This window comes from Gavia stellata, chromosome 22 (genome assembly GCF_030936135.1).
Source record: "Gavia stellata isolate bGavSte3 chromosome 22, bGavSte3.hap2, whole genome shotgun sequence".
Classification (NCBI taxonomy): domain Eukaryota; kingdom Metazoa; phylum Chordata; class Aves; order Gaviiformes; family Gaviidae; genus Gavia; species Gavia stellata.
Window position 1 is genome coordinate 481,186 of NC_082615.1, and position 71,071 is coordinate 552,256.

At 43.5% G+C, this 71,071-nt stretch overlaps 2 protein-coding genes across 4 annotated transcripts in view; both read right to left on the reverse strand.

The window, feature by feature from the left end:
- Window positions 1-3,929: 3,929 nt before the first annotated feature.
- Window positions 3,930-40,555, reverse strand: LOC104264614 (myosin-13). The gene is made up of 40 exons (XM_059828376.1): window positions 40,352-40,555; window positions 40,111-40,254; window positions 39,861-40,017; window positions 39,256-39,283; window positions 39,054-39,165; window positions 36,048-36,140; window positions 35,888-35,951; window positions 35,701-35,799; window positions 35,512-35,615; window positions 35,126-35,264; window positions 34,595-34,713; window positions 34,346-34,495; window positions 34,097-34,267; window positions 31,815-32,124; window positions 30,257-30,330; window positions 29,620-29,707; window positions 27,385-27,502; window positions 25,852-25,975; window positions 24,898-25,034; window positions 23,401-23,656; window positions 21,280-21,522; window positions 19,396-19,572; window positions 18,284-18,429; window positions 18,107-18,197; window positions 16,933-17,322; window positions 16,714-16,840; window positions 16,178-16,296; window positions 15,275-15,471; window positions 14,566-14,749; window positions 13,483-13,648; window positions 12,573-12,697; window positions 10,298-10,606; window positions 10,008-10,211; window positions 9,798-9,923; window positions 8,470-8,640; window positions 6,755-6,859; window positions 6,580-6,675; window positions 6,011-6,145; window positions 5,093-5,179; window positions 3,930-4,070 (listed from the first exon to the last, which is right to left on the reverse strand). Exons 1-40 carry the CDS (start codon window positions 40,553-40,555, stop codon window positions 3,930-3,932), a joined length of 6,030 nt encoding a protein of 2,009 aa, XP_059684359.1.
- Window positions 40,556-63,651: 23,096 nt separating this feature from the next.
- Window positions 63,652-71,071, reverse strand: part of LOC104260465 (myosin-1B) — a 19,833-nt gene continuing 12,413 nt past the window's right edge. For all 3 annotated transcript variants that reach the window (XM_059827979.1, XM_059827978.1, XM_059827977.1), the window contains exons 24-38: window positions 71,054-71,071; window positions 70,576-70,965; window positions 69,803-69,929; window positions 68,819-68,937; window positions 68,347-68,543; window positions 67,744-67,927; window positions 67,492-67,657; window positions 67,196-67,320; window positions 66,683-66,991; window positions 66,378-66,581; window positions 65,362-65,487; window positions 65,097-65,267; window positions 64,906-65,010; window positions 64,530-64,625; window positions 63,652-63,804 (exon numbers count right to left, since the gene is read on the reverse strand). The exon at window positions 71,054-71,071 is cut by the window's right edge and continues 73 nt beyond it. In XM_059827979.1, coding sequence (XP_059683962.1) covers window positions 63,652-63,804; window positions 64,530-64,625; window positions 64,906-65,010; window positions 65,097-65,267; window positions 65,362-65,487; window positions 66,378-66,581; window positions 66,683-66,991; window positions 67,196-67,320; window positions 67,492-67,657; window positions 67,744-67,927; window positions 68,347-68,543; window positions 68,819-68,937; window positions 69,803-69,929; window positions 70,576-70,965; window positions 71,054-71,071 — 2,490 coding nt within the window. The remainder of the gene's footprint in view (window positions 63,805-64,529; window positions 64,626-64,905; window positions 65,011-65,096; window positions 65,268-65,361; window positions 65,488-66,377; window positions 66,582-66,682; window positions 66,992-67,195; window positions 67,321-67,491; window positions 67,658-67,743; window positions 67,928-68,346; window positions 68,544-68,818; window positions 68,938-69,802; window positions 69,930-70,575; window positions 70,966-71,053) is intronic.

A 71,071-nucleotide genomic window follows, 5' to 3' on the forward strand; every position in this document is an offset into this window, starting at 1 on the left:
AGTGAGCTTCTCTGGCTAGTGGGGAAGGTTCTGCTTTGTGGCACCTTGTCCCACAGTGTGGAAAGAAAATGTTACAGGGTTCTCATATTCTCCACGGCCCCTTAGAAGTAACAGTCTCTGCAGATGCAGATTAAGATGATTAAGAAAGTTTAAAACAAATGGTGACATATCTTAATAATATAAGACAACTCCAGATATGTAGACCACACCCAGAAAACATGCACACAATAAATATAATTTTTCAATTGGATTAGCATTTTAATCAGAAATTTTATTCTCAGATTTTAAAATTTCTCTAGGATGTTAGGTGATTAAGCAAGGGTCAGAGGTGCTGATACATGAAAGGAAACATGCTCCTGTGAGTGTGAGTGAAGCTGGGTGGATGGAGTTGGACAGGATGTTAAAATCAACAGATAAAACCAGAATCACAGAATTACAGAGCAGTTGAAGTTGGAAGGGAATCCTGGAGGTGATCTGGTCCAAACCCCCTGCAAAAGCAGGGCCACCTATAGCAGGTTACCCAGGACCATGTCCAGACAGCTTTTGAGTATCTCCAAGGACAGAGATTACAAATCTATGCTGTAAAAATATAATGGGAAAAAGAGGTTGGCACTTTATCCCTGGAATCATCACTTTGAGGACTCACAGGCTGAAGGAGGTTATTCCATGGCTCACTTGGATGGTGCCTGAGACAGAGGCCTCATTCCCATGCTAACCTTTCCCAACCACCACCCTTCCTGCTAGCTGCATGGTCCTGACCTTCCTGTGGCTGGTACCAGTTCTGTGTTCCTGAGCCTTATCAGTGAATTGATCAGTCTTCAAACAGCAGAATGTAACTTTCTTCCTGCTGGATTAGCGAGTTCAACAGAATCACTAAAAAACATAGATTGGGAGGCATATCAGAGGTCTTTAGTCCAATCTCCTACTCAAAGCAGGGCTGACTTAAAAGCTAAATGAAGTTGCTCAGGGCCTTGTCCACATGTATCCCGGAAATCCCTGAGGATGGAGATTCCACAACCTCTCTAGGCAGCCTGTCCCAGGGCTGCACCACTCTCATGGTAAATAATGTGTTCCTTTTGTTGAAAAAGAATTTCCCTGGTTTGTGACATGAGACCATTGTCTCTTGTCCTTTCACTGTGCACCTGCAGGAAGAGCTTGGATGCATCTTAATTCGCAACCCCCTTTTCAGCACTGTTAGTCTGCAATTAGATCCCCCGCTAGCCTTCCATTCTCCAGGCCAAACGATCCTAATTCCCTTCATATCTCCTCATATGGCATGTGCTCTGGCTGACTGACACTGGGGGCTTTTGTTGGATCCTCTCCAGTATGTCAACAACTCCCATATAATGGGGGTGGGGGTGTGTGTTTCCCAAAACTGAACACAGTATTACAGATGCAGCCTCACCAGTGCTGGGCAGAGGGGAATAACCACATCCCTCCACCTGCTGGCTACTTAATGGCTACTTACTAATGCAATCCCATGACCCGTTAGCGTTATTTCTGCAGGGGCGCACTGCTGACACAGGTCCAACTTGTTTTCCACCAGAATCCCAAGGCCTTTTCTGCAGGGCTGCACCCTAGCAGTCAACCCCCAGTCTGCACTGACGCAGGGAGTTGTTTTGTCCCAGGTTGAAAAATATACAGAGGATTTATTATCTCATAGAATTAGAACAAATGTATGAGGTGAATCAGATCAAATTTATCAAGTGATTAAAAAAGGTCAAACCCTGAGTCCTCTTGTGCTTAGTCTGTTTGCTAATACAAGTAGGGAGCGATGATGGCACATGAGAGCCCAGTTTCACACCTGAGAAATCTCCGTTTTCTGCAAAAACTTTTTAGAGCTACACAAGATCTGCTGTCAGTCACAGACATAAGCAAAGCAGTTGTAACTCCCAGCACAATTTGCCCTTTTCCTAGCAAAAGGCCCTGCAGGCTGGAAAGAGAACCTTATAGGCCATTGGAATGAATTCACTTCCATCCGTTCCCCCAGGACCTCAAAGGAGGTGCAGGCACCATGCCTAGAAGGGATGAGCTTTGTGTGTGCATGGTGTGTTTTTAAATCAGTATTTTAATCCTCCTTCTGACTTCACAGATAGGCAAACTAGTAAGAGTTATTCTTAGTATACATTGAGGTATGACACAGCTCCAGCTCTCTTAATAAGCTTATTTGTTCCTGTCCTAAAATAAAGAGTCCATCCTTTTTTTTTCCTAAATGTATCTCACGCTACCTCTGGTTTAACTAAATGAAAAATAGTACATTTCTTGTTCTTAAACAAATAAATAAAGTTTATTTTGAAAACCTAGCAGTTATCCTATTTCAATTTCCTTCCAGTTTTCTGGGCTTTTTTTTTGGGGGGGGTGGGTTTTTTTTATCCCTTCAGTCCCTCTCCTATTTTCCAGAAACCATCTGCTTTTCTTCAGAATGCTAATATGCACCTGCATATCTTGTAAATTTAGTAGCAAGAACTAAGCAGAGAGATACAGAAACACAAAAATCTCTGAGCTGGGAATAGTCTAGAGTTGCCCACTGGAACTACTCGGCACAGACCTGCGTTCAAGTTCTTGCCAGTCTCTGGAGGCTCAACGCCTCTCTCCTGTCTTCTCAGTCTCTCTCTGTGTGGAGCTACTTAGCTGAACAGTAAGCAATTTTTGAAGAGCAGATGACATGGATGTTTGCTGTCATTTCCACATTTACAGCTAAGTTAAAGTCATGCCCTGGGTGTTTTTTTTTCATCAGCCTAAGAGCAATTCAAGCCTTTGGCCTGAGCATTGTTCAAACCATCAGCTTGGACAGTGCACTCTGCCCCTGCGCAGAGGTGGCGAGTAGCATAGATTTGGACTGAGCCTTTAACCTTCAGCCTGTCTCTTCTGGCTCTCTCTCAGAGCTGTCTTGAGTGAGCAAGGTGACATGTTCTGTGGTCACAAAAGGAAGCCAGTGATGCTAACGTATGGCCTAAGCACCTAACAGGCTACTTTACTGGAATACTGCTGCGGAGAGACAGGTGATCACACAAAATGATCATTCCTACTGCTCACCAGCATGCCAGGAAAAAGGCAGTGCTGGCTCGTGTGTAATGCACATGCATCTGGCCATTCCATTACCTCTCCCTTCCTGGTATACTGGGACAAGCAAAGGACTCAGAGGGCTCCATAGATCTCGTGACAACTACAAAGCACATCTAGAAGCTTCTGGGAGTGCAAAGAAATTTTCAGACAAAGGCTTTTCTTTCAGCTTTATAAATACGTTTGCTGACATCATCACATTAAAGAAAAAATAGCCTTAAAACCCACTCCTGCAAAACAAACTTCCTATGCAGGAGTTGTTTCTCATTCTTCCCATTTTTCTTCCTTTATGTACAAATAAGAGTATTGAGAACAGGTTTGTACTTAACAAAAGGATAAACCCTGCTAAACTATTGATTTGTCTGCTAGCATTGTGCTTGTCACAGCACTGTTTGTTGGCTGGGGCAAAGATGGTGCTAATGTGCACAGCTGTGCAATGAAAACTGCATCATGTCATGTGAGAGCGTGGGCAGGGCCTGCCATTCTGGGAGGCTGGATATGATGACAGTTCAAGTCACAGACTGCTGTGTTTGTGACCGGGCTGTCCGCATCCATCTCTGACAACAGAAAATGCCATGCTGAAGAATATGCAAGCTAGAGCCAAAGATGGCAGGCAGCCATGGTGCAGAGGAAAAGAAACAATAAGATGATCTTTGTCAGCTTGACAGGCAGTGATGGCAGCTCACCATCTGATGGGGCATTAGCAGACAAAACATTGGAGAGCTATGACTGTCACAAAGGGCCCTGAACAAACGGGAGGGTGACCGGGAGGCACACGGGTTACAGCCAGCAGTGATGACAGGGTGTAAAACACAGGAGAAGGATGACAGAAACCCAAACAGAACACAAGTACGAGACCAATTGACTCAGATGAATACACGAGAGGAGGAAGGAATGACATGGAAGGAAGGACGTGAACAGCAGGCCACTGAGTACTGCACGTAAAAAGAAGGAGGCAGGAACCTTGGCAGGGGTGACCCGCTGATGGGTGGTGGTGGCACATGGGCCTGAAGAGAAAAACGAGACCAAGGAAAACGGCCAGAGCCACTGGCTGTCACTTGGACACGACCACCTAGCAAAGTCCAGCTCCTGCAGGCAGTGAACATCCAGACATTTTAAAATGAAAAATGTGAAGTTGTTAATGTGCTCCAGAACATTTTTGCTTTTCAGAAGCGGTCCCTTTGTTCACTTAGACAATGACGAACAGCTCAGCAAAGGCCTGTGCTGGGAAACGCAGCCAGAGCATCCCATCCCTTTGCACAGGAGGACCCTGCTCACCAGGGAGGGCTCCGATACACGGGGGCTCGGAGCGGTACCGGGGGGGCAAGAGCCCAAACGCCGGTGTCTCAGAGGGGAGAAGCCTGGAGCTGGCAGCGAGCGCGCCAGGGCAGGGCCCCCCCGGCGGGCTCCCGGGACGGGCGGAGGGCCCGGCCCTGGCCCCGCTCCCGGCCCCGCTCCCGGAGGAGGCTGCTGGCCCGGCTCGGGCGGCTCTGAACACCGAGGCCCGGCCCTGCGTCCAGGGGCCGCTCCGGCACCTCAGGCCGCCGCCCCCCCCCGGGCCCCGCGGCGCGCAGGGGAGGGTGGGCCCCTCCCGCCGCCGGCCCCGCCGCCGGCCCCGCCGCGGCGCGCAGCGCCGCCTGCCGCCCCGCGCGGGCGCAGGCAAGGCTCCCGCTGGCAGGGCTCCCGCTCCCTCGCGGCGGCCCCGCCCCGAGCGCCGCCTACCGGGAGCTCCCACCGCCTCCCTGCCGCCCCGCGGGCGGGGTCTCCCCGGTGCGGCCGGGGCGCTCCGAGGGGCAGCGGGCGGGCAGAGGGGGCCGGCGATCCTGCGCCGCGGCCTGCGGGACTTTGATTCACCCCCCCTCCCCACACAGAGCAGAGCCCCTCCACACACACACGCACTCTGCGCGGAGCAGAGCCACCCCCCCCCCCCCCCCCCAGCAGAGCGGGTGCCTCCTCTCCCCTCCCTCCTACAAACGGGACACGTCCCACAGCACGCACGCGCGCACACGGTGTAGGGTGCTCTTCCCACCCGTTCCTTCCACTCGTGGCAGAGCCCCAGGCACAGGCGCTGTCTGGAGGAGACGCTCTCCCCGTCCCCACAGAGTTGTGCCGGAGACTGCAAAGGCAGAAGAGCGGTTCAAGTCACAGGTACTGCCACAGCCTTACGGAGAGATCAGTTCTGTATTTTTCCTGTCTGTTAACTTCTCTCAAGCCTGGAAGTTGAAACCGTGGAGAACAACTGAGGCGTGTGTTCCCACTGCCCTGGGAACCCTTTTCCCTGCATAGGACACAACCTGGACTTTGGGAACTGCTGCCAGACCCGCTACATCCATTCACAAACGCTCATTGTCAGTCTCATAACAGATTGATAGTCCTTACAGTCACCAGCGTGTCACCCAGGTTTATTTTTATTTCTCACAGCTTCTACTTAGGGCTGGCTAAATATGACCCGGTCAAAGTTCAGTTACGTGCACAGCTAGTTACTTGAAGCAAGTAATGAATATCTCTGTTGGATGCACAGGAATCTATATTGTGAGGAGCCTGCCGCAGCTCTGGTCAGGGACCTCATTCCTCTGATTTCTAAATACAAAAAAAGGAAGATAATGTAGAGGTTATTGGAGCAATTGAATTATTTGTGGGGTTGCTTCAGATCTGTGGCTATTGCAAATGTTCTGCGATATTACTGGCAAAGAACTGATATCTCCCAATTCTGCTGAAAGACCTGGATTCTTAGAGTTGATCATACCTGGCCTGTCTCTTGGGAGGCACCAAAAGGAGTTTCAGAACCCACTATTTTTGAATAAGTGCCAATTTCTGGCCTTCCTTTATGAGGACACTCCAGTGCAAGAGTGGGAGGAATAGAGCTATGGCTGCCAGGTGTTTGGGCAGAGATCTTTGTGGCACTTGCTGCATAGGAATGGTCGTTCTCTGCAGACCTGCGACTCACCTGTCCTCCAATATCACGACTTTTGGCTCGCAGCTTGTTAACCTGACATTCAGCAATATCAGCTCGTTCTTCAGCCTCTTCTAGCTCATGCTGGGTCTTGCGGCATCGTGAGAGATTAGTGTTTGCCTGTTCTTCCTGAAAGTCATGCAGTGCCATCAGTGACATGGACACAAACTGACAATGCCCTGTTACCATTAACTGAACAGTAACATCACCTACTAGTTAGCCTCACAGCTACATCCCTGGGTTGCCAGCACTCCGTGCATTTCTGTCTAGTACTGTTGACAACTTGAGCCCTCAGCTGGGGACAGAACAGTTAGTCCTGCTCAGTTCCAGCTGGGAAAACTGGCTAGTGTGGCTCCTAAAGTGCAACAACTCCAAGATAATTACAGCTGTGCCTGCTCTGTTGTGAGCTGTAAGTCTTTACAAGGTAAGGAATATTCAAAGTCAGTGGCCATAGCTGCCCTGTCAAACCAAGTATTCAATTATTTTAATGAACTTGGGAGCCCAGACCTTTTGGAAATCTCCACCCAGGGCCCACAAAGATTTCAAGAGAGTCCTGCACTCACAGCTTCCTCAGCCTGTTTCTTGTATGCTTTCACTTTTAACTGCAGCTTGTCCACCAGGTCCTGGAGCCGGAGAACATTTTTCTTATCCTCCTCAGACTGCGGGAAGTGAAAATCAGGTCAGCCTCGGAAGATGGATGGAGGCGACACACGTAAGAGGGCAGAGGATTTGAAATACCTGGTAAGTGAGCTCCTTCAGCCTTCGTTCATACTTGCGAGCACCTTTCAGTGACTCTACTCCTCGTTTCTGCTCAGCATCAAGCTCGGTTTCTAACTCATTAATCTGAAACACAGTATCATGGTGAAGATAGCAAGCTTCCCAGAATGGCTTCTGATCCTGCTGTAGGATCCTGGGAACCAGGGTTCTGCAGACTAAGGCTGCAGAGAAAATGGCAGTGCAGGGCAGCTTCCTGCAGCTGCTTCTTGGGGCTAGACTAGCTAAAAACTGCTCACCATGCTATCTTAATAGTGACATAGTGTGTGAATCCATAGTTTTTTGTAGGAGGAACTTAGCTGTGCATACCTGGGGCGTTTATAATCAAAATTAGGCTTAAATCTGTCTAGAGAAGAGGAAATTGAAATGGGGAAGGGAGGGTTCTGTCAATGTTCACCAGGTAAATGGGGAAAAATCTGTTTTATTTGTAATCTTTGAGTCCAGCTCATCCTCATGAATATCCTTAATAGCCTCCCATAGCTTCATGCCTCTTCTGCAGTGTATGTAAGTCAAACCTGGACACCAATGTTTTTATTTCTGTGTGGATATGTCCTTTCAAAGCCAAGAGCACCTAATTCCTGCTCAGTTGTGCTGTATTTTGGAACAGGAACAGTTGAAGAGCGCAGTAAGTGGGTCAGGCAAACGGTCCATCTAGCCCAACGCTCTGCCTTTGGGAGTGGCAGCAGCATATACTATTTAGGGACAGCATGGAAACATGGCCATTATCTACTCCCCTCACACTTGTCCAGCTTCCACAGTCATTAGATTAGAGGTGTAAGGTGGCATATCTGTGCCTGTTCCCTTAAGTATGTCTATAAACCTGCTGATTTTTAATCCCTTTTTGAACCTTCTACCAGCTGCTTCTACAGCCTCCCATGGCAGCAGGTTCCAGGATTTCACTGCCCTTTACTCTGTAAAGTACTTACTTTTATTTCTTTTAAACTGATCTCCAGGAGAAGATGACCTGATCTGCATCATGTGTCCTTACTTCTCATATTGTGCATTTTGATGAATAACCATTCAGAATACACCTCGGTCACTGCTGTCATGATTCTGTAAACTCTGATCACACCCCCCTCAGCCATCTCCCCTCCAAGCGGAAGAGTCCTAACCTTGTTTGTCTCTCCTCAGAAGGCTCCACCCAATCAGCTGACATTCCCTGGATGCATCTCTAACTGTCAGGTCCTTCTTGAGTTGCAGAGACCAGAACTGCATGTGGTACGTTCAATATAGTGGCAAGTGATGCTCTCTCTCTTGTTCTCAGTGCCTTTCTGAATGAAGCCCATTTTTTTTTTCCTTTTTGGGTTTTTGCTTCTACTGCACACTGAACAAACAGTTTCTGAGGCCTGTCATGAATGAGACTGAGATCTCCTGGCTGAGCTGTAATTCCCAGTTCCAAGTTCATCCCCTAGTGAGTATGTTTTAAATTATTTTTCCCTAGGCAAGTTACCATATACGTCTACCCTGATGTTCATCTGCCACCATTTTTGTCCACTCAGTTTTTATGTGGTCATTCACAAGTTCCTCACCCACAATGCAACATTTGACTACTCAGTGTAACTCTCATCAAACCTGCTGGAGATACTTGGGGTGTCCCCATTGTAACCTTCCCAAGAGGTTCCAGCAACCAAGGGCCCACTCAGGAACTTGACCTTGGCCTACCCTAGTCTCCACCATACCCTCGCCTCTAGTTTCTGGAGTTGCTTCTTTCCACCCTTCAGTGCCAGCTGCTCGGCTTCATCCAGACGAAGCTGCAGGTCCTTCACTGTCTGTTCCAGATTCCTCTTCATCCTCTCCAGGTGGGCACTGGTGTCCTGCTCCTTCTTCAGCTCTTCTGCCATCATGGCTGCCTGGTTGTAGTGCACAGTTATGTTACAAATATGACTCCGTGTCCCTGGCAGTTCTGCACTCTCCCTGGGAGCAATACCCAGCTTCCTGTTGGTGTATGGCTCTCCACATTCTCAATCAGTGCCCATGGCTGTGCTAAGGGTCTGTCATATAAAGAGGATGACTGTTTCTCAGTATCTGTATTTCTAAAACTGTTCTGCCCTGGAGAACAGGCAGGATTGATGACAAGAAAAAAAAATTAAGGCATGCAAATGATTCAGTACCAAAGTTTCATTTTTTAAGAGTCAGTGGAAATTAGGGGCATCTTGAAGTATCACCAGCTAGCACCCTGCACCTCTGGGCTCCCAAATTATTTTGAATATCTGGCCATTTGGTGCTTAAATTTGCCGAAGAGTCAGACTCGTAAGCAGTTTCTGCCAATGAAATGACCCCAGGTATCTCGAACTACAATGAAAAGCTTGTGCCTGTTGAGATCTTCAGAATCCAGGATGGATAGCTGTCACCAATGTGACATGGCAGAGAGGGCAGAGGGGAACCTGCAGCACTGCAGAACCAGAACTAGACACAGCACTTCAGGCCGAGGTGCATCATGACTTGATGCAATAGTGTGACCATTTTCTGTTTCATTTTCATATACCTTTCCTAGATAGTCCTAGGATTTGTTTCTTCTCATGCTGTGGAAATGTAGCATCGTTTAAATGAAACATTTCTATTCTCTCTTTATTTCTTACATGTCTAGCATTTGTATAGAATCATGTATGATTTTAGTCTTAATTTCTGCTTTTCTGTGTTGTGTCTAAACAGGACTTGGTTCAGACTACTCTTTTCCTATGACAATTTTGCCACCATCTGTTCTAACCTGTCTATTACACTTACCCTGGGAGCAAAAGTGAATGTGGGTATGAGGAAGGGGAGACAGGATGCCTCTTCAATACAGACTGCTAGCAGAACATGAGTAGAGGACCTAGACTGAAGGGGTCTTCCATGGCAAGCAGTAGGGCAGAGGCTGTGTGAGGCCCACGTGGAAGGGATTGTGTGTCACCTACATTTTCTGTTCCTGTGTTGAAGAACTGTTTCTTTTCCTCCTGATTGCTGCCTTTCTAAAGTAAAAAAGTGACTGTAGTAGTAGAAAATGAAAGAGGCAAGCAAGAGGACTCACATCTGTGATCGCTTTCTTTGCTTTCTCCTCTGCATTTTTGGCTTCCTGAATACTGTCTTCGACTTCATTCTGTAAATGAGTAATGTCCACTTCCAGTTTCTTCTTGGTGTTGAGGAGGCTTGTGTTCTGTTGGGACAGTCCAAAGACGGGTCATTCCCACCCCATTTCATGCCACTCCCACATGTCTATCGTAAAGGAGATACCAAATACCTGCGAGTGGAGAAGCTGCACTCGCTCACTGGCATCCATCAGCTCCTGCTCAGAAACTTTCCGGGCTCGCTCTGTCTGCTCCATAGCAGCTCGTATCTCCTCCATTTCTGTTGTCATCAGATTGTTCCTACGCTCTACCATAGCAAGCTGCTCCTTCAGGTCATCATTCTCTCTCAAAGCATCATCCAAATGGAGCTGGGAATCCTTTGAAGGTGAAAGTACCATGAGACTCAGAGACAAGCAAAATGAGTGGCAAAGACCTGTAGGACAGTAGCCCTTGTGGTCCCTACCTTGAGTTGCCCTTGCACGGCTTTGAGGTGCTTCTGTGCCTCTGCTACCTGACAGTTGGCATGGCTCAGCTGTATTTCCATGTCATTCAGATCTCCCTCCATCTTCTTTTTCAGCCTCAAAGCATCATTTCTGCTTCTGATCTCAGCATCCAGCGTGGTCTGCATAGACTCTAATACCCTCTGGTGATTCCTCTTCAGCTGTTGAATTTCCTCATCTTTCTCTGCACTCCTTCTATCAACATCTGACTTCACCTGGTTCAGCTCCAACTGAACACGTAAGATTTTTCCCTCTTCATGTTCTAAAGAGCCCTGGAAGGGTTGAAATAATATCATTTGTCTCTGTAAGTGTCCATTACTGGGAAATGCCCATGCAGAATTTTGACACTTTGCAGCCAGTAACGCAGATATATTTGCCTTACTGTGGACCTTTAGAAAAGGCTGAGCACTGAAAAAGCTGACGGCTATTCCCACACACAAAAGTCATTATGCCTCAGCTGGATATTAGTAAGTAATTTAGGAATAAGACTCCTTAGGAAAATGTCTCCAATACCACAAGGTCTGGGCACTGAAGGCTATGTTGATACTGCAGAGATAACAAAACATGTGAAAACGTAAAACAGGGCAGCCAAGCCTCATGCTCAGAAGCAGCTTGCCTTCTTTTGCAACTCCATGCTGAATTCTGCTTGGGGGCTCTGCATTTAGTCCCACCCCAGTGACTGTGTGGACATGTTCCCCTTCCATACAGCCTTTTCCCTCTGATGTTCATACCATCTAGCTTCAGATGTCTAGGATTTAAAAGCCTGAGCCTGGGTCTTTACAACCAGTGGACAGAAATAAGCACATCCAGAGAATGAAACAGTTGATGTAGCCTTGGCATCCCTTTTAAGAACAGACCCTCCAGAGATGCCTATTTCTCCTTTTTGATTCTTGAATGAGACTATGGTGACTAATTCAGGATTAGACTGATGACATTTAGATGTATAAATTACAGCAGATGGATTTGCATGACCACTATAACTCTTGCTCCTACTGTCCGCCCATCTAGTGAAATCTAAAGATTAGAGATATTTCAGGGTTTTTTTTAACTTCTCCGTCTATCTAAGGGGACTTACAGAGAAAATAAGGTGAGGCTTTTCATGGTGGTAGACAGCAAAAAGACTAAAGGCAACAATCAAAAGTTGATACAAGGGAAGTCCTGACTGCATATAAGGATAAAAATGTTTTCCCACGAGAATGATGCCGCACTGGAAAAGGTTGTCCGGCAATACTGTGAAATCTCCATCCTTAGAAATTATAAAGACCAATTAGACAAGGCTTTGGGCAACCTAATGTAACTTTGAAGTTAGCCCTGCTTTGTTCAGGAGGTTGGACTAAAGACCTCCAGAGGTCGTTTCCAACCTAAGTTAATTCTGTGTCTCTGTGTTTGAGCTATGCCCTAAGTATACCATGGGCAGCTCCATGAAATGCTCTCAAAGACGTTTTGTGGACAATCAGTTGTAGTCATACAGAAGTAATGAAAGTTTTCCAAGAGACAGTCAGGGCAGATGGGGAACAAAAGGCAGAACCCAGAAAAGAGGGAACTGAAGGAGCTGCAATCTGGCATGGATTAGGAAAAAAGTAAGATTTAAAGTTATGAAGAGCCAAAAACAGTAAGGAATACTGAGAAATCATGGAATTGCGGGACCTGGTATACAGCCTGTGTCAGCAAAGCATGTCAGTGTACCAGTGGCACCTCCAAGATTCAGCTGATCCCCAGCAACCTCTCTATGTTCATCAGAACCCATGTCCTGTGAACTGATTCCTCTTTGAATGTGTTACTGACTCCCATTCATTGAAGGTGGAGGAACTGAAGAAATATAATCTTAATTCTCTTCAACATTCAGCTTTCTTTGAACAGGAGGTGACACTGAGAAGACTTTTAAGTATGGATTAGACCTGCTCTGTAAACAGCCTTGATTTATTTGACTAGAAAACAAAAATTGTCAGAATTTTGAAATACAAATTACCTTTCTTCGGCCTTTCACAGGAGCAAATTCAAACAGGTGGTACAAAATGAGCTCAATTTTAGTCTGGGACTGAGTTTTTTTGTTCATGATAGCACAGCAAGGAATGCCACATTGGTATGGGAGAGGAACAGTCTCTATGCCATTTGGTCTGCTTGTGCTCTCATACTGCACCTTTGTGACAGTATCAGGATAAACAGGAATATATAATCTCCAAATTTTCTCCATTCATGATCTCTCTAAAAACAAGCCCCCTTATTGAGAACACTTGCCTCTGCTTCTTCTAATGCTGATTGAAGGTCACACTTTTCTTGCTCAATTTGCTTCTTTGCTTTCTCCAGTCCATGATTAGCTTTTCCAGATTCAGCAATCTGTTCAGTCAGATCAGAAATTTCCTCTGCAACACAGAAAACACACACTCAACTCATCTTAGATACTGTTGTCAATGGCACTTGCAATTGCTGTTTGGCAATGGAAGTGATGGAAGAGATGATGTAATGTGACGCACTAGTGAGGAGAAATAATAGGTCTTGTCTCATGTGTAATCTTTATTTCTGATTACCTGCTATTTCCAGTTCAGTGTGCAATTTGAAAATGAGAGGCAGCAACTGGAGTGAGCTCAGAGAATAATGTCAACTTCCTCTGGAAAGTGAAATTACATCTCCAGGGACAGTCCCGTTTGATTGCTCTCTTTATCCTCAGATACTCCCCAGGGATCATTCAGCTCACAAAAGGAACTGAATAGTGTTTCCTTTATACAGTTAGTTTGCTTATTAAATGCCAATCTGTTGGGCACAGCTGCATGGTCCTCTACTAATCAGGAGATAGACAACAGCCCTTTAGATTTTTTCTAATGGCAGTGACTAAAGTAATCTCAAAAAAATGAGTTTCATCATCATTTCTGTCCATTCAGTTAATTTGGTCCCTATCCATGAATGGGATTATAATGGTGTGAAGGAGTGGGAATACCATGAGGAAATAGGGTGCTGTAATGAGCTGTAGGCATGCGCTTACAGGTGACTTTGTGATCAGCTGAACAGGAAAGAAAGTTGCCTAACCCAAGCTTTGTGGGAACATAATAAAGAGCAAAACCCTGGGAAGAGGCAGAGCTCTGCTAGCCTAGAAACATGGAAGCATCTTAGGACACATGGTGGATCCTAGGTGACAGAGATCTAAACTTACGCTGGAGGTTCTTGTTCTCCCGTCTGACAGTCTCAGCCTGGTCAAGCATTTCTTCATAGGCATTCTTCATCCGGAAGATCTCAGTGCTAAGAGAGCGAGACTCCTTCTGGGCAGCGTCCAGCTCAGCCTGACTCTCCTGGTACTTCTGCTTCCATTCAGCCAGGACCTGGAGTGACAGGAGCGTAAGAATGACACATTCTGCAACACTCCTGCCTCTGCACGTTTACAGGACAAGAACCCAAGAGGCATGGCCTGTCTTACAACCTTTTGCTTTGCTTTGGACTGTTCTCTGCCTGCGATAATCAATTCACTGTGACACATACTCTAGCTGTTTTGGTGGAAGCTACATAAATTATCCTCTTCAGCCAGCACTAGTGCATACCCCAAGTTCTCAGGCAGGAGTTTGATTTGACACCAGCCTGGACACCATGTTTTTAGTCTGAATGAGGCTGTGCGAGCCTTTTTCTTATTGCAGGAGCCAGTGGTCTTGCACTCAGCCCACCAAGAAAGATCATGTTCTACCAATTGTCTCCTGAGTTTGATACCACAGCCCTGCAGGGCATCTTTTTTTAGCACATTCACCGAATTCATTCACACAAGGCTGGGCCAAGGCACAGGGCCATGCAACATCACTTGGTCAAACAGTGTTGATTCTTTTAAATGTTATTAAAGGCAGTGAAGGCTGGAACTGTGTAAAGGAGTCTGAGGCTCTGCCTAACCCAAATACAAGGCTGGCAGACTAGCACCAGGCGAAAGTCAGGGCTTGTTAGCTTGCATGTGAATACTTGCTCCGTCTGCTTGATCAAAGACTACATATGGATCCTCCTAGTCTCCCTTGTGAAGACTTCTTGCTTTTTAAAACTTTCAGAAAGCTACTTTATTGTTTGCTGTGGTTATCTGGGGTTACTCACACTGTGACATTATCATTACTATATGTCCTGTTATGTGCTCCTTACTATAGCTTTGCTTTGGATAAAATGTAATTTATCTTACTGTGAGTGCAGAACTGTCATAATTTCAGAATTTGGCATGGCCTATCAAATGTCTAATGATGTTCAGATCTGGCAGGCTCTTTGAACAAACCTTGTCAAAATTCTTTTGCTTTTTATCAAATGCTGCACAGGCTGCGTTTGACCTCTCCACGTCAATCATGAGGTCATCCACTTCCCCCTGCAGCCTCTGCTTTGTCTTCTCCAGTGAGGCACACTTTGAGTTGACAGCTTCAATCTGCTCCTCTGACTCCTGCAGGCGCTGAGCAAGCTTCTTTCTGCAGGATGAGACAATCAGCGCTGAGAGAAGGAAAATTCTGACGTTCTTAGAAAGTGGACAGCAAGGGAGTTTGGCATGGGAGAGATGGGCGGAGAGAGCAACATAGAAAGCTGTGATGGTGTGAATAGAGAGCATTGATAGGAGCCTGGTATTAGACAGCATGCTGGAGTGGTGCATAGGCTGGGAGAATACTTACCCTGGGTAGGTATAATGGGTAGACTATACCAATGCAGAGAGGAACCAGAAACATACATTCAATATTGGCAGCGTAAAGAATGTGATTTTTCAACTACTATGATTAACTCCATAGTTAATGCACTGGAATTCTCCTTTCTGTAGACACTCCCAAGCCTCTACTCCTCCTCCTTTAAACCTCTGCTCACTCCCCTTTTCATTTCTAGCACGTTACAAAGCATACTGCTCTGCATATTCCCAGTACAAGCATATTCTGGTTTCCTCCAGTTCCTTCTCACATTTATATTTAAATATCCTTCTACTTGCTCCAGACCATCCCTCCACATACTTGGCCTCCTCCAGCTCCTCCGTGCGCTGAATAGCGTCTGTCTCATATTTGGTTCTCCACTGGGCAACTTCGTAGTTGGCCTTGGACAGGGCACGCTGCAGCTCCCCCTTGGCTTCCTGCTCCTCCTCATATTGTTCCCGGAGCAAGTCACAGTCGTGGCGAGCAGACTGCAAGGCATGGGCCAGGGCGTTCTTGGCCTGGGTAGTTAAAATTATACAAATTGTCAAAACGTTAACATGTGACTGGATTTTTTTACTGTATTTTGATAGAAACTCCGCATCTCACTGCCCATGTGCAACAGTTGCTAGAGTAACAGAAGGAGCAAAGTGAATAACATTAGGGACTCTGTGTTTCAGACGATGTTGTTAAATAAGATCAGGCGTTTGTCCAGCTTGTCTGAGGTACTGCCTCTCAAACACATCTGCACCAAGTGCTTCAGGCAAAGACACAAGACATCTAGCAACAGACAAGGTGGGAATTATCTCTCAAGAAGTTTCCCTGTAAGCTTTTCAGATAGAGTTTGGTGTTTATCTGAAGGTGGAAGAAAATTCAAACTTTTTTTACATATCTAACCCTGGGTATACCTGCACTCCTGCTCTCTTTCCTTTTTTTGGCTGCTGCTGTTTTCTTTGCCTCAGGGATTTCCTGTAGCAGTAAGGTATGCACACAGAGCTATTTTCATTCATTTCTCTCATGTTTTTGAACTTCAGAAAGCACAATGAGAAGGACTTAAACTGTCTTCCTTATTTAATTTCTAATGTCTCTTATCTGTGTTATACTCCAAGGCAAAGTTCAAAAGTTTCACTGTTCTGATGTCTCCACCTTTCTGAGGAGAAATCTCATTTATTGTTTTAGCTCATTGATTTATTTTATAATTTGTTAGTCCAGATTAAAACAAGTCACCTTATTTTCTTCCTCTAGTTGCCTCTTCAGCTCTTCAGTCTGCTGAGTGAAAGCATGTTTGCCTCGAGTCAACTGAGAAATCAAGGACTCCTTCTCCTCCAGTTGCCGAGTAAGTTCATCTAACGAGAAAACGTTTATTTTTTTAGATGGAGATACGAGACATAAAACATACGAATGAGAAGAGCTAACCATATGGAAAGTGATTACAAGATATAATGTGGTAAAATGAAGGGAGAGTAGCATTTTCATTCCCACCAGTAGGAAAAAGCTATCAAAGAGAAATGTTATGCTGGCATCAAAGGAAATGGGAGGAACTGACCACAAACTCACACATTCATTCTGATTGACAGTGCTTCTTTTGGTTTGGTTTTATGTTTCCTTGGGTGGAGTTTCTATGATTGCCACCAGGAGGAAATTCTACAGTCTGAGCTTTGTTCAGATCACCCAGTGATGAATATATTACAAAATACACAGGCATTCAGACAGCATATTTAAGTACTTGGCACAGGACTATTACATTTCAGCTAGTGACACACCATTCTCAGTCTGTAGACGTGTTTTCTGCATGTTCAGATCATTAATTAGTTGCATATGTTCATCATCTTTGATTCTGACTTCACTGAACTGATCTTCAAGAGCTCGGCACATCTTTTCCAGATTGCTCTGTTAAGAGATAGAAAGCATATCCTTCAGCTCATCTAATTGTACAGAATAACAATGGTAGTGATGAGAAATGTTTCTTCCTGTGCAGCAACCTTGGCTTTGGAGACAGACTCCATGTTACTGGCCAAGTCGTCAATCTCCATCTTCAGCTCACTCTTCTCCTTCTCCAGCTTCTGCTTCACTCGTTGCAGGTTGTCGATCTGCTCCCCAAGCTCAGCTGTGCTGTCTGCGTGCTTCTTCCGCAGGGCAGCAGCCGTGGCTTCATGCTGCAGCGTGGCCTCTTCGAGGTCACGGCGCATCTTCTGAAATTCTGCCTCACGCTTCTTGTTCATCTCAATCTGAGCTGTGGTAGCCCCTCCTGCTTCTTCCAGGCGCTCGCTGATCTCCTCTAGCTCCCTGGAGAGGTCAGCTCGCTGCTTTTCAGTCTTTGCACGTATTGCATGTTCAGCCTCAATTTCTTCCTCCAATTCCTCTATTCGAGCCTGTGAAAGTTAGTTGATTAAATGAGGACTTCTGAATAGACAGATTTGAAATTATCATTAAGGAATAAAGAGCAAACATTCACATCCATTTATATCAGCATAGAGAGTGAAGGACCGCTAGAAATTTCACTGAATTGTGTCCTAGGACATGCAATATTCAGTTTTGGAACAACAGTGAATGTAAAATCTGATATTTCATTTTATGTTAGAGCTCAGAATGGATTTATTATGTTATGAAGGATATATTATTGCACTTTTCTGAAGAAATAGGGGATGTGTCACTGGAAAATGTAAACGAATGCAAGTGTCCTAGAAATTTTCCAAAGCTTAGGCCAAAACGAAGCAGTGTCCTCTCTCCATGAGTAAACAAGTTGAGATGAGCAACTTGTGGGATAATGGGATAACAGCACTGAAGAGAACTGTCTTCCTGGCTTTGCATTTAGGTGGTGATCTCTGTCCTGATCATGACAGATCATGTCATATTCGATTGTTTTCTTAGAATAGTAATTCTCAGTGGCTTCACTACTCTTATAACTCAGTATGTGATCCATTTTCAAAGCCTGCCACAAGCTTCGCTTAAGAAATTTCTTACATAGCTATGTATGATTAGAGGCCAGACCTTCTCTAAAAGTGCCCTGAGATGGGGACAGCACCCAGAGTCCAGTTAATGGTTTTATTCATGTGTAGGAAAATATTTTTGTGGAACAGTCTAAGAATAAATATCAATTAATTCTAAGGAACTTGTGCTTGGCTACTGAAAATATCAATAACTCTTAGACTTTACCTGAAGCCCCTTAATTTTCTTTTGCAGCTGAGAACTTTGAGCCTGCTCATCTTCAATTTTACTTTGCAACTGGCTAATTTCAAAATCCTTTCTGTCAAAGAACAAGAATGCAAATTCAATATGGTTAAGATAAAATCTGAATTTTAGAATTCAGAGCATAAAAAGTCAGTGCAATACTTTTTTAGCCTGTCATCCATCTGTTGCTTATCATTTTCTAGATCCATGATGGAATCCTGAGACATTTTCAGATCTCCCTCCAGTTTTCTCTTTGCTCTCTCAAGGTCCATTCGCAGTTTCTTCTCTTGTTCCAGAGATCCTTCAAGCTAAAACACATAAAAAATACTTTGAAACACATAAATTACACTTTGAAAGTAACTATTCTTGATTTAAAAATCTAACTAAAGTTAGAAATTTATGAATAGAGAAAACAATCAGATCCTGTATATACTTCTCATCTCCACCTGTGCTACACTCTCAGAATCACACAGAATCAGAGAATCATTAAGGTTGGAAAAGACCTGTAAGATCATCAAGTCCAACCATCGACTAACGCCACCATGCCCACTAAACCAGGTCCCACAATGCCATGTCCACACGTTCCTTGAACACCTCCAGTGAGTGTGACTCCACCACCTCCCTGGGCAGCCTCTTCCAATGTTTCACTACTCTCTCAGTGAAGAAATTTTTCCTAATATCCAATCTAAACCTCCCCTGGCGCAACTTGAGGCCGTTTCCTCTTGTCCTGTCGCTAGTCACTTGGGAGAAGAGACCAACACCCACCTCTCTCACTGCAAGATCATAGCTGCCATTATGATTTGGTTTCAGATATTAAGCTGTCCACAGTTGAAATGCAAGTTTTTGAAAAATACTAAAATTAAAATTTTTCAGTGGCTGCAGTTCCTAGCATAGACTAGACTGCTAAACATTGACAAATTCCCAGTGTTCATAACTTCCTGGAATATATCCACACTGTACAGTAAGAGACAGCAAATAACTGTACAGCAAACTTCAAACTGCCACAGGTACAATGCTTCAGCTAATTGGTTGAAACAGAGCACAAAAGTCTACAATGCTGAAATACCCAGTGATGACACAGTTTAAATAGGCGGGGAAAGATGAAAGATGTACTGGATTCCACAATATCCTGTCAACTGGCAATGATTTATTAGCTGAAATTATTAGAGCTTCCTTGGCTGCTTTAGGTGTTGCTTATACTCCCAACTACAGATTTCTAGTCTCTTCTAATCTGTCAGATCATCCTCCTACACAACCCAAAAACTTTTTCTTACATCATCTACTTGCTGCTCCAGTTTGGTCTTGGTTTTGGTGAGTGTGCTGACTTTGTCTTCCTCAACTTGCAAGTCATCCAGTGTCTGCTGGTGGGCTTCCTGGAGGGCCTTTTTCTCCTTAGTGAGTTTAGAAATATTTTCATCCAGAGCTGCCATCTCTTCAGTAAGATTCTTAACCTGTTAGACAGCCAGCATCCATACTGTGAGGGAGTGCCTTGAGAAATGACAGACTGAGAATACAGTGAGTGCACCCTTGCAAAATCTTGCACGGATGTAGTCAAAATGCTCTCCACAGAAGGTCTGTATCATTCATGATGAGGGTAGCAACAAGTGTCATGCCTGACAGTCACACCTCTCTGGTCCTGCAATGGTAGGAATTCTTGCTTTATTTGTTTTTGACTACCAGACCTATCCTGCTGAATTCAATAGTGGAACACGTGCTAGATCTTCACTTGCCTCTGCAAGCTTTTCCCACTGGGATTTACAAAAGGCCTCTGGGTTGCTCTTGCTCAAAAAATGTATTATTTCCTGCATGTGATATATTTGCTAGGCAAACAGCTGTAAATTCTCAGCAAGTGAGGTTTTTTAAGAAGGTATTATCAAGTGCCAAGCATAGCCAAAAACATGTTAAGTTTTTCATAAAAGTGAAAAGACTGTGATAACGTGACAAAGAACCTTATGTCCTTGGAACAGGTGATCACGAATTTAGGGCAGGAGCTTCTAACTGGACTGCTGGACATACCAGCTCCACTAGCTTTATCTTGGAAACTTATTCGTTGTACTTCAATGGAGCATTGTACACCAGCAACCTTATCTCAAACACATCAGTCTCAGTGCATTAGCCTGCCTGACCCTTGCTTCCCATTTGTCTCACTCGGATGGGAAAGCTTGACAGTAGGGATAAGCAAAGTCTACTCTGCTAAGTGCTTTAGCTATATGGCCCTGATATCTGATAAGACACCCCTTCATCCTTATACCCAGCACCATCTAGATTTCCTCTAAACATTGGTATAGAAATGTCGAACATAACTGTAATTATAAACCTAGGATCCAGTATTGTTCTCAGTGATGGCAGTGAAGGTAACCTCAAAGTTGTAATTACATCTCTGCTAGTATTGTTTCCACATCAGGACTGAACACTGTCACCACAGATCAGGACTGAACACTGTCACCACAGATGTGGGCTTTTGAATTCTAACAAACATGTATATCTTAATTCTGTCTAATCGCATTGATCGTTGAGATGTACGTGAAGATACCTGTGCTTTTACTGGGAGACAAATGGGTTAATGACCACCTGATAGAGACTTTTCTTGCGACACTGACAGTCTGAACCTTAAATCAGGAAGAACTCTCATCATATCATCAAGTCAATGGAAGGAAAGGATGTCCATCCTAGCTGAGACCTGGGCTTCTTAGATGGAAGAGAATTACAAGAAAACATTTGACATCTGCAAAATCAGTTCTCCTCAATGGATGTGAGAAAGGATCAGCATAGCCATTCTGTGCTGAGCTACTCACAAGCATACTAGTCCTCCATTATGCACAGGAGACACAAATATACTGATTCCTTATGACTGTAAATAGCCAAATACAGAAATTCTCTATCAAGCACCATAAAAACCTCGTAACTCTTTTTGAACTGTCACAGAAAATATATTTTTCCTAAGAGGAGTAATTTTATATTATAATTATAATTTTATGTTATAATTTTAACAGAAAGTTTTCTGTCACAGGTGATTAAGCGGCAATACCTCTCTCCTATGCCTTGGGCACATATCACTTACATTCAGAGCACTTAGAAATGACCACAACTTTTCACAAAACTGAAAACTGTCTGGGAAAACTTTCTGGGAAAGAATAGTTCCCTCATTCCACTGTCACCTTATTCTCTGTTGCATGCTTCTCCTTTTCCACTTTGGCCAGAGTCAGTTCAAGATCATCAATATCTTTCTTCAGCTCAGAGCACTCATCTTCAAGTTTCCTCTTCTTTGCTGTCAGTTCAGCATTCGTCTCTTCTTCATCCTCCATTCTTTCACTTAGTTCTTTAATTTTATCTTCCAGCTGGATTTTACTTTTGATGAGTCCTTCACATCTCTCTTCAGCATCAGCTAGATTTTCACTTTCCTGTCAGAACATATTGAAGACACATTGTATTTATCATAAAAATGACAAAAGACAACATATGTCGTTCAAGTGCCATCTCCAGGAAATTGATTACAGAGGTCAGGGCAGAATTTCCTATGCAAATCACAGTAATGCACACGATTTGATCATGAGGAAATTGTCTTGCTCAGTCATGGCTAGGGAAGTGGACCATAATCCCACGGTAGAGATGCTTCCTTTCAGCTGCTCAGATGGTTTGACTACAATACCATGCAATAGACTCATAGGGTTCAGTCATAACAAGGACCCTGCAAGGAATCAGTGAGATAAATAGGCGGGTAGCAAACTGGATTTCATGGAAGCATAATCTTAGATGTGGATTTGTAGAACATATAGCATTTCAAAGTCATCTTTCATAGAGTGTTGGATGATTCTATCTTTAATAAACTCCTCCAACTCTAATGACACAGGTCAGACTGTCTCTCCCCAAACTTCTTCTCCCACTTTATTCACACTAGGCTAACCTTGCTCCCATCATTCTCTAACCGCTCTCTCAGCCAAGACAGGGTCAAGCTCGACCTAAATTGTAGCCTGCAACTTTTGCTATCACTAACATTTTGAGACACATGATTAACAGATAAAATTCTGTCTAAATTAACGCTACTATAATGTATTCTAGGCAGAACACTAGAAACCTGCAGAATACCAGAAAAGGTATCTGTTGCTTCCCAGAAGAGTTATGGCTGAAAGCCATCACTGCAGTAACGGAAGATGTATGTTTAATTCTCTCTCAGATTCTAACTGAAATGCATAGCGCAACGAAAATCATGGCTAGTGAATGTGCATCTTCTGAGGATGAACATGGAGAAGATGGTGCTTGAGGAATCTTTCAAGTAGGGTTGATAGAAATTCCCCCAGAAAAATGGGACTTAGTGAGAAGACAGGAAGGACTCTTCCAGTACTGAACTGTAAGAAACTGGGAGTAGAGAAAGAGTCAGACAACACACTTGAGGAGTTCTTTTATGTTCTAAAAACTTAAATCTGAGTGCTTTGAAAGGCATCCTAACCTGGAAGCTAGTTAACCTAATTAAACCTGGGCTTCTTGGGTTTTTTGTCTTACCATCCATGAAGGGGTTAAAGTAAAGCCCCAAATGCTTGTAAACTAGGTGGGCTCTGGAGAACAGAGCATTAAGTACCAGGAAGGGTACAAAGAAACTCAGAAAACTGGGTGAGGTTAAGTTGAAGTTCTGCAGAAGGATTCAGGTAATGAATCTGATCTTCAGCATGCACAGTTACAGCCTCAGTGCTTGAAACAATACTGGACTCTTGTTGAAACCCAACTGATTTGAAAGCACATGGAAATAAGTGACAGGTCCACTTGCACCAGACTGCCCTTGGCCACGGAGTATCTTATTTCCTTTTAAAACCTGACAGTATTCCTGTCTTGTGCAATTTCAGTCTCTGCTCAGCAGTATTCCAGAGAAAAGCATCAGTCTTCATTCCACAGTTTCAGTCCTGTCTCTGACAGAAAAGCACCCCTGCCCTGGCTCCATATTATAATGGATGTGGAAACAGCCTGTATTTCACCCAGAATTAGATACCATTGTTAGGAGCACATTGATATACTGTGGAACATGGCATTCTTCCACTGGTGATTGCTTAATAGTGAAGTGGTTTTACATGGGACCCCAGTCAGAATTTCCTGTATTGCTACTGGTGGTAATGTTTTGTATGTGCTTTGTACTCACTTCACTTAGGTGTAAATGACAAGACCAGATACGAAGCAGTGGAGAATCTGGCCCTGTTACATGTCTGTTTATGAAGGACAATGGAAAAGAGAAGGGAAAGAGCAGCAGAATAAGAGGAAGTGGGGTGAATCTGAAAATGGAGGTTACTCACAGATTGAACCTGAAGCTGCAGGTCATTTTTCTCTTGCAGCAGTGTCACCATTTTCTCCTCCAACTCTTTCCTTTTTGCCTCAGACTTTGCAAGTTCTTCCTTGGTTTTCTCAAACTCCTCCTTCATGTTGGCTATCTCCTTCTCAGATTCTGCACTCTTCAGCAAGGGCTTCATCTTGAAGTACAGCTTCATCCAGGGCCAGTGCTTGACATTCATGAATGCTCTAACATTGTATTGGATTATATAAATGGATTCTCTGAAAACACATGAAAACACAGTTTATGAGGCTGATGAGACTTGGGTTGGAAACAAACTCCCTTGCTTTTACTGAAGAGTCCTTTCTAGGCCCTTGATTGCAGAATGGCTGGTTCAGTAGCATGAACAATAACTATGTCTGGATATAAGAGGGAGGAATACTCCAAAACAGACAAACTTCTCTGGCATGTTGCCTGGGAATCTCTGAGACTTTCCTAAGTCTCAAAGAAAGTGCAAGGGCTCAGGTGAATACCAGAGTGAAAACTGACATCCTTGAAGTACTGCTGCTGAGATTGCAAATCTGGGAGTTATTGTCAATTGTGGAAACAGCAGCTTGATGCTTTTTGGGTCACTCAAAATAGCAAATACCATGTTAGAAATTATTAAGACAGAAACTGAAAACAAAAATGAAATCTTTTTATGGTATTGAATGCAAAAGGATGCCCATAGTTCAAGGGGAGATTAGACAATTCCTTGCAAAGAAATCCAGTAAGAGTTACTGAATTCTTAGAAAATACCCCTGGCTGAGGAAGCCCCTGAGATAAATATATTCTGCAGAGTATTACAAATAAAAGCAGCTGGTTGGCAGAGCATCCTATACATTTATGCAATCCTTGCTCCCCTTAAAGCTTTCACTTGTCAACAAAATTTGAGAAAGTTTGCTTGGCTTGCCCAGTGCTGCAACTCCTACACTCTAAATTTTGCATGATTCATCCCATATTGAAGGGACAGAGCTGAAATGGGAAAGGTATCTGGGATGGTCCAAAATATGGAGTACCTTCTCAGTACAAGCTAGAATTGTTTGTCTTAGATGATAGAGCCACGAAAGAAAATTAAAGAGAAGGAGAGCAGAGAATGATTCTATGCCATTCCTTAAAAAACCAATGTGATCCAGTGAAATTATCAGACAACATGTTCAAAACAGACAAACCTTAGCACTTGTTCAGCTGGCTATCTCTGTCTCAGGGTTCTTTAAAGGTTGAAAATGGTAAGTGCATTCCTGGAGAAAAGGTTCCCTGTTAAATACTAAATATCATGGTCCAGCTGCATGGTACAATTGCTAAATAGTCATTGCCAGAATTTGGGAGACTGTAACAAGGAAACTATTAGTTTGTGCTTGCTCTGTTCCCCCTGGTCTTTCTAAGGGTCTTTCCCAAGGACAGGTTTTTGCCTGAAACAGTATACTGCATTGCTGGACTTTTGGTCTGACACAGTATGATTGTCAGTATTTTCTTATATTACCTTCTTTCATTCATCTTTTTAAATTCAGTTCTCATAAGGTACCCTCTGCACATAGCTTGTGTATGAGTGATGAGGCTCACAAGCTTCTCATCTCTCATCTCTTCTAGGAGTCCCAGGAGACCTGCCTTGAAGAACACCTAGAACATAAAAGAGGATCAAATAGTTTGAGGCTTAGGCCATTGGCAGCTGATGCATGGTACTACAAGGCAGTTTTGGAAAAATGCCTGCAGAGTAAAGGTTTAAGAGCTGGAGAAATTTTGTGTCAGTATTCAGATCCTCAGTGTTCCTGTGATTCATGACAAGTCACTGTATGTATGATCTAATCACATTATTGCAGTGTTATTTGATGCCTGCTCCAGCATAGGTTGTGGAAAATCTAGCTCATCAGTAGTTATTAAAGAGTAAACTTTCAACTTAGTACTATATCCTACTCCGTCTCTTTGCTGTACTCTACCCTTCTATGTCAGGCTCAAGATTTGCTCTGTAAGCTGACACAGAGGTGCCTCGAGAAGCATACATGATGACGTCTGTTCAGTAGTGTAGGTGACTGGGTTTTTGTCAGAGATAGTACTGCCTTGGTTGTGCTGATCAGAGAATCAGTGTCCCATCTAACACTGTTTGGATATGGAAGATAGACTTGTGTGTATGCCTAAATCCCCTGAAAAGTCTGACTGTCCAAACTTGTCTAAGCCTGTCTAACATGCGCTGATATAAATGAGTCCAACGGGCAGGAGAAGGGGGCAGCACTAGTTCTAGTTGCAGCCACGCTGGGTCATTCTGGTAGTGTGGTGTTCCCAGGGCTGACAGTGCTAGCCCTCACACATGCCCCCAGAACCAGACAAGTTTTCTGTACTTCTTCTTGATAGTGGTGTACTGATTTCATGTGCAAGAAATACTTTGAATGAACAAAATTTTTTGCCATTAATTATACCCACTCTTCCACAAGGACTTTACCTTGGTGTGGCCAAATCTGTATTGGTTGTGGTCAACATCAATGGAGGAAAGAAGCTTTTCTGAAGCCTTTTTGCTGTCAATGAATTGACCTTCTGGAATGGCTGAGACATTAAGAATCTTGTACCTGTGGTAAGACAAGTTGCAAGGACTGGTTGCAAACAGGGTGAGGAAAATAGGATCCATCATATATCATAAAATATACGGAAGCTGAACTATCTGAAAGCAGCTGAATATGCCATCTGAAATCTAGACAGTCTTGGCTGAACAGAATGTGATGACAAGGGGACGTGTCTACTCTTCAGAGGAATCTGTTGGCTCTGTAACAACACAGTATGTGGTTACATACAAAATTAATGTGCATACTTAAGAGTGTCTGCAGGTCCAGGAATTAGGAAGAACATAGCGAGAACATGTCAACCTCTTCTTATCTTGTTTCATTGATCAGAGGAACGCTACTCAAATTAAACTTGAAGACGAATTAAAACTACTAACAAAAATCAGCTATATTCCAAAGGGAATACAGGTCTTGCACAGCTCACAGTCTCTACAAGTTGTACCACTGAATCCTTGAGTTTGGACTAAAAATGGCATTGTATTATTCTGTAAATGCTAACAGCAGTCTTAGCATTTTGCAAGGTAACTTAATGAGTAAGGTAATCCTGTGTCATGTACAGGACCACCTACTCCTTCCGAAGGGATACTCCTTCAGATACATCAGTGGGGACGTGTGACTGTACACTGGAGCACTTCTTATTCTCAAGTCTACCTTGAAAGAGAATATGTAAGACAGTGATAATGATGCAGTGAATTTATTCTCTATTTTAGGCTTCCACTGTAGTTCCTCCTGAACTTCAGCACATTTCCTTTGAACTATAAAGCATTTTGTGGTTCTGTACCGTGGCCATTATGGATAGACTGCTTCACCTGTCACATCAAATTATGATTTGACGATTGAGACCAGCTAATGTCTTACTGAACATCAGGTTGCAGGGCATTTTTGGAGTGGTCTTGGGTCCTTTTCACTCCAGCTCAGCATGGAAGATGCTACGGTTACATTTAATTATAACAGTAGCCAGTTCTGATTCAGCACTTTATAGCAACTGAGCTCACACGAACCAGTTTAATTGTCTGCATTTGAAAGATGAGGAAAACAAGGCACAGGATGCAGGCCAGTGACAGAACACTGGCAAAGCTCATGTGTATTGTTTTTGTATCAATACTCTGGGAGACTTACAAAGAGCAGTGTATAATGCCACTTAATTCATTACACTACAAGCATTTTACATCTCTTTGAATCATTGGGCATTGACAGTTTAGAAATGATACTGGTTCTGATGAATCAAGAAACCTCTGATTTGATCAAAAAGGGAAAGACTGGAGTGACCTAAGACAGTATTAATGACTTGATTCCCTCAAATGCCACTAATCTAGGCTGTTTCAGAGGGTGTCTCTCCATGATGTCACCAGACTTGTCACCTGAGTTGTGGGTTACTGAGGCCTTATCTTAACAGAAAGTAATAACTGAAGACCTACCGCTGCTTAAAGTCCGCATAAAGGATTCTGCTTGGAAACCCCTTCCTGCAAATTCGGATGCCTTCTAGAACCCCATTGCACCGCAGCTGATGCATCACCAAGTAATGGTCCATTTCACCTTAAACAAAATACATCCATCATGACTCTCCTTTTCTTCCAAAGAATCTCCATATGTATTAGTATTCCAGAATGAATTAGTATTCCTTTTTTGATAAAATTCAAACAGTTCTTGAATAAAGATTCAGGAAGTGAAGATGGAACATGCCTTCAATTCATACAAGTTGCAGAGAGCTGCTTCAGTGAGCTGAGCTTTACTAAGAAGGCTAGGGCTGGCAGTGCTTGTGAATTGCCAGTGGCCAAAAGGCATAAGGCCATATTACTCAAAAATGGCAGGAGAGTGCTTCAGGAGACCAGCTGAAAAATCTTCAGTGGCATCAGCATCTTCATTGGATATAGGTAGAGGTGGCACAATGTGGAGTGTAGTATCACGTAGGCAATCAGCTTTTCACGTTATGTAAGATTTTACCTTGGATCTGCCATGCAAGTATTGACTATACTCAAACTTGATTAGATTTGATAGCTAGATAGATTCCAACACAGAAGTGGATAAGCAGCTGGCTTAAAGCTCTCAGTCTGCCTGTAGAGGATAGTTGATTAAAATTGGAAGAATTATCTTTCTCCTCCTAAAATATCTATTGCATATAATAATTAACTGTATTTCTAAGTCTTATTCCCAATTATTACAAGCAAAGTACAACTGGCAGAATAAAACCCTCTTGGAATCACTTTGTCCATCAGCAGCTAGAGATATTAAATAGGACAGAATGGTCCATACCCTTCACTTCATCTTTTCAGTGTAATCAATAAAGGTGTACCCAAAGGAATTGTTAGAAAAGTCGAGCATAAGCAGCCTAAAACCAGTTTCTCTTCCTTCACTGCACCATCCTTACTTTTGCTCACACAGTGCTACTTTTCATTTTCTTAAAAGGCAAAAGTCAAGATTCCCTCTGAGTCATTTCTGTCAAAACAACCAACTGAACATTAAAATGACAGCCATATCTGGCAAAATCATTCATACAAATATGCTTTTCTATTTTAGTAGGTTTCCTTAATTCCTCTCTCACACCTTCTTGACTGTCAAGACCCCAGTGGGATTCCTCTTTCTTCACTTTAGGATATAAAGTGTGGACATTTCCATTTGGGCTTCAATTATAGTCAGTGGAGTGAAAGAGTTTCTTGCAGAAAGATTCATCTTGAGATGAATCACATCCTAAGATAGATGTATAAAAGGGGGCAGATGAGTCGTACCTTAAAATGCCAGCTTCTCTCCACTGAATATAAAAGTTTAGATGAATAGTTGAAATGTGAATGTTGTACATATGTGTGTTGCTTAAATCCTGCTTGTGGTCTTCAGGGTTTCACAGAGAGACATAAACAAGAAAGGTAAGAAACATTCTGAAATTGGTCTTTTGTTTCCTGAGCAGATTAAACAGATGCTGAGCTCCTGTTCCCTAGTACTCCTGTTGCATCCACTACATTCTACCAGTACCTACCTTATCATCCTACCTGTATCAGACCTCATAATGATTAGACTCCTGAAACCCACACAGGCAAGTCTCCCCCCAAGTACTTTAATTTAATGGTCACATGAAAATATTCCCGAACTTGACTGTTCTTGGAGACTAAACTCTTTGTGAGAGTTTAATAATTAATGAAATAAAGGAAGAAAAAGTACTTTATATCAAAATGTTTTCCAAGTGCTAGCAGCACCCAGCAGCTTGTACACGGAATTCTACAAACGATGTATGATTTCTTTGACAGTCCTCCAGCTCAGTGAATCAGATCCTAACACTGAATATTTAGACATTGTTAAGTGATCTTGGTCTGAACCCAACAGTTCTGAATGACGCAGTGGTCCTTAAAACTAGGTATTTGTTAGGGATTTGCTAATGCTGTTACCCACAACAATTTCATCAGCTGTAATCTATTGCCCCTTTATCATCTTCAGCTCTGTACACACATTAGGCAAAGATGGGTAAATGTTGTGGACCATGTTCAAAATTTTACAGTCATGGTAAACAATACAAGAAGGTTTACTTGGGCACTGTCCCACAGGCCAACCCCCACACAAGAACTTCACATGCAAAGGGAGCTGTTCTGGAAGAATTTGGTGTGGAAGATAAGCAGGCCAATTCCCATCAGTCCTGTGTCTTCAGAGTATATTGATGGACTTACCAGGTGTCTTGGTCTCATTAGGAATCAGGCAACGCACGAAGTGCGGATGAGTACTTCTCAGGTTAGTCATCAATTTGTTTAGATTTTCCTGTGATAGAACAAAACATGGGTTTAAGCTTTGAGATATAAAGCTTTTGTATTCTTATTCAAATGTCAAGGAGTTATAGAATCACAGAATGGTTTGTATTGGAAGGGGCCTTTGAAGATCATCAAGTCCAACACCCCTGCCATGGGTAGGGACATCTTTCACTAGATCAGGTTGCTCCAAACCCCCTCCAACCTGACTTTGAACACTTGAAATGATGGGGTATCCACAGCTTCTCTGGGAAACTTGTTCCAGTGTCTCACCACCCTCATTGTAAAATATTTCTTTCGTATGTCCAATCTAAACCTACCCTCTTTCAGTTTAAAACCGTTGCCTCTTGTCCTGTCACTACAGGCCCTGCTAAAAAGTCTTTCCCCATCTTTCTGATAAGCCCCCTTTAAGTACTGACAGGCCGCAATAAGGTCTCCCTGGAGCCTTCTCTTCTCCAGGCTGAACAACGCCAACTCTCTCAGCCTTTCTTCATAGGAGAGGTGTTCCAGACCTCAGATCATTTTTGTGGAAGCATGGCTCATTTAAAGGGAATTCACATACCCTGAACACAGCAGACACCGTCTGGAAAGAGCCCCCCTTCTTCTTAGCACCTTTCTTGCCACCACCACTATCACCTTGGAAGAAGTAGATAGGAGGTGAATGGTTAGAGTAAGCAGTATGTTTTGTAGGCCTCACATTCCTTTCTTTGGTCATGGGCCAATAAAATAATTAATTTTTTTTTCAAATACTGACCCACTGCTGCATGAGAGTTTTAATGAACTGCTGCTAGCTGGTTGTTGATCAGTGTATGGTATATTTGGTCTCAGATGCATGATTTAGGTTGCATCATAATGTATATGGCTTTGGTGGTATGGAACATTATGGCCTGACATAAGTTTCATAACAGTGTACCCTGTGGTACTAGTCACATTGCTTTTACTTATAGACATAGCACCCCCCCCCCCCCTTCTTTTTTTTTTATAGTTTTTTAATTAGGTGAAAGGCCACAAGAATGTGACTCAGCAGTGGACATTTGTTTATCAGTGCAGTGAAGTCTTCTTTAGAAAAATCTCCTAATCCAATGTTCCAGGTGAAGAATAGGGATCTATTCTGAGTTATGGCAGCTCCAAGGCAGGAAGCAAATTATAGTCTCAGGAATACAAGTCCAAGCAGCAGAGTGCCTTTTCATATTTGCTGCACTGTTGAAGCCAATTAAATCAAGACTTAAATGGAGTCTTTGTGCTCCAAACTTCACACCTTAGCCAAAACTTTATCCCCACAACCTTTTCTTCTCCCCTTTCTTATATTGACGATACCTGCAAGGACCATTGCTGACTCATCCCCAGTATTTCCTAGGAGCTTGCTCAGACAGACTGTTATGTCAGCCAAACTGAACTGCAGGAAGTCCCCATGCAGTACTCTCTTAAGCCTCAAACCCTGCTGTCCATATGCCTGATGGCTGAGTTGGCTACTACTGTATACTGCCTCTTTTTGCCCAGCATCCAGGCTACCATAATATTGGGGTTTTTTATAGAAATCTGTGTGGCCATTTTTGGTAAGGTAGGCCTATTGACTGTCCAACTTGATGGTCTTCAGCCACAAGAAAGGGCAAGAGATTGGACTGCTCTCTGATGCCCTTAGAGGACTTCTGAATTATATTCTCTATCTCTCTCATGTTCCCTTGCAACTCCAGGATTGCTTAGCTGGATATGAAATAGTTCCATGGTCTCCTTTTAGTTCTTCCAGTTCACCTCAAGAAACAAAGCCTCTGTCCCCAAAGACTATAAAGTGCTCGCACTTTGCATGTATATCTGGCACTTGTCTAGAGGATGAGTAAGCATGCACATATTTCACAACGCTGTAAGACAGGAAACATACACCTGTCACTTTGTTTTGGACTTGCTGAGTTTTACTTCTGTTCACCACATGAATGTGGTGTTTTCAGCAGTTCTGCATGTTGGTATCTTAGTTTTGGCATATCTGGATGCACACAAGAACAAGGCACAAGAACAAGAACAAGAACAATGATAGAGAGTCTAGAGTATACCACAGAGAGGAGAAGCAGAAGTAGACTTCAGTTGATTCTTGCCTTATCGATCATCACTGAAAAAGCACTTACTTGTTTCTGCACCAGCATAGTTAGAGAAAAGGAAGGACAGCAGCTTCAAGGATGATTTCTGGTACAGCCCCACAACAGTTTCATTCAAGGGATCCTTGTTCTTGTCAAGCCAGCCAGAGATGTTGTAGTCCACAGTGCCAGCATAGTGCACCAGGGAGAAGTGGGCCTCAGCCTTGCCTTTGACAGGCTTGGGCTTCTGGAAGTTATTGGACTTGCCCAGATGCTGGTCGTAGAGCTTGTTCTTGAAAGAGGTGTCAGTTGCCTTGGGGAACATGCACTCCTCTTCCAGGATGGAGAAGATGCCCATGGGCTGGGAGAAGTATGAATACATGAAGAAAGTAAGTGGTGGGGAGAGAAAAAGTAAATAAAATGTCACCTTGCATATGATTTGTGGCTTGTTTCAGTGACTGTAATTTGTACTGCACAAGTTCTTAATACATCACTAGTTACTATAATAATCAGACAAGCTATAATTAGTCTGTGTTGCTCAAGCTACTACCCACGAACATGGCAACTTGACAATACTGTTTACATGCATCTTTGAATAAGAGGCTATACATACGTATATATATACATATTATAATCAATTGTTTCAATCATCCTTACCTACATTGTTAGGAAGTAGGTTTCAGCATCCTTTTTGCAGGACTGATGATGTTGTATGTCTGTTACAAGCCATCAGTTTGCAATTGTCAACGTGAGCTTAATTTGATGGCTCCTCAGAAATGTACACAGATAACTAGTATCTGACAACTCCTGTTCTGTCTTTAGTGAATGTGCATGATAGATCAGATTTTCCTCACCTTATATGGAGTGTAAATGGCAATAATCTGGCACTTTAGAATACCCATAGACTTCTAATTTGTCTCAGAATTGTATTTAAAATTGGAAGTATTTCAATACAGAGATGTAGGCACATTCTTAGCGACATCAGAGCTCTCATCTGAGCTGCATTAGGTATTTTCTGATAGTGCACATAAGCACATGTCCTCTGATTTTGGTGGAGACACTGATGTGACCTGCAGTTCATTGGCCTAAAGAGAATTCTAGGATTTCCTTCTTTGTATGAACCTTTTTTTTTAAAAAAAATTTAATAAGATGCCGTTAGACACTTACATCTGATTTCAGCTAGATAGCTGCCAGAGCTAGAATCAGGAATCCTCCAGAGCAGCAGCAACCACAGGAGGTGGATGTTGGGCAGGAATGCCATGTTTTGAATACAGATTTTGCCCTCTAGGTGTGGCTGCTGTGTGAGAGCTCTGGGGTTAGCATTCATCTTCCCTACCTGTAGGTGTCTACAAAACAGAATCTAGATCTGAGTTAGCTGTACAGATTGCTCTTCTATAATGGTAGCATTATAAAAACATTTCACAGAATCACTAACAGAACATACTTTATAAGGAGATTATTTGCATCTAGAAGTGTCTACTTCTTTCCTGTCATTACAAAAGAGACTACAGTGTTAGATCAGCGTAGGTGTTCTGATTCCTCTGGCTCTAATACTCTGTATTGCATAGATACGGGACACAAAATGTGTGGACACTGAACAGTAAGTGTGGATTTTGGGTGTGAAATATAGCAATAGGCAACAGGCAGTAGCTGTGAATGGTAGCACTGCCTGTAGATGCTGCTATGTGGTGGGAAGTGTGGGAGGTTAGCAAGAAATGTGAGGCTCGTGTGCAAAGGCATGGGTATGAATATGAAGCAGTGAACATGCATGTGGGATGGCTGAATCAGTCACTGGGCACTGACCATGAATGATAGTGCTGGGAGCAGATACCTGTATGCTCCTGAGAAGGAAGATGTTTCGGTATGTGCATACTGGATTTGCACATGATGTGTAAGTGCTGTGCACAACCACTGGATGCTGGCTTGTAAGGCAGCAGTGAGGGGTTAATTCCCATTAAGTTCCCCAGTGCAGTAGCAGTGGGCAGTGACAGAGGGACCAGAAAGAGTTGTGTTGCTAGAACCAAGGACTTAATTCTATCCATTGTTGCAACGAGTAAGACTTGAGGTTCACCTTACTGCTAAAGGCAGTCTTGTAAAAGGCACCAAATTAACGTTGTGTACACCCTCTCCCTTACACTGCAGCCATGTTGTTCAGGAAATCATTGTCTGTGCAGAGGCAGCCTCTCATTCCAAAAGCTTTGGTTTTATAAACTGCCTCTTCTTATGTGAGTGGGTCATTCAACAGCAATGTGACAATTTATTAAGAATGACTGGACTAAAATAAATGACCATGAAAGAAATGTGGTCTCCTAAAATGAAAAGATTTCCTCTACCTTCTCAATGAGCTCAATGCAGGCAGCCAGGTCCATCCCAAAGTCAATGAACTCCCATTCAATTCCTTCCTTCTTATACTCCTCCTGCTCCAGCACGAACATGTGGTGGTTGAAGAACTGTTGCAGTTTCTCATTGGTGAAGTTGATGCACAGCTGCTCCAGGCTGTTGAACTGCAAATTCAAAATACAAAAAAATGCCAGTTAGTTTGGAAAAGTCATCAATGGGCAAGCATACCTACTGTAACTCACATCAAAAATTTCAAAGCCAGCAATGTCCAGGACACCAATGAAATGCTGTCTGGGCTGCTTTGTATCCAGCTGTTGGTTGATTCGAATAACCATCCATAGGAACATCTTCTCATAGACTGATTTAGCCAAGGCACCCACTGAATTGTATACCTGTAAGAAACACAGCCATGGCAGCAATGAAAGTTGAGTTAGCTTTAATGTTGAAAGAGCTATCTGAACAAAATGAAAACTGATCAGCTGTCTAGGTACCTGTTGGACATTTTGTCCTTTAGTTACATATTCATTCCCGACTTTCACCCTGGGATAGCATAAAGCCTTGAGCAAATCAGCAGAATTCAGACCCATCAGGTAGCCAGCTTTGTCAGCCACTAGGATTAGAGACAGCAAAGGAGTTCAAAAGAGACAAAGAAAGGTGTCCTGGTGCTCTAGGATGTTTGTTACAAGGAGCCTACTTTCGGCGCTACTCAAATGCACCTATCGTCAAGGGAAGCTCCTCTCCAGTCCCATGGAGAATGTTTTCCCCCCAACACAGGCAGTGTCTCAGCTGCAGCACACTCCTGTTCCACGCCTGGAGGGCAGCAGCAATGCTTCATCTTTATGTTTCTCTGTTTCCTTGCGGAGAGCAGATTAAATCATTGACTTTGTGGAACTTGAAACAAACTTTAAAAATTTAGTTTCTGGAAGGGGAAATCATTCTCATGCTGTTGGGCATTTTAAGGGACAGGCTTGCTAGCTCGTCTCCTGGTGCAGTTCACAACCAAACTCCCCAGTCAAGACTACCTTCTGTGCTGTCTGGCTCTGCCTGCTCCTCCCGCTGCTTCTGCTTGAACTTCATGTTCCCGTAATGCATGACAGCCCCCGTCAGCTTGTACATCCCCACCTTCTCATCGGGGCTGAAGCCCAGGATGTCCACAGCGCTCTGCAGGGGCGACAGGCAAGTCGGGGAAGACCGGAGAAGCACAAGGGCCGAAGCACAAGGTGCTGTTAACAGGCCCGTGTGCTGCCACGGGAAGGTGGGGTTTCTGCCCCTGCCTCCCCGCCTCCCTGCCCGCACCGACCGTGTGCAGCACCGGCCCGGCCCCGCGGCCGCTGCGTGGCGGCAGAGCCCTGCGCTTGGCTGCCCCGGGCCGGCCGGGCCTCCCCGGCTGCTGCTCCGCCGTACTCACATCCGTCGCCAGCAGCTCCTCGCTGTCGTCAATACTGGCGACAGTGACTTCTCCTTGGCTCACGTAGGGGAAGTCGTAGGGGTTGGTGGAGATCAGGAGGAGGTCTGCGGGTATACAGGGTACCTTTGGTGGCACCGGGGCAGGTCACAGTGGAAAGAGAAAGCCAAGCCCAGCACCGCTGACACTCACCAATGAGCTCCGGCTTCTTGTTGGACATTATCTGGTAAAAAATATGATAGCTCCTTTCACTGGCCAGCTGGAAAGTCACCCTGGATTTCTCCAGAAGATCTAAGCAAAAGAGAGATGCTGTTAGATCCTGGTAAACTTGAGATCATAAACACACAAATTCTGCATACACTGGCTTGCTCCAACTCACAGGTTTCGATATCCGCAGAGGCCAGTTTGCCAGTTGCTCCAAAGTGAATCCGGATGAATTTTCCCTATCAAGCAGTACAGATCAACCCATTGGTTATAGCGATCAATGAATGAGACACTTATTAGATGTCTGTATTCCGACAAATCTGAAATGAACTCACAAAGCGTGAGGAGTTGTCGTTCCTCACAGTCTTGGCATTGCCAAAGGCCTCCAGCAGCGGGTTGGCCTGGATGATCTGATCCTCCAGAGTTCCCTAGTTACAGGATAAAAAGCTTCTTATCAAACTTCACTACTGGTTAATAACAAATATTGCAAAGGAGATACTACAAACAGATAATTTTTGCACTTCATACGTGATTTTAACCTAAAATCTAGCAGAGTTTTTAAGCACTCATCAGCCATCACTCATGAATATTGCCATTGGTTTCAAAGGGAAGAGTGCTAAAAGACGGATCTGTACTGCATTTCCTTCTTGTACCTGCTATCATATCTTAGGTATCATATACAAAGTCACTACAGAGAATCTCAATCTGTATGAGAGGTGCTTCCACATTCCCATTCACGAAGGCTGTGACAGCTAAAGAAAATGTGAAAATTCAGGGATTTTTTCTGGAGGTTACTTGAGCCCAGGACACACAGAGAGAGGTACAGCCTTTAGTAGGAAGCCCTAGCAAGGGAGAAAGTAAAGTTTTGCAATTGCATTCAAACAACCAGCAGCCTTTCAGAATGCAGAAATACATCTCCAGCCGTGCTTCAAAAAGGGGAGTGAGACATTGACAAAGCCTGAGACTCAAATACCAAACTTAAAAAAGCAGAGAACAGATACTCTTTGAGTTTTTTGCTGCATGACTGCAGAAGGAATGATGAACATGTAAAGTTTCAATATTGTATTGTATCACTCTTGTTAACTGCAAAAATATGGGAGGAAAGAAGCTTCTGTTATATTATGTCTCTCCTTTTCTGTGCAATACGGTCCAGGAAGCGGAGTCACTGATTGCTTTTGTGGAATGATAGCGCAAAGCTTTTCTCAAGGCTTCTAGCAAAGTTATGATTGATCCCTATGTAGTCAGGGCATGAAATTGTTGCCAGGGATAATTTCCAAGACACAGATGGAAAACAAAGAATGAGAAAAAAAGAATCATTTTTTATCCAGGTGAAAGGTTAGTGGCACAGCTCATGTTGCTGCATCTTTGTATGTGCCGTTCAGTCCAGCCTTTAACATTTTGCAACGGAGCGGGAGCGCCATTCCCAACACTGTCTGCAGATGGCACAATGGCTTTAAACTAGTTTTTATTAGTCCATCATGAAGGTGGACCCTATAAAATTAAGAAAACACAGTAGCATATGAAGCTCTATATAATTTTTTTTAATACAAGATCCTAAATTCCTAGAGTAATGCTCTCTCACATGTATCTTTCAGCTTTCTAAATAAACTTCCTCGAGAGAAGAGAGAAGAGAAGAGAAGAGAGAGGAGAAGAGAAGAGAAGAGAAGAGAAGAGAAGAGAAGAGAAGAGAAGAGAAGAGAAGAGAAGAGAAGAGAAGAGAAGAGAAGAGAAGAGAAGAGAAGAGAAGAGAAGAGATGTGTGTGTCAGTGCAGCTGATTACACCAACATCAAACCTCTTTTCAGTGCACAGCTGTGACCAGGGAACTCACAAGGGAGCATCATGCATGGAGAACAGCATGGAAGAAGACATCGCAATTCTTTATACAAGTTCATTCTGGAGTCCTGTCTACAGGCTGAGTGACAAAGTGCTGGAGGCTGAGTCAGTATTCTGGGGAAGTGCTGTTACATGCTTCCCTTAGTCATACACCCTTGCCTGGCATCTGATTTTAGCCTGCATCTGAGATAGGATGCTGGGCTAGACAGCACTATAACCTGAGTGTTTTATTTAATGTTCTTACAAAAAGGCACATACTACTGTTACAGAGATTGTGAATACTAAAAAAATAGAGTATTCTGTGAATAAACTTGGAAGAGTGCAGAACAGTTTGTTATCCATCAGAGACCCAGGTGATTTTCCTTATATCAGACATGGTCAGTACATCTCTCAGCTGTCTCAAAGTTTTTCTGGGATCAGTCCCAGCATAGTGAGCAGCTGGTGAAAGCTGAGCCCAGGAGATTCTGAAATGGTGCTGATGGAAAGAGTGCTTGTGATGAACTTGCCTTAGCTGTAACAACCCATCAATCACAGACACCTGCCTCTGAGTGCAAAAAGAATATTCAGCCTTGGAATCTCCTTAGGTTCTGCTGTGCCCTTGGGTACTCAAATAGCACACTGACACGTGTCACCTGCTTTGATGCACATACCATCTCACAGACTGTGGTGTCACACACTTGTGCCACAAGGATGTTTGTTGCTTGCTCTGGGCTAAGGAATGAAGCCCACGCCTTGCAAATGCACCAGTGGGCTCAGATTGCAGCAGCTGGGCTGCTCAACAGAAAGGGGCATCAGAGCATGTGCTTTCTTCCCTGGAAGGATCCTTTCTGAGGTTACTTTGTAAATGTTAGGCAAGTGGTCACAGCTGTCCCAAATCTGTCCCTTTTCTTATGCTGCCCCTCACAGCTCTTACAGTGACCACAGGCAGGAGAACAAGCCAGTGGAAACTACTACCTGGTGCAGCTGAAATGACTCTTAACTTCAGCACAACCACTCTGGAGTTCAGAGTTCCTGCACTTCCCCTGTCAATAGGAATGAAACAAGGAATAGGAATGGCACAATCACATGCCAGTGGGAACCGACTGCTCTCTTTACACTTGCAGCCACTCAGGTGCTGTGGATGTGGCTGATCTCATAGAATACTAATGGATAGATACGTAGACAGACAGTCAGCACAGAGAAAACCGCTGTCTTACATTATCTTCCTCTCCCTGGTGAAGACATCCCCTGTGTAAATGAAGACTGGAGAGAAGTTGAGTCTTGAGCCTTTCCTATGTTAAGAAAATGTTTCTTTAAGTAGAGTTCCACTAGTGTTCAGAGAGATGGAGGCCACGTAGCTGGGGTAAACAAGCATAGGTGTGCTCAGACTGTGCATCCTGACTGTCTCCTCAGTTGCGCTACACTTTCTTCCTTTTGATAGTCCTGCCACCCAAAAATATGCATGGATAGTTTCTGCTCTGCAGGCACAGTCTTGGGCAAATACGAGAAAGGGGAGCCAATGACATACCTGCATTTTGCTGGGCTCTTGGTCTTTCTTCTTCTCACCAGTAACTGCAATTGTTGCAAAGTACTGGATGACACGCTTTGTATTCACAGTCTTCCCTGCACCGGATTCTCCACTGTTGAAATGAAAATATTAATTGTTACAGGAAACAGGAAATATTTTTACTTCTCTGTCAGCTTTGTCACACATACCAAAATATACTCACGTGATAAGGATTGACTGATTGTTGCGATCTGAAAACAGAAGTCACAGAAAGAGCTATTCAAATGAGATGTGGAGGGCTTCTGTTCCTCAGACATAACTAACTGACTTCAAGGAAAAGATCTGTTTGTAACTCTGTCTATCCCTTTGTAACTAGATAAGGTAAATTCTGCATTAGTCTGCATGTGGGGTTTTTTGTGCACAGAGGCGTGGAGCAGCCCAAAATCCAACTCCAAGCAGTGGTTCTTTATAAGGCTTCCCACTTATTATTTGTTTTCTTTTATGTATAGTCCTTGGCTTAAATATTGTTTAATCGGAATCAGATTCTCTGCTGTGTTCCTTCCTTAGTGTTTCTTTAAATTCCTTACTAAGGGAGTGGACACAAAGCCATATAGCTAGCTACTGCCTTTCCTTCATTATCTGACAGCACAGAGGTCGTTAAGGTGCCTCAGGCAGTCTAATCTTGAGTTGTGCCATAGGATGATGGGAGCTGTTGCCATCAGGCACTGAGTAGAACAGCACCTAAGATGCTTGAACGGTCAAGTGTTCCTTGACCAAGCAGCCAGCCCTGCATATATTAGGGTTTCCCATTTTTGCCAAATGACTCACCAGTCAGCATGAACTGATAGGCATTATCAGAGATGGAGAAGATGTGTGGAGGGGCCTCCTGGCGCTTCTTGCCTCGGTAGCCAGCCACCACCTCCGGGTTGTACACCGGCAGCCACTTGTAGGGGTTGACAGTGACGCAGAAGAGACCCGAGTAGGTCTGCGAGGAAGGGAGACAGCACGTTGGCTTCCACTTAGCCTGGCAGAGCAGTTCCTCCTAGCTACCCAGAGGGAGACTGCTGCCGGTACTTACATAGATCATCCAGGCTGCATAACGCTCTTTGAGGTTGTACAGCACAGCGGGTTCGTGGAGGTGGGTCATCATGGCCATGTCCTCGATTTTATCAAATTTGGGAGGATTCATGGGAAATACTTCATCGTCCTTTACAGTCACAGTCTGAAAAAAACAGAAGGGAACAACAGGAGAACAAATCTAAGCCAGGGAACTGCCTGAACTGGATGATCATGTATGAGTAACAGTTGGTATCACTTACTGTATCATCATATGTTTTAACCGTGACTTTGCCACCTTCTTTACTCTGTATAGTACCTTTCACATACATTTGTTTTTCATCCACTACAAAACAGGCTGTCTTAGCATCAAATGGGCGATTCTGGGCTTCAATTCTCTCCTTCTCAGGCTTCCGTAAATAGGGAGCAGCTTCTCCAAAGATTGCCATCTCTGCATCTGAACTCATGGCTGGAGATGCTCTGAAGGAATTCAGAAAAGTTTCAGACACCCCGTGCATTTGTAATTTATATTTATCCAGAAAGTGGTCATGCTCAGTGACTAAAAGGAAGAAGAGGACTAATCAATGACACTTAACTTCTGTGTCAATTTTAAGTATCCACTGAAGAAGTCCTAATAAAGAAAGTTTCCTTTGTAGACAGAGGTGTATTGTCTTTGAAGACATCGCCCTTAAATGGGGTGCCTGTGTGCCCAAGCGAGGACAGAGAGAATGTAAAGCTAGAAGTCTTCTAAAGCCTCTCCTCCTATATCTTCACCTGCCATTCACACAGCTGCACAGCCACATTCTTCTCAAAGCCACATACACATAGCCACTTAGATAGGTTTTTTCATTAGACATCTAAAAATTTAGACACAAGTAAGATCCGTAAGTTAAGCAGATTGGCTCTCACACATAATTTCTAAGTGGACCTATTCTTGGCACCCTTCTGTTTTCTGTTTTAATACCAAGCAGGGAAATTTTGAATAGTTTCTGTCTGTACCAAGCACTGGAGCAAATTGTGAATGTCAATCATCACCTATCTAAAACCAAGCCTGTTTATCATATGAACCAAATATAGAACACCTTCTTAGATCTGTGGCAAAATTAGCTAATAAAGGAATATAATGTATATTGAAGTTAATAATTAATAGCATAGTATTATCTAGGTAAACAAGTACTTGCTATATCATTTCAAAGAATTTCAATTACAAAGTACTTTTTAGCTTTAACACATTATATAGAGTAATATTGGTTATGAATCATTAAAAGACAATTAAAGTGTACCAATATGTACTAGTCATTCAGTCAGGGATTTGTCTAGGAGTAGTGTTTCAGAAAACTGCTTTATGCTCAGTTCTATTTTACATTTTTAGCTATATCTAGTAAAAATTCTTCAACACGAATAGATGCTATTGGTTGCTACCCCCAGAAGGACTGATGTGGATAATTCAAGAGCATCAGAACTAACACAGGCAGAAATAATGTAGGCAGGAACTAGCATAAACAGACTGTTCTTCCCCAGGCAAGCTAATATACAGGCTAGCAAAAAAAGTAAAATTCTAAACTCCTGCTACTTCATGGGATGTCTGATGCACTGTGGTACTAAAAAAGATAAAGGGACAGACTTGAACAACTCAGATGTATACTTCCAAAGCATCACAGTACTGAAACAATCAACATGGAGTGATTTTATGTACAAGAAAATGATGAAAGGAGTCTGAAGGCATTTGTAATGCTGCTTTTGGACACATTGCTGTAGAAGTGCTGATCTCTCTCAGCAACCCCTTTCTGCTATGGGATATGCACCTTGCAGGACTTTAAGGGACCGCATCCCTCAAGAGCCTTTAATACCAAGGAATTTCAAAGCACAGAATCCAGAACCTTTAGCTTACTTTGAAAGTATTATTATATGTATAGAGAGCCCAGCAATTTTGCCTATGTGATCCTGCCTCTGAGTAGCTCAAGGGAAGCAACTTGTAAGAAAGAGAGAAATTATTTCACAGTGTCCATGAAAAGGTTAAGCAGACCATCAGAAAATACCAATAGGTTATCAGAAAATTTCTTGAGGGGCACAGTCTGTTAAACTACTGAATGTCTTTGATAGGAAATAATGTAAAATTTAGATCTTTATGCATTCATGAACAGAGAAGAAGGCATTCTCTGGGAGAATAACCTGTACTTCCATCCTTTTCAGCTCCAATTTCAGTGAGCATTTTTTGGTATTAGGATGGAAGGCACATGTGTGGAGGGTTCCTTCTGCTGCTCTGGTGAACTCTCACAGTCACTCAATCACTAACCTTCCCCAGAAAACCTAGAAGGGAATGGTGCATATTAAGTTCTCTGTGAAGGTGACTCATTGTACATAAACAGACCTGTCTATCAGACCGGAGACAAGATCGTCCTGAACTTTGTTCTGGTTTCAGGACCTGTGTGAGAAGTCAAAGTCAGCATATAATGTTCTAGACCTTACCCCAGAGGAAACTAACTTAAGGCAAGATAAACTTAGACCCTTCTTGAATTGTACTTTGAGCCTCCTCCCTAAACACAACCTTAGTTTCAGGCTTCCAGCAGTTATGCAGATGACAGGGGGTGAATTTTAATCATCTATAAATCCCAGAATCCCAGGTTGCACCACCAAAAGACATTACTTTCACTGTCTCTCTTGTCCTCTTGGCTGAGTATCTGTCACTTTTCTTTCCCGATAAATGGAGTATTTCCTACCAAGAACTGTGAATATGCTCATATTGATTAAAATAGCATATATCCTTTTTAGTGAACCTGGTTCTACAACACAATCTTTTGCCACCTGCCCTTGCCATTGTCTATGTGAGCTTCACTAATTGCACAGGATCAATTAGCAAAACTACATGTTATTTGTTAAACCCTTACCTTCAGCGAGCCCGGGAGGAAATCTGCTTTCAGTATCTGTGTGGAATGGTTAAAGAAAGGACAGACAGAGTTAAATCAAAACCAGTCCATTGTCTTGAGCATATGGTCTGTCAAACATTTATAAATTGTAGACTATATAAGACTAATATAAGACTATACCTTGTATAGTCTCTCCCAACGCTTTAACTGTACACAGAGCCTTACAGCTCTTAGGCTAGAGTCAAATCCCACAGAAAACCTTGTGTTCCTCCCCATATTACCGTGATCTGCAGAAAAGAAATCTAATGTCTAGGAAAAGATCAGCTACATTACATATATTTTGCCAATCAGTTTCAACTGTGTTCAGAGTTAGTTTTCCTATGCCTTTCATAGGCCTTGGAGGTAGCAAAGCTTGTAGAAGACCCCTCCAAGGAATGGCATGGCATGGCTTTTCTGCTTCTGCTTGTGCCACCACACTGGAGTGGTTTGGGTCGTATAACCTTGACATTGCATGTAAAGCATGACTTGGAACATTAGATGTGGGGAATGAGAGGAAAATGTCCCTACATACTCTACTTCTTTGCAGAGCTGTGGAGATGCCATGGTCAGAGTATGAAGCAAGCAGACGGGACTTACCGTGAGATGCTGAGGTAACAAAGAATAAGGTTGCCTTCAGCTGTGGCTCTTTATATGTAACCTCCTGCCCACACAGCATTCAAGCACTCTATTTTTGGTCAATAATAATTTACTCTTTAGTTGTAAACGTGTTGAAGCTCTGATCTCTCTGCTAATTACTCAGAGACAGGATTGGCTTAAGGTTGTATGGAGTCAGCTGCACTGACCTGTTCTTTTCACATTGCTCTGTGCCAGGATGGAGGATGGAGGAACCCAAAGACAGCTCTGATAATGCCAAATAAGGCAACACTGGGCTCCTGACTTCAAGAGCTTGCTTTAACCAACAGATGGATTTTTTTCTAATTGTGCACATTATTTCTTTATGGACTATGATGTTAACAGATCGCATGGAATCCTCTCTACACATGTTGATAGAGAAGGAGGAAGACTTAGTGAGCCAGAATTTTTCTCTTGTTAAATTTCTTTATACCACTGTGTGGGCTGGCAAGCCTGAAACCAGCCTCAAGCTTGGGACAGAGTAAGGCAACTGCCAGGTTATGGTCCACTAGGCAGACTTGCAGTCCTGGCCTGCCGGTTTACAATACCTGAGGCCTGCAGGCATATTCAAGGTCTCAGCATGTGGGAAGTAACCCGGCTTCTGTGCCACTCCCTTATCCTGCAGAGGATGTCATGGAGCAGGCTGAACATCGAATCAGAATAACTTTGATTTGCTCTGCAGAGTGTCTGCTCCTTTAAGAGTATCTAGTCAAGGACCTTTTTTGACACCACAAGGGACAGTAAGAAAAGGAGGAAGCCATAAATGAGAACATACTGGGACACAATCCTGACTGACAAATGGTAAGAGAGGAGGTGATGAGAACCAAAGCCGGTCAGTCACACCACTTGATGAAGGCATGTGAGAGTGTGAAAATGTTTATTCCAGCAAGGTTACCAGATCAGGGACCTTGTCAGCTGGGAAACTAAGGTAAAAGGGGGAACCAGAAACAATATATGCAGAGACACAGACCTGACAAAACAAACATGAAGACAATGAGAAGAAACAAACCTCACCAGTCACACTAATTGATGGGCTATCAAGAAACTACAGCTGCCACTTCCAGGAAGATCAACCTGGACTTCACAACTGATAAGATTGTGAACCAGGAGAGATCCCAGACAGGGTTGGGGTGGGTGCAGGAACTGACAGAGCTGTACAAACCCATGAGGCGATGTGCAGGGGCAGGGGGAACAGGGAGGAACAAAGAGCGGGGTAAACACAAAAGGGTATAAGGGCCGGGTTGCATGTAAAGTGGGGCCAGTCAGTGCACTTGTCTGGCTGAGCCCTGCACCTGATCACCACAGTCTGTCCTGTCCTCTTACATCTTCTTATTAAATCTTTTCTTCACTACCTCTTAGTGTAATCTCACTCTCTATCCTGTGTATGCATGTGTATGCATGGACTAAGTGCCAGCTACTGGTGAAGCTTGTGTGTGTGTAAAAATTCATGCCAGCGACTGGAGTCAGTCTGGGGGCACCCCTGGCCTGTGGTGTCAGCTGCTGGAGCCAGTGGGGTCTCAGCATCAGTTACTGGAGCGAGTGGGTGTCTTTAGCTTCCAGCCACTTGGGTGGGAACGGTGTGCATTCCCAAAACCAGCTACTGGGGGACATGGGGTGAGTGAAGTGAATGAGGGTCTCATTACTGGTGGCTAGAGTGGGACCAGAATTAACAACCCATGTGCCTGGTGCCAGCTGCTGGGAGGAGCTGCGCATCTGTGCTTGTGCTTGTGTGATGTGGGTCCTGTTGAGGGCACGCTGTGTGGGTGCTGTTGATGACAACACCTTGGCTGTGGCAGTCTCTGTGACCACCTGTGTCAGTATCCTCTGTGTATGTGTCACTGTGTCTGTGTTTCTGGGGCACGTGCTCAGCTTTGCTACTGGTTGAACCCACAAACGGGAAAGCTGCAGCTGCATCCCTCAGCCTGGGCTGAGACCCCCTGGGCACCAGGATGGGCTCCAGTGGCCAGGTGGGATTACTGGGCTGGAGTGGCTGGAGGAGGTGGCCATGCCTTCTAACATCACTTAACATGCTCCATCACAGAGGTGCAATAGTTTTGGGAGGAGGTGTGGGAGACTTAAGTTTTTCACAAGCATTTACTGGAGCCCTGCTGGATACTAGCTCCCTGTGTTAGGAGTGTGTAGGTGGAGACCTCATTCACCAAAAAAGCTATAGTTGGACATGGTGATGACTTTTGTGTTGAGGATGTGCTGCCTGCCAAGTCATGAGTGTAGAGGAGGAAATTCTACTGTCAGGATTGGAGGAATATCTCCAAATAAACATTACGGGCCGCTCACAGGTGGCTGTCCACAACTGACACTTTGTCACTGCTGGGGGAACTTCCCACTTCACCACCTGTACCAGTAAGGTACCACCAGTGGGAGCTCACCATCATCCTTCCACTGCGTCCTTAACCTCTTGAACAACTATAACCATTTTTCACTGCAGTACACACCATTGGACAAGTGTTACCACCACTGCCATCTCCCTCAGTGATGACATCTCGCTGAATTAGAAGGCAAAAGTATGAATGCTTGGTTTTATGTGTTGTCTCTGAAGTTTTGGTTCATGTATTGAATAAAAGCCCTTTTTCATCTTTCACACAGACTACCTATCCATACCACATCTTCCAAAGCCAGCCCACCTTTGAACTCCCTGATTGATGGCAGTCATAAGTAAGCCATGTGGTAAACAAGTGGTTACCAGTGTGATGACAGCACAGCCAACTCATATTTGAGGGAAATGGCAATGCTGGCAGCAGACTATGAACTATGTCTGTCACAGGTTAAGAGGTATTACATGGCAGTACCTGATGATAAATGCAACACTGATTTCTTTGAAGAAGCTGTCTGGGGATAGAACATTATGGTAGGATGGTGTTCTTCTCCACTCTTCTTTTCATCCTCTCTAGTCATGGATGTACACTTCTCCAAACATGTTGGGATTTTGCTACAGATAACTACCTCCAGCCTCATTCCTACTTCACACCCCCTCCCCATGTTCACCTGCAGTTCTTCCATGCTACCTAGCCCAAGTCTTTGGGTCCTCCACCCTGACCTATCTCTAACCCAAACTATCCATGTCTGTGTGCTGCCCCTGATGTTCTTCAGGTTCTTAGTGCTGGGCTCTATGTAGTTTCCAGTCTGCAGTCCCTACTTAATCTAGCCTATGTGAAGGCTGTTGATGTTGTCTACCTGGACTTCAGTAAAGCCTTCGATACTGTCCCCCACAGTATTCTCCTGGAGAAGCTGGCGACTCACGGCTTAGACAGGTACACTCTTCGCTGGGTTAAAAACTGGCTGTATGGCCGAGCCCAGAGAGTTGTGGTGAATGGAGCGAAATCCAATTGGTGGCCGGTCACAAGCGGAGTCCCCCAGGGCTCAGTTTTGGGGCCGGTCTTGTTTAATATCTTTATTGATGATCTGGATGAGGGGATAGAGTGCACCCTCAGCAAGTTTGCAGATGACACCAAGTTGGGAGGGAGTGTTGATCTGCTCGAGGGTAGGAAGGCTCTGCAGAGAGATCTGGACAGGCTGGATCGATGGGCCCAGGCCAATTGGATGAAGTTCAACAAGGCCAAGTGCCAGGTTCAGCACTTGGGTCACAACAACCCCATGCAATGCTACAGGCTTGGGGACGAGTGGCTGGAACGCTCTCCCGCAGAAAAGGACCTGGGGGTGTTGATCGACAGCCGGCTGAAGATGAGCCAACAGTGTGCCCAGGTGGCCAAGAAGGCCAACAGCATCCTGGCCTGTATCAGAAATAGTGTAGCCAGCAGGAGCAGGGAGGTGATTGTGCCTCTGTACTCGGCTCTGGTGAGGCCGCACCTCGAATACTGTGTTCAGTTTTGGGCCCCTCACTACAAGAAAGATATAGAGGTGCTGGAGCGCATCCAGAGAAGGGCAAAGCTGGTGAGGGGTCTGGAACACAAGTCTTATGAGGAGTGGCTGAAGGAACTGGGATTGTTTAGCCTGGAGAAGAGGAGGCTGAGGGGAGACCTCATCGCTCTCTACAACTGCCTGAAAGGGGGTTGCAGAGAGGTGGGTGTTGGTCTCTTCTCCCAAGTGATGAGTGACAGGATGAGAGGAAATGGCCTCAAGTTGCGCCAGGGGAGATACAGACTGGATATTAGGAAAAATTTCTTTACTGAGAGAGTGGTGACACACTGGAATAGACTGCCCAGGGAGGTAGTGGAGTCACCCTCACTGGAGGTATTCAAGGAGCGTGTGGATGTGGCATTGTGGGACATGACTTGATGGGCGTGGTGTTTGTTGTGCTGTGTGGTGGGTTTTTTTTGTTGGTTTTTTGTTTGGTTGGTTTTTTGGGTTGGTTTTTTTTTTAATGGTTGGACTTGATGATCTTACAGGTCTTTTCCAACCTTAGTGATTCTGTGATTTATTGCCCTAGATTAGCCTCAGAATCAGTCATGAACTTTGCTTGCTTTTTATCTCCTATTCTTGCTGCTTAAACTATCGATTCCCAAGTCTGTGTGCGCTTGGCGTTTCTGCAACTGCCTAATCCCTCTCTCAAGATCTCTTGCTGGAGGTACTCATTGTCCTCACATTTGACCTGGCAGGACCAGCAATGGTGGTAGCTACTGGATGTAAGTTACAAAGGTGGTGGTGAGTAGAAGTAACAGTCTTCTAAGTGTAGATGTCTAAGTGGTGTTATGTCGGGCGCATAAATGTTGACACATAGGGATGAAGACCAGCATTTTCTAAGACTGGGGGATGGGATGTAGTTGAGAGTAATTGTCAAATACAGGGCTGCCTAAAATGGTATCAGTTGAGTACTTTTAGTGATATGAATTGTATCCCATATTTCTGTTCTCTATTCCTTTGTCTCAGTATATGAGCTATTAATCAGAGAAAGCACAAAATTGCCTTGCACACCAAAGTAGGTGGCACTGAAAACTCCTAAAATCATCTGCTTTCTTCCTCCCACCTTCCTCTCCTTCAGAGATATAATTCCTTTCTCTGCCATTGGCCACTTCAACCCATAAAACGTTTAGACAAAAACATAAGAACAGCCATATTTTGTCCCTCAACCCTATTGTTCTGTCCCCAGCCGTGGCCAGGACATACGTACAGGAAAGAATATAAGAACAGGGTACACATTCAGTGCTGCTTACCCAAAGTGCTCTCCCAACCTGCAAAAGCCAACAGTTCAAGAAATCCCTGATCCTGATGTTATTCCTTTAGATTAAAAAGTTCTTAATGGAGCTCATCTCTGAAATTATTCAGTCATTTTTGTACTCCTGTAAGCATTTAGCATTTACAATATCCTTTGTTAGTAAGTTAATTGCATGTATGAAGAGCAACCACTTTTATTTGTTCTGAGCCATCCATTTGAAAAATTAATTGCTGTCATCTACAGTGAAACATTATTTCCTATCTACTCTCTTGTTCCACCCATGCTTTTATACTCCTTAATAATTCCTAATTCAGAAACAATCACATTGCTTTGTTCACTATTGTTGTCCTTCTCTAACCCTTTCCCAGTTCATTCATCTCCTTTTGGCGTACACGTAGCTAGAACTGTATTCAGTATTCAAGCTGTGAGTACATCATATATTTATACACTCATGTAATAGTTCCTCTTTGTTCTCTATTCCTTTCCTAATAATGTAAAAGAATTTATTTCCCTTTTTGAACCATTACCAAGCATAGAAGCTGAAGTCTTCAGAAGAATAGCTATTGTAACTCTGTGATGTCTTCTGAGTAGAGATGGTCATCTTAGAACATATTTCTGTGTGTAAAAATGGGATTAATTTTTTCTCATGGGCATCATTTCACATTTATTATTATTAATTTAGTCTGCAGTTTTATCACTCAATTACAAGGTAGTTACAATGAGGAAAGCAAGGAATGAAACTCTCCATCCTTTGTTTTGAAGCTGCTCTGATATGAAGAAAAAATTTAAAGTGTTCTGAGTTAGAACAAATACAAGAGAGCCAGAGGTAACCACAGCTCTGTAGGATCACCAGCAAGAAGGTGTCCATTTATGCTATTTAATCAGTGGTTGCTTGCTATAAAATATACAAAGCGGCCTTTGAATAAGGTTTAGCATGTAGAGCTAAACAGATGGATTTCCTAACTGGTAGGTTAGAAAGTCATGGCTACTTTTCTGCCTGTGTCCCAAGCACTCCTGGAGAACTTTTTTTTTTTCTTTTTTTTTTTTTCCCCCCTCTTGGAGAGTAGAACTTCAGAAGGAATGTTGAGAATGTTAATCCATTCCCATGTGGGCCTATGCAAATGCTCTGAGCCTACTGAGAGCTGCGTATCTGCGGGAATGAGAGCTTGGGATCTGAATTCCTCAAGTGACAGTAAGAGTTGATTTCAGGTCTCTCACAGCTTGGGTAAATGCTCTTACGATTAGATTATTTTGTACAGGAGATGAGGTGGCAAAGTAGATTTGTCACCACTACCTCATCTTTTCTTTATTTTAAAAGCAGAAGAAACATTTGTCAGAAAATTATTTAAGCTTTAGAGGCCATGGAATCTTATCACCTCTTTAGGGAATTGACCCAGGTCCCTACCCGGAAAGAAATGGATTTTCAAATGCATTGTTGTCATCGCTTCATGTTGGCTCAATCTAGTGAATGTCCTTGGTGCATTTACACAGTTCTCATTGGCTGTTTGTTTTGGATTATATTCATGATGCGTACTACTTCGGTACACTGTATAGGAAGCAAAGACATCTAACAGGGTATATTGGATTCTGTTACAGAAAATGGACTCTGGCATTGCAACATGCAGTGTCGAGACGTGTCCTATTTAGGCCTTTTCTCTTGCTTCTTGAGTCTTTTTTAGTATGTTTTTCAATGCTTTTATTACATTGTTTGGGGGTTTTTAAATCAGAGTCGTTGCCAGTCTGTCACAGTCTGGCCTGAAGTGTGAGCACAGACAATGCATGAAATGACAATGATAACTACTCAGATGTGGAGGTAATATTGTTACTGTATTTTTCTTTGACCAATTGCTATGTATCAAAGATTCAAATTAGCTGTGCTGTTTGCAGCACCAACTTGCATACACTTTTTATATTTTAGGAGTCTCAAGACCTGGTTTTGGTACCCCTCCCATGTGTATTACAGGCTGCATTCTTCATTATTTGCTCTATGTACTTACATTTACATTTTAATTATGTACATCTTTACCTTAACCATAGGGATAACAGAACTGGGATTACTCTTTGTCAGAGACTATCTTGTCTTTTATATCTGACTCATCTAATTCTTTTGTAATAAAAGTGATTTTGCATTTTCTCCTGGGTCATTTTTTTATTAAAACAGTATATGGCGAAGAACCAATCCTTTCCAAAAGCACACCGACCCACTGGTGACCCTACACATACAGAATCATTTTGAGACCTGCCAATTAAGCAATTTTTAATCCATGTGGTGTGTTCTGCTCTGGTTTTGTGGTGTTCTAGCCAATCAAAATATGTACAAGTGAAAGCCAATAACAGATCTATGTGCTATTAGTATTATTACTTTTAACAAAGTAGTATATAAGCTCATAAATATCAACATAGTTTAAGCTACCTTAAAATTACTGTATTTAGTTTGGCATATCAAGTATTCCAGTGTTTGCCTCAAATCAATATCAATATGATTTGTCTATTATTTGCAACACTGTTATAAAAGTGCCACAAACATTTATAATATGTACAGAATTTTAAATTACTACCTGCCCTCTGGGGCTTCCCCTATATTTCAAGAATTATTGAAAATCAATATTAATGATGCTTTTGCAATATAATGTCTGCTTGCCAGATTGTCAGAACAAGTTAATTCAGAAGAGGGGTGCAGAAGGAAAGAAGAAAATGACTGGTATGGAATAACCTCCACCTGAGGAATGACGAAGTAGACTTTGATTCTCCAGATTGAAAAAGATTCAGTGGAGAAGGTAATATCTCTATATTATCTAAAAAATCCTGAGTGTAATAGATGTATTAAATGTCTCTTTTATGTAAAAACTATACAACAGCAAATGAAAATAGCAGGATGATTGTTCAAAACACATGAAAGAAGAGGTAATTCATTGCCAGAGGCATCATGGATGGCACCTATGCAGGGCACCTGACTGCAAGGGTCAATGAGAATGACTGCCCCAAAGGAGGACCTCTAGAATGAAGGAAAAGCAATGAGAATAATCTTCTAGCATGGCTGGGAATTCACAAGTTATTAGGGGAGGACCTGGGCTCATAAGAAACAAGGGACTACAGATGGTGCAGATGATGAGTTTCAGGAATGCTAGCAAACCATCTCCAGGCTGTGCATATCTCCCCCAGCCAAGAGGAGCTACCCTTATAGGTGTAGCAGTCACAGATTCATGATTGCTGCCAGCAGATACAAATAACTTTCAACCAGAACAATTTTTTTGACAAAAATTCATTTCTTTTCCTCACAGGTAGTGATGTCTGACACTGCCTCCCTCAGGAAACCCCAAATATCTGGAAAGCAATCCTATACCTCTGCACACCATTTATTTTGCCTCTGGAATACTGAAAATAAAACATCATTGCTTCCACCAAATTAGAATGGTGGAGACAGGTCCATACCATCTTCAGGGCACATTGTATATCTGTCTTTGTCTCAGGTACAGTCTTCTCTGAAAACCTGCATGAGAAGCAGGGAAAGCAGAAAAGTCCCTCAAGAAGACAGAGAAGAAGCCAGAGTGCAGAGGCATTTGTCCAAAATGGCCCCAAGAGCATAACTTGTGATCTGGAGGAATTATAAGCTACAGTGGCTGGAGAGTAGCACTGCAAAGTTCAGCAACGGACTAGCATGGGCTGTACACTCTGTTGTGCCCCCAGAAAATGGCTGGCAGCCCTATTGTTCTTGTGACTCTTCTGGTGAGGGACTGTGTGATGGGACTGGTTTGCAGAGCATAAGCAGGTTTTCCCAGCATTTCTTGATATCTCTTGTGACCCAAGGTTAGAGTTGTGCAGGTCCTGCAGGAACTCTAATCTGGTGCTGCTGAGAGGATGTGGGAATGGAATGTATGTTTTGGGGGTACCTACCTGACATAGGACTTTAAAAGCAATAAAAAATTCATGAGCCATCTGAGAAGGAACATTATCTTTTACATAAGACAGACAGATCCACAATTGCTGCTTCTTTTTGTTTTCCAGAGCATACAGTTGTCCTTTAAGAGGGCTCCCAAGTTCCTGGGTATATGTGGACATATGTTCCTGGTATATGTTTTTCCCAAAGGAGAGCGTCCCCTGTTGATAACCATCCAATAGACCTGCCTTCCTGCGACTGCAGGGCCATTACGTTGAAAGAACAAGAGTATGCAAAGACAAGGAAAGGCTGTATGTGTGTTCATGCTGACTTTCTGGGGCATCCCAGTAAGGCACTGAGGAGCGAAATGACTCAGGGGTCTCGATGTCTACCTTGCTTCCCATTGTATGAGTGGGGGAATAATGTCTCCTTTGGACAAATGAAATATGAAAGACGACTTCTCTTGTGGCCAGGTAAAAATTTCCACTTCTAGTTACATAAACTGAACTTCAAAGTTTATTTAAGTTGAAAAAACAATCAACCAAATGGATTACATGTAAAGACAGAAAACGTCATGTACCAGGAAGACTTGTTGAAAGTACATTTTACATCAATCAGGTAAACATACCAGGTAAGTTCTAGAAGTACTGTATATATCTATGCAGATATAGATATGATATTGATGTGATGAGTCTATTGTCCATCCTGACTGATGTGGTGTTATTCATGCTACTTATTTTCACATGATGTACACAGATGTGAATCTATCAAAAGCATAAGTATGGCTGGAGTCTTTTACAGCAATTTATCTGTCAAGAAAAGTGCCACACATTTATTGTGCCAGTTTCTAAACACATGTTGTACCAGCTAATTCATCTGCATGGTTTCTGTAAATTCTACTATTCATGGAATTCTGTAAATTCTGCTATTTACATAGGTTAATCAATCAAGACATCATCACACAAACAACATCTTCATGAGTTCTTATAATTCTGGCTTTGTCAAAGAATATGTAAAATGTAAATGTAAGCCTGTCTTGGTAGCTGAAAGGTTAGATACCATGCAAAGCACAACTTACAAAATTTCTGCATTTGATTATCTTATAAATTCTTTGCTCTTTGTGGATGAAAGAGTGTTTGTTTTCTCTGTTTCTGTGCTTCTGGCAGGACTCCTCAGTTCGTTGCATTTAGTGCAGGGTGCAAAACCACACCTGTTCATAGCACTAAATAGCTTTGATCCCATTACAGTTACCCAGTATCTTTTCCACTGGATGCTCATAACGAGATAATTTTCCTAGTACAAGTGGCCAGTGAAGTAAGCCTGCCTATACTAAGTCCCCAAACCACTGATAGATAAGTTGCTATATCTGCAACTGTCTGATACTGTTGGGACAGATGGACATTTTGGTCTGAACTAGTGTGGCTGTTCTCATGTTTCATACCCAACCCCCTTTTCCTCAGCCTTTGAGCAGATACATATTTGTTCCTCGTAACATTCACCTTTTAGACTTTTTATCACTGCATCTTAACAGGTTATTGTGTTGCTGTTATTACATTACACTAGGAAGACTGAAAGGGGAAGAGAGGCAATTAACTTCTTGTTGTCCCCCATCAATTTAAACAGCTTCTGAAAATATAATTTTTTGTGGCTTTAGCCTTCATGTAGGATTCTTCCATTACATCTTCAGTGATGCGAAGTTGCCTGGCCTTTAAGATCATTAATCTGCACTATTAATTCTGTAAGTTTGGACTGTGGTCAAGCTATGGTCAAGCATTGGAACAGGCTGCCCAGGGAGGTGGTGGAGTCACCCTCACTGGAGGTGTTCAAGGAACGTGTGGATGTGGCATTGCGGGACATGGTTTAGTGGGCATGGTGGTCTTGGGTTAATGGTTGGACTTGATGATCTTATAGGTCTTTTCCAACCTTAATGATTCTGTGATTCTGTGATTCTGGGTATCCTTAACTGTTCATGCAGGTCTCTGACAGCTGTAAGGATACTCTATCACATACATTATTAGTGTACATCATGGGATAAAGCCTGTTCCCTGTGCTTTAAATTATGTGTTTGCAAAGTTGTGTGGGACTGATTCTGGAGAAAAGGAGGAAAAGAAAAACCATCCACAAGACGCAGAACTGTGACATGACTCACTGCAATTCAATGCCATGGTAACCCCACAGTTTCATTTGGTAATGTCCTGTTTATTGAAAGCTTTTTGGGATACAGTCTCCTATTCCATGGGCAGAAGAGTGAGAATTCCTCCATAGCTCTTCTCAGATTAGACAGAATGAATTTTAGGCTCAACTGATCAGCTATGGCAGAATAAATACATACTCACAGAAAGAGGTATCTTCAAATATGTTTTTGAACTCAGCAAGGGTTCCTGCATTTAATAGAAACAACCGTATAGAGCTTTGAAAATATATACTAAAAGTTCATCTTCTTAGCCTGACTTTAAATGACACTCTTTTCTAATGAAAGTTGAAAGATTATTTATGTAAAGGGAAAAGAAACTTAATCTAAACGTGTCAAAAGTATATGATACTGCATGCTGATTTTCTGCATCACTGAGCATGAGTTTGACACTGCACCAAGGCCAAATAGAATTAGTGATAATCTTCGAGGGATTCCTTTCCAAAAATATATATGCAAGCTTTTTTCACAGCTGTCAACTACCCCCAGTCTAGAAGAGCTTCTGTTGTAATACATGGGCATTGAAGATATCTTTCAGCTCACTGCTGAACACTGCAAAACTGTCAATGATATATATTGCATATTTTGGGGGAAAGGTGATCTCTATCCTAAATTTTTTTCCATCATAAAGCAGGGATATGATCATATCTTCAGGTTGTTTCAGCAGTTGTAAAGGCGGCAGCAATCCATATTCTGTGCAAGTTACTGACAAGAACTATTTATTACCCTGTGGACTGTGGGGCTATTTCACCTTAAATTACAGGTGTTTTACTGCCTTCTGCAATCAAACTAGAAAGCAATTCATTACCAGGCCATCATTTGTACCTTGGCATTATGAAGGCAACAAACCACTTTTTTCCCAGGTGATTCTGGCAGCAAAAGCAGAAGTAGAGGCAGGAGCAATTGAAACAATACAGGTTGTTTGCTCCCACTTAGAGTTGGTCTCACACTTGTACCATCTCCTTGTACAAGAGCAAATTATATTGCTTATTTGGGATGTTATCCAGTAGCAGCAGAGAAAAAAGAAAGTATTGGGGAAAAAATGGCTTAACTTCCATGCCAGATTTGTTCAGCTAATAAAATGGTGATGATTGTACATTCTGCCTGTTGCCAAATAATCAAATTGAGTAGTAACAAGTGGCCAAGACCAGATGGGATTTACACAAGATTTCCAAAAAGGGGTGGGGATGAAACAGCTGAACTATTGGCTGTGGTGTGTGAGCTCTTACTAAAACTTCCTTGCTTTTGGAGATCTGGAAGTTGTCTAGTAGAATGCTACTTTTTAAGAAGTGTTTCAGGGAACTGTGGCTCAGTAAACCTGGTGCCTGTACTGTGAAAAGAGTAGAAGCTAATAATGAGTAGAATAGCATTTGTAAAGGGAAGTCATATTCCACAAACCTAGTAGAGAATCAAAAATAGGTGGATAGGTGGGAGAACCAGCTGGTATCGCCTTAATGCATATCCAAAAACCATGTGAGAAGGTGTATCACCTTTCTTAAAGAAGCTAAGTGTGTGTCTGTGTTGTTACATGAGATAGTTCTGAGAATTGATCCTGGACAAGGACAGGCTGATAATCATTGCTGCAGACAGAATAGTGTCCCTGGGGATGGTCTCTGACTGTCCAAAGTGGCTTGATCTGAAGCAAATCCCAGGAGCAGCCTAGGGGAAAACTCACTCCACAGCTCTATTTTTATATATATTGCATTAGAGCCCAGCACAGCCCTCTGGTACTGCCTCAACAAGCCTTGTGTCCTCACACTCTTCATGTAACCTCACACCCCTCCTAAGTAATGTCCCATATACCCTTGCTATCCTTCTCTGTAGAGCCTGTTAGCAGGTTATGAAACAGCTATCATTATTTTAAGTCATGAAGGTACTGAGTAACGATTACCAGAGTGTCAGAAAGATCTTGCTTAGTGCTAAGGACTCCACCACTTTTTGTAAAATCTCTTCTACATCTGGGACATCAACATTGTGCTTTGCTTGAGCTGTTTCCTATTCAAAGCAGGCAGTAAAGACAGAGTGTAGAAGTGACCTTCTGACACAGTCAAGACTGCTTTTCTCTATTGCCCTCCTATTGCCTATACTTGCCTCCCCTTTCACCTGTAGTCTTGACAGCAGTCAGCAGCAGAGCTTCACAGGTCACTGGGCTGACCCCAGGGCTCTACTCTTCTGGTGGCCACTCAGCACTACCTGGCCAGTCATCCAGTCCAAAGCTGTTCTCCAAGGCTTCTTTGTGGATCCAGGCTGAATCCAGCTCCCCCAAGAACTGCTGCTCTCCTTGCTATGAAAATATCTGGGAGGATGGATATAGGAAACAGTGGCATTTCTGAAATGTGCTGTAATTCTCTAGTTTTTCAAACAGACAAACAAAACTCTGTATTGTCCTTTTCTTCCATATTTAACAGGGAAGACCGTGCACCAACTCTTTTTAGCTCCCTTCCCCTTCTTCCCAGCTGAAGCCATTTGAAGGAACTCCTGGATACTCTTGCAGCAGCAATTCAGCAAGCCCACGATTTTAGAGGCAAACATAAGCTGCTGGATCCCATAGCCTGACAGCAGCAAGACTGCTGCAGCTCCATGCCCTCAGGTCCAGCCAGTACTGAGGCTGCAGATGTATTCCCAGCAGGCACATGCACGCAGAGCACATGTATACACCCTACGGGGGAATCACACAGCTACACTCTGCACATTATTGACACTGCTCACATATGCACTATCCCCATATTTACAGTACTTACAGCTACAAGTTTCATTTCAAAGAAAGAATATAAAAGGCGGGGTGTAGAGACAAAGGAGGTAGGGAAAGGGAAAAAATCACAAAGTCCTTAAAAGGAAGGCGAGGCTGAAATTTGCACCTTTCATCACTCCCAAAGGCCCATAGTGTTCCTGTATGAACTGGAGCCCTATTACCACACCTCGTAAAATTAGAAACTCTTCTGTAAGTTGAGGATGCTCATTTGCAATTGTCAATACCTCTTTGTAACTCAACTTCCAGAGTTTGCAGAGAACCTGGCGTTAGCTTTCCGGTCTTTACCTGCTTTGTGGTCAGTATAGTTACAACTCAGCTTATGGTGGCTAACAGTTTTTCAAAATAAACCAACTCTACTCGCAAAGCCAGTCTTCACATACACAATACTGTTTATGTATTTCTCAGTCCATCACCCCGGTTAGTCCAGGAGTTTTCCTCACAATATTCCAAAGGTTTGGTAAATAATTCTAACAGATAGAACACATTTGCAAAAAGATCATTTCCCTTCCCACACTGGGAATATTGAATCTGCTATTTTGGGAATACTCACAGCCCAGCTGGCTCCTGCTGACTATGCCAGATGTTAAAGGAAAATACACCATGCTGGATCCGACAGCCTGAGAGAGGCAAGGCTGCTGCAGCTCCATGCTTCCAGATCCATGCCCCCTGATCCATTCCCCCTGTAGCAAGGCTGAAGATGTATTCCCAGGAGGCACAAAGACACATAGAGCAAAAGTGTATGCCCCATATATGTGTTTACATGCATAAATACATCTATACATCTATACATATATACGCATATATACGTACATACTTATACATATATCTATGTGACTGGTCCCACAGATCACAAGCAGACACTCAGAGTGCTTACACAAACACAGACAGCACCAACAGCCTCATCCTGACCCCCTCTCTAGCTGAGCAGGATGGGGGTCTACTAGCAAGAATATACAGGAGAATGTCTAAGGTGGATCCCTCCAGCAGGTGGGCTCAGACACTTGGTCTGGTGAGGAGCTGCCCCTGGATCACAGTCTCCCCAGTTGCTGGCATCTGGACATACAGGTCCCCGAGGCCACAGCCCCACTCCAGTTGCTGTACAGACTGTCCCCCACCCACATGCCGCTGACCGGGACTCCCTTGGTCCCATAGCCGACCCCCCCCCCCGCCCCGTGCTCTCGCCCCTCAAAACACAAGCTCTCTCACACCCAGGGCTGGCCCTTGGAGACCCACTCACCCCTTGCTCCCAGGCCATCTCATCTGCTCACCAGCTGGTCTGGATTGATCTTCACTAGCAAATATACACTCTTGTACACCTGCACTTGGTCCAGTTGTTGCATCATGGACACACCGGATCTCCAGCCCGTGGTCTGACTCCAGGTGCTGCATTCACACCCCATACACACTGAGTAGGGGCCCTCACCCAGGACAGAGCTAGAAAGGAGTTTAATAACAGGACAGGACAGACTGCAATGATCAGGTACAGGGCGTAGCCAGACAAATGTACTGACCAGCTACTATTTACACACCATCAGCCCTTTTTATCTCCTTACCCCTCTATTTTCCTGTGTTTGTTCCTGCCCAGATCACCTAACCCCTTCGTCTTCTACACATTTGGTTCCTCCCTTAAACATCCCATCACTAGTCCTGTGCAATCCTGACTGCTCTTCCCCCACATTCCCCACAACCCCTGGCAGCACCCCTCCTCAATTTGAAAGGTGAGCTGCTCCCTGTGATTCATGGCGGTGGGTTTCACACCTGGATCCTGGGCCTTGTGCTGCATCAGGACAACCCTGGGAGGGTCCCAGCAAAGGTGTCTGTTCCTTGTGGTTCCCTGCTGCACCCTGTGCTCCCCTGGGCTGAAGGAGGAGTTCCTTTGATGGTCTGATGGCTCCTGTGATGGGCTTGGGACTAGCTGGGCAGGGTGTTATTTGGGCTCCCCCTCCTGCCATTGTCTCTCTGTGCTGCTTTGTGGGTGTGCAGAAAAGTTTTTGTCACATAACCTAACACAGGCCACTCAGATGTTGCTTGCATGCTAGCTGGGCTTCCTCTGTGGGGACAACGTGGCATCTGCAATAGGAGGTGGAAGAGAGACCTTAAGAAGCACACACAGATCTTTCATCATGTTTTGGGATTAATTCCTGTGACTGCGTGGCTTTAGGAAGTTGCTGGTGTCAGCTATTCCAGGGGTGGGATCTGCTCCTCGCTCAATCCCAGGCTCTGCAGCCTATCATACCAATGAGGAAGAACCCTAGCTGCAGCCTCATGTTTGAAGAGGTTCATCAGAAGTCAGCCAGGCAGAGACAATGTTATGGCTGAAGTAGACTGAAGACTTATTGTCTTCTTTCTGTGAAAGCATACATAGGACTGAGACTTTCCCACTTACTGCTTTTCCTTTCCTTCAGACTTAGCTGAGGCATGGTGGTTGTGAGTGAATGGTTTTAGCTATTTAATGTTTGTTGTTGGAAATATTTTCCCAGACCAGAGATGTTTTTCCTTATTGCTGTTGTGTTTTAAGGCTTAGCAGCAGCAAGACACTGCTTTGTAATGGGCATAGTATGATACTGCAATAGTCTCTTCATGGGATATTAGGCTGTATCCCCCATTAGACTACCTCTGATGCACAGAAGGCAGAACCAGGCTGGTAGGGGTGTAGAGACTTGGTAGCACTGCTCTGTGAACACAGAGTGTGAGCAAGTATGGAAAAATGATGAGAGCAGGGCTGGTAACACACAGCTATGGTGTGATCACATGGATTTGGGGCAGACAGGGGTAGGGAAAGTCACAGATGCATTTGGAGGGGAAGCAGAAAGAGACAAACCTGGGGTTTTCACTGGTGTTAACATAATGTCTGAGGCCTCATTAGCATGTTGTTGTGCCATTTGTGAAACTAGGTGACAGCTTTCACATTTTTTCTGGTGCCAGTGATGTCACTTGAATGGCCCAATACTGTACAGAACCTGAAGAGACCAGACCTGTTGCAACCATTCTGGTTGGCATAGCTCACTGGTGTCTTTGCACAATGTCTGCAAGGTGTGGCAGGCTAACACAGAGAGGGAGAAGCTGTTGCCCAGCCTCTTCTTCAGGGTTTGACTACTTGCAGCCAGCCTGTTAGACACAGCTGAAGTGTACATATGACCTGCAGCACTCCACAGTCAGAGGAGGTTTGCTGTACTGGCCACAGCATTGCAGAGCCCTGTGACCACACCAGCTGATGTCCATGGGTGATGAGGTGTTGTCTGTCCCACAGGAATAATGTTATCTGCTGCTGCCAATGGACTTATAAACTCCCCCTCATGGCTGAGCTGCCCTGTTAGGTTGATAAAATGGACCTGTCAGCCTTGGTTTCTGTAATGAACTGATACAGATCCCAGAGGCTGAAGGGCTTTTGCAGCCCATGTTTGTAATGCAGGGTTTCATCCTGTGCATATGCTGCAAAGTAGATAGGAAAGAGCCTTTGTAAAAGCAAAATCCTGTCATTACACTGGAATGGAAGCAAAGCTATTTTCAAAGAAGGTAGCTACTATCTATAAAGATTTTAACTGTGGACGAAATGGTTTGGACTACAATCTAGTTGGAAGTCCACACGCTCCCTGAAAAATGATCTGCTTGAGTCAGAGGCAGAAAAAAAATCATGAAAAGTCGGAAGCGGGGCCTCCAAAAGCCTGAACAGCTTTTTGGCAGGTAAGGGGGTTTCTGAGCAAGGAGGCTTTCTACTGCTTTTGTTTCTGTGGCATACATGAAAACAGGGCTTTCTGAATAGTATAAAGGCTGCATGCTGATTTGTCATCTTTTTTTCTTCCTCTGAAAGGAACTTGGTAGCAATAGTTTTCACAGATGGCAATCGGTCCCACAGACTTCATTTCTGAGGTGTCTAACATGTGACTCTGGGAATGGGTTTGGAGATACGGTGACACTCAACTGGGACTGCAGTCAGGGGAAGCTGTCCTGCAAAGCTGTAAAATGCTTATTAAAGCCTTGAAACTGAACGTTAAAAAAAGTGACTACTTTTGACCTTGATTACATATCAGTGATGAAGCAGTAACATACATCTTCATGTTACTGGATTGCTGCTGAAAAAATAGCTTCGGAAACTTTATATATATGTGTGTGTGTGTGTGTATGTATGTATATATATACACATGTATATATATGTGTATGTATATATACACACATATATGTATGCATAAATTGCATACGGTAAATAAGTAATATTTCACACATGTGTCTTATAACCTTGGAAAATGTGTAAGGAATTTAGTATTTCAATCTTCAAGCTTGGCTTGAATAATACCCATTAAACAGAAAACAAAGGGGAAAAATTACTAAACAGCTCTCAGTCACTGAATGCTGTCTTTCATGTGTCTTAAATTAAGAATCAGAACTGTGGAAAACAACTAAAGGTTATATAACCTAATACATAATCAGAAGTGACTGTGGTAGACAGAACACTAGTCATAATTCTGTCTTTGCCTAACCACTCAATTGTTAGGAAGCTTAAAGATTGGTCTGAGACAGTGGTGTCAATGCCAAGTAGCAGATATGTTGTGGGCTAGATCTATCCTCTCAGAAAAAGCCAAACGAAGAAACTAAAAACAGATATCTACTGTGAGAAAAGTGACTACATTGTGTTGTTTATCATAGCCTTCTGCTCTGGACTACAGCCTCATTGTCCAATTAAGGGGTATGAAAGGAAGAAGATGATATGAGACCTGAGAAGATGGGAGAGATGAGGAAGAAAGGTTTAGGGTATGGCCCAAATCAAAATGAAGATAGTTGAGTTTCCTTGGTGCTTGGGAACTCTGACAAGTCATCAGGTTCATCATATCAATCAAAGAAGGAGTTGGACAGGTCCATGTAACACTAGTAAATTGCCATCCATTCAGGAGTGCTGATGGGTCTATCAAATGCAGTCATCCTTTTCCCAGATGAGTATTTTCTCTATTATCCTACAGAGACCATTTTGACCTTTTTCATTGTAGAGAATTATTTTTTATTCCTGGAGGCATAGCAGTGCATCTTCAACAGGAATGGTTGATTCGGCTTCTCCAATTATCTTATTTCCAGGTGGAATATGACACAATCCTGAGAAGGTCTCAGTGGTTCAAATCCCTTCAGACTGTGGAAGGACAAGTACTCTAAGTATTGGATTATGACAGAGAAAGTGACACCTCCTTGTTTTCAAAGAGGTGACCATGGATTCTCTGATGTATGCTGATATCCACAAAGAATGAAACCCCACATTTTGAGTGAGGCCAACCTAGGCAAAGTTATCTGGATTACCCTGGAGACTACATAGGAGCTAAGTGGCTGCCTGACCAGCTTAGAAGATTCAGGGGACTTTGGGGAACAGAATATAGACAATGAACGACTATATGAGGTAGCTGGTTGTGCTGTTCTTGGAATGCTGGTTTGGACATCAGTTTCATGAACGGAAGTTAAAAGTAGATCTCATTTTAATGTTTAAATGTCCACTAAACTATGTTTCAAAGTGGCTTGAAGGACTGAAGAGGTTTAACCTGAAGAAAGATCTTCTTGCAAATAAGACACATAATTTAGTAGAACAATCAATGATTAGACTGGATTACCAGAAGATGCCATAAATTCTTATTCTTTGGACAGAACCTTGGAGTAAAATCTATTGTATTCCTAAAGCAGAAGTTATAAAGGATGATTACATTCTGTTGCAAAGAAATAATGATTTTCTTCCTCAAGGAAGTCTTAGATGAAATTCCATGGTGAGAATGAAACAGGATGCCTGATTAGATCACTTTAACAGTGGCTGAAACACTTTGAAAATACCTGAAGCAAGATTTTTAATTGAATGAATTTAAATAAGTGAAGAAAAATGTAAACCTCAAAAGAATTCAGGATAATGATTAAAATACAACAGTGAACTTCTCATTATTTCCATGGGAAAATCTCTACAATTTTTATTAACTAGGCATTAATTATCTAGATACTGATGAAGGACTGATTACAGGAAGGACTGATGAAGGACTGATTACAAAATCAAAGTGATAGAATTTCACATTTTGTGCAATTCTCTTTCACTTTGCACCACTGGGGGCATTTACTCTTCACTTTCTGCCTTCTTGCCAATTTCACGGCTCTTTGCTCGGAGCTTGTTGACCTGCGACTCTGCAATGTCAGCCCGCTCCTCAGCTTCCTCCAGCTCGTGCTGGATCTTGCGAAACTTTGTAAGATTGACATTGGACAGCTCCTCCTGGGGATAGGAAGAAAGATAAAATAGATATTAAAATGTTTTAAAATGTTCCTACTGTAACAGTGAGCTGGACATGCTGCAGCATTTCGCCCTTACATAATGAAAAAAAAGAATTAATATGTATGTATTAATTAATATGAGTTAATATGTAATTGTCTCTAACACTTCTAGGGGGAATCCAAAGAAATAGCTTAAATGCTAAATATTGAGATGTTTAAGAAGATATACCACAGATCCCTCTCTGGATATAAAGTCCTAATGCATTTTGAAATTTTTGAGTAATTATGTACAATTACAGTTGTTGCCATTAAATCCTTTTCCATTAAAACATATTTCATTTATTTACTGCTATAAAATTATGTATTACAAATTTTCAAGGAATTTTTTTTTCTGCTATGCAGAAATATGAAATAAAGAAAGTGAAAGGAAGCAGAAAGGAAGCAGAAAGGAAGCAGTGAAAGGAAGAAAGCAACTCCCAAAATGTTGACCTAAGACTTTGCTGCTCTTCCCAGTGATGCAATAAGGCTCACAGAAAATGTATTCTACACCCCTCTAGATCGGTGAGCTGTTCAGCCAGAAGAGCTGTTCAGCTGTTCATTCCTGAGTGTACAGTGAGAACAAGACAAAAAGTTAAGGGTTTGAACAGAGCTATACAGGGGAAAACTCCAACACAGAATTCCACTTCCACCTGGGTGGAAACTGACTCTGCACACAGCAATACTTACAGCCTCCTCAGCCTGTCTTTTGTAGGATTTCACTTTCATTTGAAGCTTGTCCACCAGATCCTGGAGCCTGAGAACATTCTTCCTGTCTTCTTCAGACTAAAGAGAAGGACGAGAAAGAGAAGGACCTCTTTGCCTCTCCTCTTTAAATGCCCTCTACATGAAACAGAGAGTAACATTCCTTATAGACCATTGCTGTCCAGTAAGACAGAGGTGATAAGCTGAATCTTCCTAACATGACCAGAAAAACAATTTCTTGTGATGTTCTCAGTCTTCTCCTTTTTAACTGTGTGACTCAGGACAGAAAAAAACCCCTAAGGGCTACATTTTGGCTTCCTGCAAGAAGGGTGTGGGAGCTCAAGGAGGCCTCCTGCCTTACCTGATAGGTCAGCTCCTTCACCCTCCTCTCGTACTTGCGCACACCCTTCACGGCTTCAGCGCTGCGCTTCTGCTCAGCATCAACCTCCCCTTCCAGCTCCCGCACCTGCAAAGAGAAGCCCGTCTTTGGAGCTTCCCTGCTCTCTCTCCAAGGGGCGTGCTCACTCATGCACAAATTCCAGCCCTACGCACTCTGGCCTCCAGCTTCTGGATTTGCTTCTTGCCTCCCTTCAGCGCCAACTGCTCAGCCTCATCCAGACGGTGCTGCAGGTCCTTCACCGTCTGGTCCAGGTTCTTCTTCATCCTCTCCAGGTGGGCACTGGTGTCCTGCTCCTTCTTCAGCTCTTCTGCCATCATGGCTGCCTGAGGAGAGCAAAGGGTGAAAGGCATTTAGGGGATGGAGCCAGTCTGGGGAGAAAACACTTATCTTCAGCAGTGAAAGGAGCGCCCAACTCACATCTGTGATGGCCTTCTTGGCCTTCTCTTCAGCATTGCGGGCTTCCTGGACTGTTTCTTCCATTTCACCCTGAATTTGGGCAATGTCTGTTTCCAGCTTCTTCTTGGTGTTGATCAAACTGGTGTTCTGTTGAAGAGCATCAGAGGTTTGTCTTTGTCAGCTCATTATTTCAAATCAAGATAGTTACAGGATTTTCAATCATTTCAGACATAATTATGTGAAAAATCGATACCACAGATTTTTTCTTTAAAATTTCTTATCATTGGGGAACAATGCTTTTTTTTTCTCCAACAATTAATTTTATTAATTTGAAAAAGAGTACTTAGAAATATAATCTGTGCCATGTCTCAACCACCAAGGCTGGCACAGGAAAGTAATAAAAATAGTGAGGGAAGTCAGTGAAATGCCTTCTTTTCAATATAGTTAGGGAAGAGTAATCCACACTTATCAACTGAAAAGAGAAAAATTCACAATGTATATAGGATGGATTCCTTCCAGAATCTTTGGAAACCAGACACTTTCAATACATTTCAGCACTTGACTGCTGGATAACTGCTATGACATGTAGCTCATGTCAAAGTCTGATTGACATGGGCTACCTCAGAGCCAGGAGTTCATCCCCACTTTCTTCGTAGAGCAGACAAGCACATTTTTGAAGGAATATGAGAATTCCCTAGTGCTACGTTTCAGCTGAGCAAGGAATGAATGTTGCTGCGGTCTCTCAGTCCCTGACTGCTCAGATGGCAAACCATTTGGCATGTGTGACTAAAAAATCTGGTCTTTGTGACTAAGTGTCTTTCCCTTGGAGATTGTGTTAGGATGCAAAGAAGGTAGAAGCATGGGTTTCACTGAATGCAACCCAGGAACAGTCAGAGTACACAATTTTTCAGCAAAGATCTCTTCTTCAGAAAAGATAACTCTCGTCTTCGAAGTTGAGCCTCCAATAGTGATTGGAATAATGCATACAAGTGTTCACCTACTTTCCAAGAGTGCCATTTCCCACCAAGTGACCTCACCTGGGTGTGGAGGAGCTGCACACGCTCACTTGCATCCATCAATTCCTGCTCAGCCACCTTTCTACACCTTTCTGTTTGTTCTAGCGCTGCCCGTAGCTCCTCAATTTCAGCCTGCAAGAGGTTGGCTCTGCGCTCCACCATGGCCACCTGCTCCTTCAGGTCCTCCTGTGACCTGAGAGCGTCATCCAAATGTATCTGGGTATCCTGTAGAACCATTGAAAGAAATTATAAGCAGATTCAGTGCTGTTTGGAACTGAAAATATCAGCTAAGATATTTCTCTGTAGGCAACATATGTTCAAGGGACCTTAAGCACTGCCTGTGTGTTTCTCAGGTTCTTTTGTGCCTCAGCAGCCTGGCGGTTGGCATGGCTCAGCTGGATCTCTATTTCATTCAGGTCTCCCTCCATCTTCTTCTTCAGCCGCAGGGCTTCATTCCTGCTCCTGATTTCAGCGTCCAGAGTGCTCTGCATGGACTCCACAATTCTGAGGTGGTTTCTCTTCAGCTGGTCGATCTCCTCATCTTTCTCTGCTATCTTTCTGTCAATCTCAGACTTCACCTGGTTGAGCTCAAGCTGGAGGCGCAGGATCTTCCCCTCTTCATGTTCAAGGGAGGCCTGGACAAGGATAAATTAGAATACTTTTTACGTGTCAAATGTTGAACCTGAAGCTCCGAGTAAAAAGGAGTGCCATGTTTAGGTAATATCGCTACACTTTTATACAAACACTCTCTTCCTCTTGTGTCTGAGAATAACTCCACAGTGCTTATAATGAGATAGAGATCCAAGATGTGTAATAGAGCAATAAATAGTGCTGTGTACCTCAGCTTCCTCCAGGGAGGCTTGGAGTTCAGATTTCTCCTGCTCAATCTGCTTCTTGACTTTCTCCAGCTCATGAATCGCCTTTCCTCCCTCGGCAATCTGCTCCGTCAGGTCGGAAATCTCCTCTGTGGGAACAAAGACCAATGGCATGGTCAGGCACAGAGCAGAACGGGAAGGGCCCTGCCACCCCAAGGTGAGGGGCATCGCTGCCAACCGGCAGGAACAGACCCATGTGGAATGCTCAGTAGACAAGCTTGTGAGAAAGCCCTGCCAGGAGCAGAGGGACAGGGACTTACGCTGCAAGTTCTTGTTCTCACGCTTCAGCGTTTCCAGGTGATCCAAGGACTCCTCATAGGCATTCTTCATCTTAAACAGCTCCGTGCTGAGAGAGCGAGACTCCTTCTGGGAGGCTTCCAGCTCAGCCTGCGTTTCCTCATACTTCTGCTTCCACTCTGCCAGGATCTGAAGAGAAACGGGGCGTGAGTATGGATGTGGCAATCAGGAGGGGATGCTCTGCCCAGGAGCCCCAGGCCGGGAGCCCAAAAGACCTTGTCAAAGTTCTTCTGCTTCTTATCCAGAGCTGCGCAGGCAGCATTCGATCGCTCCACGTCAATCATCAGGTCCTCCACTTCATTCTGCAGCCTCTGCTTTGTCTTTTCCAGGGAGGCACATTTGGCATTCACAGCTTCAACGTGTTCCTCTGCATCCTGCAGGCGCTGTGCCAGCTTCTTCCTGGGAGGTGGTAAGCACAGGTCCAGGTGAGGAAGCAAATGGGAGCCTGTGGTGTGCAGCCAGTATGTTTTTCACGGGAGCACATTTAGCCCCTTGGTAGTATGTGATGCCCATTTACACAGACGTGTAGGACCTCTCCCAGCCAGCCATTGTATTTCTGTGTCTGAATCCTGGGCTACAGCAGTTCTCTCTCTGCTATTCACACTGTTAGTCACACTAGCATCTCTCTGCTCTTCTGCGTCTGAAGAGCTTTGCTGCTTCTGCTTTTCCCCAGTGCATCCCTGCTCCTGGTTGTATTTTCTCTCTTCCTGGCACCCCACCCCAAAGCAGAACACTGACTTCTTCCTGACAATATCACAGTGGTCTCCTCAAATTTCCATGCTTTGTCTCTGCCAGCCTTCCCCACATTCCTCACGTACTTGGCCTCCTCCAGCTCCTCAGTGCGCTGAATAGCGTCCGTCTCATATTTCGTTCTCCACTGGGCCACTTCGCTGTTGGCCTTGGACAGGGCACGCTGCAGCTCCCCCTTGGCTTCCTGCTCCTCCTCATATTGTTCCCGGAGCAAGTCACAGTCGTGGCGAGCAGACTGCAAGGCGTGGGCCAGGGCGTTCTTGGCCTGTGGGGAAAAATAGTATTGCAACAATGAATGGAAATATCCTGGGAAATCTCCCGTGTTGATGGACACTGGATTATTCTGCTGTGAGCGATAGCAAGCTACTGAAGGAGAAAGGAAGATTTGGGAATTTGCAGAAGAATTAAAGGATAGACTGCAGGGAAGGGGGAGCAAAGCTAATATGAGAAGACTTGCACTGCATTACCTAAGTGGTAATTTTTCCCCCTCTCATCTTGTTGCTTCTGTGATTTTATATGTTTATGATAAAGCCTTCTCACCTTGATCTCTTCCTCTAAGTGCCTCTTGAGTTCCTCAATCTGTTGGGTGAATGCCTGCTTGCCTCTTGACAGCTGAGAAATCAGAGCATCTTTCTCCTCCACCTGGCGTGAATATTCACCTAGGAAAGTTCAGATGAGTAAAATAACTTTTTAATGACTTATTTAAAAGTGTTAACCTTGATAATTAAATGCACATAAGAATGTTTTGAGATAAACAAAATTTCATTTCTTTCATGGAATCCTAATCACTGATATGTATCCATATGTCTGAGTATGTCAAAGCATTTATCATCATGACCCCTTGTCCAATATCTGACTAGTTTTAGTAGATGTTTGCACTAACTCCAGTGGTTACTTCAAGCCTCACCTTACAGAATGAGTACTATATGTTGTGTGTGCGCAGGTATATCACTGTCCTCTCCTGAATGTCTCCTGGGAAGCAGAAGGATGAAGCCTAGGTTATGAGATGAATTCTTCTTTGAAACTTCACTCACAGAATTGTAGAACTGTTCAGGTTGGAAGGGACCTTGAGAGGTCATCCTGTCCAACCTTTCATGGGAAAGGGAGCCTAGATGAGATTATCTAGAACCCTGTCCAGCCGTGTCTTGAAAACCTCCAGTGATGGGGGCTCTACCACGTCCCTGAGGACCTTGTTGAAGTGACAGGTTGCTCCAGTCCTTTAAAAATGTTATTGTTCCTGCTCTAGGACATCTGTATCTCTCTGGTACTGGGGACCCTAGCAGTGGATACAGCACTCCAGGTGTGGCCTCACCTGTGCTGGGTAGGGGTAAGGATCACCCTATTAACCTGCTGACAACACCTCTCCTAATGCAGTTCAGGATTCTCTTGGCCTTCTTTGCCACAAGAGTACATTTCTGGCTTATGTTCAACTTAGTTTCTACCAAGATCCCAAGGCCTTTTTGACCATTTTTTAAAAGCCCCAGGTCATATACAGTGTTCTCTTAAGAACCACAAATGTCTTACCGGATTCTGTTTGTAGCCGAGCTCTCTGAGCGCTAATGTCATTAATTGTGCGTTGCTGTTCCTCCTCCTTTGTCTTAATTTCACTGAGTTGATCTTCTAAGGATCGACACATCTTCTCCAGATTTGCCTATTTGCATGAAGAACAGAATGAAAGATGATTGGTGGTTCAACACATAATTATTGAGAATCTGAAGTCCTACAAAGGGCAAAAAAAGAAGCCATTGATTTAGAAGTAAACTCAAAATGTCTCAGTTAACGGATATGTCTCCCTATGAAATATGCATCCCTAATTCCAACATTTGTAAAATTTAGTAATGTATACACCATTTTTTCCAGAGGTAAAAAGGATTATGGGACACTGTAACATGAGGAATTGTTTTAAATTTCTGTTTGGCTCTTAGTGATTATGTCATTGAAGTACTTAAGGAAGAAAACAATAACAGGAATAAAAAGGAAAGAGTAGAGTAGGAGTAATTTCTATTTTAGAAACAATTAAAAAAATTATAAGGTCAGTGTCTTTCACTGCACTATCATAATATTCCAAACCAATCAATAAGACCCTATAGTTCCTTAGGTTAGGTGCTTCAGGTGAATTTTTTAGCTCTCACCCAAAGGATACAATATATTATTATACTAATACTGAAATATGTAAACTCAAATTCAAGTTGTAAATTGTAACAATTTATTTTAAATTATTACTTACTCAAATCTCTGTGTTAAAATATAGATACTTGATTATGTTTGAATTGCTACAAAGAAATATTTTTCAGTACCTTGGCTTTGGAGACAGAGTCCATGTTACTGGCCAAGTCGTCAATCTCCATCTTCAACTCACTCTTCTCCTTCTCCAGCTTCTGCTTCACTCGTTGCAGGTTGTCGATCTGCTCCCCAAGCTCAGCTGTGCTGTCTGCGTGCTTCTTCCGCAGGGCAGCAGCCGTGGCTTCATGCTGCAGCGTGGCCTCTTCGAGGTCACGGCGCATCTTCTGAAACTCTGCCTCACGCTTCTTGTTCATATCGATCTGAGCTGCAGTAGCCCCTCCTGCTTCTTCCAGGCGCTCGCTGATCTCCTCTAGCTCCCTGGAGAGGTCAGCCCGATGCTTCTCTGCTTTTGCCCGAGAGGTTCGCTCTGCCTCAATTTCCTCCTCCAGTTCCTCAATACGAGCCTGGGGAACATTAGGGACCCTTCACACCTCTGCCCTCCTCCTACCTGGCCTGTGTCTGGGTGAGAGAGGGGAAGGAGCAGAGACTTGCCTGCAGCTCCTTGATCTT

Coding starts and splice junctions, on each gene's coding strand:
- LOC104264614 (XM_059828376.1), bottom strand. CDS start 40,555: ATGAGTTCAGATGCAGAGATGGCAATCTTTGGAGAAGCTGCTCCCTAT. Junction 18,430..19,395: donor TGGAGCAGCAAGTAGATGAT/GTAAGAAAAAGT, acceptor TATGTGTTTTAG/CTTGAAGGATCTCTGGAACA. Junction 16,841..16,932: donor AGTCTGTCTCCAAAGCCAAG/GTTGCTGCACAG, acceptor ATCTCTTAACAG/AGCAATCTGGAAAAGATGTG.